Source organism: Amblyraja radiata, chromosome 16, assembly GCF_010909765.2.
Source record: "Amblyraja radiata isolate CabotCenter1 chromosome 16, sAmbRad1.1.pri, whole genome shotgun sequence".
Lineage (NCBI taxonomy): Eukaryota > Metazoa > Chordata > Chondrichthyes > Rajiformes > Rajidae > Amblyraja > Amblyraja radiata.
The window spans coordinates 52,807,988-52,880,076 of record NC_045971.1 but is presented as its reverse complement, the minus strand read 5'-3'; the positions used below and the strand labels follow the sequence as shown (position 1 = coordinate 52,880,076).

Sequence of the window (72,089 nt, the reverse complement as noted above, 5' to 3'; positions counted from 1 at the left end):
GCACGGTTATTCCCAGATCCCTCTGTTCAACTGTATTCTTCAATTCCCTACCATTTATCATGTACGTCCTATTTTGATTTGTCCTGCCAAGGTGTAGCACCTCACATTTATCAGCATTAAACTCCATCTGCCATCTTTCAGCCCATTCTTCCAAATGGCCTAAATCACTCTGTAGACTTTGGAAATCCTCTTCATTATCCACAACACCCCCTATCTTGGTATCATCTGCATACTTACTAATCCAATTTACCACCCCTTCATCCAGATCATTGATGTACATGACAAACAACAAAGGACCCAACACAGATCCCTGAGGCACCCCACTAGTCACCTGCCTCCAACCCGACAAACAGCCATCCACCATTACCCTCTGGCTTCTCCCATTCAGCCACTGTTGAATCCATCTTGCTACTCCTGCATTTATACCCAACAGTTGAACCTTCTTAACCAACCTTCCATGAGGAACCTTGTCAAAGGCATTACTAAAGTCCATATAGACAACATCCACTGCTTTACCCTCGTCAATTTCCCTAGCAACCGCTTCAAAAAATTCAAGAAGTTTAGTCAAACATGACCTTCCAGGCACAAATCCATGTTGACTGTTCCTAATCAGACCCTGTTTATCCAGATGCTTATATATATTATCTCTAAGTATCTTTTCCATTAATTTGCCCACCACTGAAGTCAAACTAACAGGTCTATAATTGCTAGGTTTACTCTTAGAACCCTTTTTAAACAATGGAACAACATGCGCAGTACGCCAATCCTCGGGGACTATTCCCGTTTCTAATGACATTTGAAATATTTCTGTCATAGTTCTACACTATTTCTACACTAACTTCCCTCAATGTCCATGGGAATATACTTTCTTCACTGCCTGCTGCACCTGCATCTCCCTCTCTCTCTCCCTCTCTCCGTCCCTCTCTCTGTCTCTCTCTCTCTGTCTGTCTCTCTCTCACACTCTCTGGGACAGAGGATTCAAAGGAATAGGTGACGATTCGGGTCGAGACCCTTCTTCAGACTCAAGAACCATTTCCTTCGCTCCATAGATGCTGCCTCACACGCTGAGTTTCTCCAGCATTTTTGTCTAACAACAAGAGTCCAATCACCTTCACTGGACAATAGACAACAGGTGCAGGAGGAGGCCATTTGGCCCTTCGAGCCAGCACCGCCATTCAATGTGATCATGGCTGATCATCCCCAATCAATTGGGATCCCTAATCTCTGTGGAAATGAAAAGCCATGGATGACAGCAGAGGTGCGCTCGCTGCTGAGGGCCCGTGATGCAGCCTACAGAGCCGGTAACACAGCTGCTCTTCCATCTACCAGGACTGCACTGGAAAAAGGAATCAAGGCAGCGAAACGTGCCTATGCAGAGAAAATCCAGGGACACCTCTGTGACACAGGAGACAGCAGGAGGATGTGGATGGGAATCCAAACACTGACGGGGTACAAGGCAAGGCAGCAGGTGACTGACACCGACACTTCTCTTCCAGATAAACTTCCAGATAATTGTTCCAGAAGAACAATTTCTTTGCACGTTTTGATGCAGCTAACACCACACCCAATGGGAGAACCAGCCCTTGCTTACAAACTGACCAGCCAGTCCTGACCATAGACTCGATGTACACACGGAGAATCCTGTCCAAGCTCAACCCGTGGAAAGCAGTTGGACCCGACAACATCCCAGGCCGTGTGCTCAAGGAATGTGCGGATGAGTTAGCAGAAGTGCTAACAGACATCTTCAACATCTCCCTTAGTCAAGCCATTGTCCCTACATGCCTCAACACCTCCACAATAATCCCAATAGCAAATAAATCAGTTGTGGCTTGCCTAAATGATTACCGCCCTGTCGCCCTGACCCCCATAGTCCCGCTGAGTTCCTCCAGCAATTTTGTGTACCTTCGATATTCCAGCATCTGCAGTTCCCTTTTGAACACCCCATAGTAATGATGTGTTTTGAACGCCTGGTTAAACCTCACATTACTGCCAGCCTCTCCTCATCGTTAGACCCCCTCCAGTTCACCTATCGCCCCAACCGTTCAACAGAAGATGCCATCTCTACTACGCTGCACACAGTACTCACTCATCTGGAAAACAAAAACACCTACGCCAGAATCCTGTACATTGACTTCAGCTCAGCTTTTAACACCATCATCCCACAGAGACTTGTGGAGAAACTAACCCTGCTGGGCCTCAACACCACCCTGTGTCACTGGATCCTGGACTTTCTGACATCGAGACCGCAGTCAGTCCATGTTGGCAAGAATACCTCAGGCTCAATCACGCTGAGCACCGGCTCCCCTCAAGGCTGTGTGCTCAGCCCGCTGTTGTTCCCACTGCTCACACATGACTGTGCTGCCAGATTCAGGGGCAATAAGATTATAAAATTTGCAGATGACCACACAGTGGTGGGTCTCATCAGTGGAGAGGATGAAACAATGTACAGGGAGAAAGTGAAACAACTAGTGGACTGGTGCGGCAACAACAATTTAGCATTAAACGTCGACAAAACAAAGAAGATTGTCGACTTCAGGAGGTCGCAGCCCAAACACACACCCCTCAACATCAGTGGCATCACGGTGGAGAGAGTGGAGAACATAAAGTTCCTCGGAATGCAAATTACAGACAGTCTCACCTGGTCCAGGAACATCACTGGGATTGTCAAACGGGCCCATCAGCGACTGCACTACCTGAGGAAACTCAAACAGGTCTCACTCCCCACCAACATCCTCAGGACTTTTTACAGGGGCACGGTGGAGTCTGTACTTACGTACTGCATGAACACGTGGTACTCCAACTGTAACTGCTCAGACAGGAAGTCTCTGCAGAGAGTAGTGAGGGGAGCAGAGAGGATCATTGGCGTCTCCCTACCCTCGGTACAAGAACTGTTCCAGAGCCGCTGCCTGAAAAAAGCACTGAGCATAGCAAAGGACAGACTGCACCCACTCCACACACACCTGGATCTCCTGCCATCAGGCAAGAGATACCGTAGCATCAAAGCCCGGACAACCAGACTGCTAAACAGTTTCCTGCCACAGGCTGTGAGGCTGCTAAACAGTCATTCCACCTGATTCTGCTGCTTTTTGAACTGATAATTTAATAACTGGCACTGAGTAATAACTCTGGCACTGGCTCAGGCCACTTAAATCAGCTGCCCTGGACATTTTATGACTGTTACTTGTATTTTAATGTTGCTGTTTTTACCTGCACTTTTGTTTAACTATTCGTACTGTTTTATCAGGAACTGGATTGTTTTTTTTAATCATTATATTTTATGCCTGGAACATGGATTTGTGCCTGGAAGGTCATGTTTGACTAATCTTCTAGAATTTTTTGAAGAGGTTACTCGGGAAATTGATGAGGGTAAAGCAGTGGATGTTGTCTATATGGACTTCAGTAAGGCCTTTGACAAGGTTCCTCATGGAAGGTTGGTTACGAAGGTTCAATTGTTGGGTATTAATGGTGGAGTAGCAAGATGGATTCAACAGTGGCTGAATGGGAGATGCCAGAGAGTAAGGGTGGATGGCTGTGTTTAAGAAGGAACCGCAGATGCTGGAAAGTCGAAGGTACACAAAAATGCTGGAGAAACTCAGCGGGTGCAGCAGCATCTATGGAGCGAAGGAAATAGGTAACTTTTCACGAAAAGTTACCTATTTCCTTCGCTCCATAGATGCTGCTGCACCCGCTGAGTTTCTCCAGCATTTTGGTGTACCTAAGGGTGGATGGCTGTTTGTCAGGTTGGAGGCTGGTGACTACTGGGGTGCCTCAGGGATCTGTGTTGGGTCCACTATTGTTTGTCATGTACATCAATAATCTGGATGATGGTGTGGTAAATTGGATTAGTAAGTATGCAGATGATACTAAGATAGGTGGTGTTGTGGATAATGAAGTAGATTTTCACAGTCTACAGAGAGATTTAGGCCATTTGGAAGAGTGGGCTGAAAGATGGCAGATGGAGTTTAATGCTGAAGTGTGAGGTGCTACATCTTGGCAGGACAAATCAAAATAGGACGTACATGGTAAATGGTAGGTATTGAGGAATGCAGTTGAACAGAGGGATCTAGGAATAACTGTGCATAGTTCCCTGAAGGTGGAATCTCATGTAGATAGGGTGGTAAAGAAAGCTTTTAGTGTGCTGGCCTTTATAAATCAGAGCATTGAGTATAGAAGTTGGGATGTAATATTAAAATTGTACAAGGCATTGGTGAGGCCAATTCTGGAGTATGGTGTACAATTTTGGTCGCCTAATTATAGGAAGGATGTCAACAAAATGGAGAGAGTAGAGGAGATTTACTTGAATGTTGCCTGGGTTTCAACAACTAAGTTACAGAGAAAGATTGAACAAGTTAGGTCTTTATTCTTTGGAGCGCAGAAGGATTTGATAGAGGTCTTTAAAATGATGAGAGGGAAAGACAGAGTTGACGTGGATAAGCTTTTCCCTTTGAGAGGAGGGAAGATTCAAACAAGTGAACATGAGTTGAGAATTAAGGTGCAGAAGTTTAGGGGTAATACGAGGGGGAACTTCTTTACTCAGAGAGTGGTAGCTGTATGGAATGAGCTTCCAGTGGAAGTGGAGGAGGCAGGTTCAATTTTATAATTTAAAAATAAATTGGATAGGTATATGGACGGGAGAGGAATGGAAGGTTATGGCCTGAGTGCAGGTAGAAGGGACTAGGGGAAAATAAGTGTTCGGCACGGACATGAAAGGCCGAGATGGCCTGTTTCTGTGCTGTAATTGTTATATGGTTATGCGTGAAATGTTTAAGTTTTATGTGCGATGCTCCGGTATTCCCTGGGAAATGTCGTCTCATTTTGCACTGGACAATTGTTGCTTTGCAAGATGACAATAAAGGATGATAATGATAATCAGTACCCCGTTCCTGCCTTCTAGCTCTCTCTTGAAAAAAACATCCAGAGAACCAGCCTCCACCACCCTCCGAGGCAGAGAATCCCACACTTACAACTCTCTGGGTGGAAAATATTCTCCTCATCTCAGTCCCAAATGGCCACAGATTCACAACTCTCTGGGTTAAAAAGTTTCTGCTCGTCTCAGTCCTAAATGGCCACAGATTCACAACTCTCTGGGTGGAAACATGTTTCCTGACTCTAGCGTTTCCAAGCCTTTAAAATTCTTATATGTTTCAATGAGATACCCTCTCATCCTTCTAAACTCCAGAGTGTACAAGCCCAGCCGCTCATTCTCTCAGCATATGAGTCCCGCCATCCCGGGAATTAACCTTGTAAACCTACGCTGCACCCCCTCAATAGCAAGAATGTCCTTCCTCAAATTAGGAGAGAGAAGAGAGAAGAGGAGAGGGAGGGGGAGAGAGAGAGAGGGGGGGGGAGAGAGAGAGAGAGGGGGGAGAGAGAGAGAGGAGGGGGGGAGAGAGAGGGGGCGGGAGAGAGAGGAGGGGGGAGAGGAGAAGGGGCGGGGGGAGAGAGGGAGGGAGAGGGGGGGGGGAAGAGAGAGAGAGAGGGGGGGGAGAGAGAGAGAGAGAGGGGGGGGAGAGAGAGAGAGGGGGAGAGAGAGAGAGGGGGGGGGAGGAGAGAGAGAGAGAGGGGGAGAGAGAGAGGGGGGGGAGAGAGAGAGAGGGGTGGAGGGAGAGGGGGCCTGCCAGCGCAGGCAGAGGGGGCGCAGAGAGAGAGAGAGAGGGGGGGGGGGGAGAAGAGAAGCAGATAGGCTGCATTAAGAGGGAATGCATGCATCAGGCTGAATTAAAGGGAATGAATGCATCCCGCGCTGCATTAAAGGGAATGCATGCTCCCACTGCTGCATTAAAGGAATGCATGCATCACTTGCTGCATTGCTGCCTCCCCCGCAGCGCTTCACCCTTACCTGCTTATTTCTGTAGCTGGATTCCCGCACCACATGCGTTTGGGTGGCGACCTCTTGTCCAAAGCAAAGATCCTGTAGCGGAGCAAGATCCTGGATCTTGTCCACAAAGGCACTTCCGGCGGGAGGGGGACGCTTTAGGGCGGCGCACCGGCGCTGGCAACGCGGGACGGCGGGTCTCAGGCGTCCGGGTGGAGGGCGAAACGCGGCATGTTGGTTCCGGGGTGGTTTTTTGTTTGTTGCTGCATTGAGGGTGGAATGGAGAGAAAAAAGGAGGGAGAGAAGGAGGAGGGAGGAAGAGAGGTAGAGAGGGAGGGAATCAGTGTGAGGTAAAGTTTAAGAGAGTTTTGAAAACTTTTGAGAATGTTTTTAGGAAGTTTTGGAGATTGAGAGCAAAGATCTTATAGCGGAGCAAGATGGGTTACTCTCACGACTAAACTCCACCTCAACCAAGATCTTTGACGTCAACTACTCGCCGCATCTGCCGCTCCCGCTATTTATAGCCCCTCCCTCCCCCTCACGTGACCGGCGGCTCCAACCAGAGCGCGGGTCACGTGGACAGCTCTAGTTTCCCGTCTCCCCCAACCTCGCTTTCCCGCCGCCGCGCTGACGTTGACGTTGACGTCTCCCCCATCCTCGCTTTCCCGCCGCCGCGCTGACGTTGACGTTGACGTCTCCCCCATCCTCGCTTTCCCGCCGCCGCGCTGACGTTGACGTCTCCCCCCATCCTCGCTTTCCCGCCACCGCGCAGACGTTGACGTTGACGTCTCCCCATCCTCGCTTTCCCGCCGCTGCGCTGACGTTGACGTTGACGTCTCCCCATCCTCGCTTTCCGGCCGCCGCGCCGCTGAGGGGGAGGGGCTTGGGTGACGTCAACGTCAGCGCGCTCGCGTGCGCGTCTCCACCCCCTCTCCCCCCGCGCTGCCTCGGACAGTGCGCATGCGCCGCTCTCCGCGCTCGGCCCCTCCACCCGGCGGCGGGACAGCTCGAGATCTCAGCGGTTTTTGGCGCTTTTTCCCGCCGAGGCCTCGAGCTGTCCACGGGACTAATGAAATAATGAATAACCTGGGACTTGTGTGGAAGCTGCTGCAGTGATGCATCACCTGCAGTGGGGCAGCTCCTGCAGTGGGGCAACTCCTGCAGTGGGGCTTCTCCTGCAGTGGGGCATCTCCTGCAGTGGGGCAACTCCTGCAGTGATGCATCTCCTGTAGTGGGGCAACTCCTGCAGTGATGCATCTCCTGCAGTGGAGCATCTCCTGCAGTGGGGCAGCTCCTGCAGTGGGGCAGCTCCTGCAGTGGGGCAACTCCTGTAGTGGGGCAACTTCTGCAGTGGGGCAACTCCTGCAGTGGGGCATCTCCTGCAGTGGGGCAGCTCCTGTAGTGGGGCATCTCCTGCAGTGGGGCAACTTCTGCAGTGGGGCATCTCCTGCAGTGGGGCATCTCCTGCAGTGGGGCATCTCCTGCAGTGGGGCATCTCCTGCAGTGGAGCAACTCCTGCAGTGGGGCAACTCCTGCAGTGGGGCAACTCCTGCAGTGGGGCATCTCCTGCAGTGGAGCAACTCCTGCAGTGGGGCAACTTCTGCAGTGGACCATCTCCTCAGGCAGCGTGTCCCAGATTGCAACCACCCTCTGGGTGAGTTTAATCTCATCCACAGGTACACAAAAATCTCATCCACGTCCGTTTTATTGTACTGTTAGTATAGTCTGGTCTGCAGATCCTTGTTCCATCGTCTTATTCTAATTGCTGACTCCAAATACTACGTTTCCTCATCTGTTCTTGCCCCATCAGAGACATTCTCCCCTTTGTTCCACCAATCCACCACAATCCTTCTCTACAAGTAAAAAACAACTTGTTTTTGTTGCTGTTTCATAGAAACATAGAAAATCGGTGCAGGAGTAGGCCATTCGGCCCTTTGAGCCTGCACCGCCATTCAATATGATCATGGCTGATCATCCAACTCAGTATCCTGTACCTGCCTTCTCTCCATACCACCTGATCCCTTTAGCCACATGGGCCACATCTAACTCCCTCGTAAATATAGCAAATATAGCATTTCCTACTGGTGAAGGGTCTCTGATCTGAAACTGAACTGTTTCTTTCTCCACAAATGCTGTCAAACCTGCTGAATGTTTTTTGAATTTTCTTCAATTTTTATTTCAGATTTTCAGCATCAGCGGTTCTTTTGAAGTTGTGACCGGCCAACAACGAATCAAAGGAGATCAGATACGTGGTGTCGTAATCCACTGGGATTCAAGTAACTAGTAAGTGTTTCAATGGGAAGGTTCTGCCTACTCGGGATGGGACTCCATTTTAGTTTAGTTTAGAGATACAGCACGGAAACAGGCCCTTCAGCCCACCGAGTCCACGCCGACCAGCGATCCCCGCACACTAACACTATCCTACACACACTAGGGACAATTTACACTGAAACCGTGTGCCGAGGTGCTTTTTTGTTGCATTTTACATGGGAACATAGAAAATGGGTGCAGGAGGAGGCCATTCGGCCCTTCGAGCCAGCACCGCCATTCATTGTGATTATGGCTGATCGACCCCTATCAATAACCCGTGTCTGCCTTCTCCCCATATCCCTTGATTCCACTTGCCCTTAGAGCTCTATCTAACTCTCTCTTAAATCCATCCAGTGACTTGGCCTCCACTGCCCTCGGTGGCAGGGAATTCTATAATTTCACAACTCTCTGAGTGAAAAAGTTTTTTCTCTCCTCAGTCTTAAATGGCTTCCCCTTTATTCGAAGACTGTGGCCCCTGGTTCTAGACTCGCCCAACATTGGGAACATTTTTCCTGCATCTAGCTTGTCCAGTCCTTTTATAATTTTATATGTTTCTATAAGATACCCCCTCATCCTTCTAAATTCCAATGAAAACAAGCCTAGTCTTTTCAATCTTTCCTATATGACAGTCCCGCCATCCCAAGGATCAATCTCGTGAACCTACGCTGCACTGCCCCAATCACAAGGATGTCCTTCCTCAAATTAGGAGACCAAAACTGTACACAATAGGAGACCAACACTGTGCCTGATGTACCTGTAAGCCAACTTTCAGTGGCCGGTGTACAAGGACGCCCAGGTCTCGCTGCACCTCCCCCTTACTTAACCTAACCTCATTGAGATAATAATCTGCCCCCTTGTTTTTGCCGCCAAAGTGGATAACCTCACATTTATCTACAGAAACATAGAAAATAGGTGCAGGAGTAGGCCATTCGGCCCTTCGAGCCTGCCCCACGATTCAATATGATCATGGCTGATTGCGGATGACACAAAGCTGGGTGGCAGTGTGAACTGTGAAGAGGATGTTAGGAGGTTCAGAGTGACCTGGACAGGTTGAGTGAGTGGGCAGATGTGTGGCAGATGCAGTATAATATAGATAAATGTGAGCTTATCCACTTTGGCGGCAAAAACAAGGGGGAAGATAATTATCTCAATGGGGTTAGGTTAGGTAAGGGGGAGGTACAGAGAGACCTGGGTGTCCTTGTACACTGGTCACTGAAAGTTGGCGTGCAGGTACAACAGGCAGTGAAGAAAGCTAATGGAATGTTGGCCTTCATAACAAGAGGATTTCAGTATAGGAGTAAAGAGGTTCTTCTGCAGTTGTATAGGGCTCTGGTGAGACCACATCTGGAGTATTGTGTACAGTTTTGGTCTCCTAATCTGAGGATGGACATCCTTGTGATTGAAGCAATGCAGCCTAGGTTCACGAGATTGATTCCTGGGATGGCGGGACTGTCATATGAGGAAAGATTGAAAAGACTAGGCTTGTATTCACTGGAGTTTAGAAGGATGAGGGATTCTAATAGAAACATATCAAATTATAAAAGGACTGGTCAAGCTAGATGCAGGAAAAATGTTCCCAATGTTGGGTGAGTCCAGAACCAGGGGCCACAGTCTTAGAATAAAGGGGAGGTCATTTAAGACTGAGGTGAGAAAAAGATTTTTCACCCAGAGAGTTGTGAATTTATGGAATTCCCTGCCACAGAGGGCAGTGGAAGCCAAGTCACTGGATGGATTTTAGAGAGAGTTAGATAGAGCTCTCGGGGCTAGTGGAGTCAAGGGATATGGGGAGAAGGCAGGCACGGGTTATTGATAGGGGATGATCAGCCATGATCACAATGAATGCAACATCTCCAAATTTGCGGATGGCACGAAGCTGGGGGGCAGTGTTAGCTGTGTGGAGGATGCTAGGAGGCTGCAAGGTGACTTGGATAGGCTGGGTGAATGGGCAAATGCATGGCAGATGCAGTATAATGTGGATAAATGTGAGGTTATCCACTTTGGTGGCAAAAACAGGAAAGTAGACTGTTATCTGAATGGTGGCCAATTAGGAAAAGGGGAGATGCAACGAGACCTGGGTGTCATGGTACACCAGTCATTAAAGTAGGCATGCAGGTGCAGCAGGCAGTGAAGAAAGCGAATGGTATGTTTGCATTCATTGCAAAAGGATTTGAGTATAGGAGCAGGGATGTTCTACCGCAGTTGTACAGGGTCTTGGTGAGACCACACCTGGAGTATTGCGTACAGTTTTGGTCTCCTAATCTGAGGAAGGACATTCTTGCCATAGAGGGAGTACAGAGAAGGTTCACCAAACTGATTCCTGGGATGTCAGGACTTTCATATGAAGAAAGACTGGATAGACTCGGTTTGTACTCGCTAGAATTTAGAAGATTGAGGGAGGATCTTATAGAAACTTACAAAATTCTTAAGGGGTTGGACAGGCTAGATACAGGAAGATTGTTCCCGATGTTGGGGAAGTCCAGAACAAGGGGTCACAGTTTAAGGATAAGGGGGAAATCTTTTAGGACCGAGATGAGGAAAACCTTTTTCACACAGAGAGTGGTGAATCTCTGGAATTCTCTGCCACAGAAGGTAGTTGAGGCCAGTTCATTGGCTATATTTAACAGGGAGTTAGATGTGGCCCTTGTGGCTAAAGGGATCAGGGGGTATGGAGAGAAGGCAGGTACAGGATACTGAGTTGGATGATCAGCCATGATCATATTGAATGGCGGTGCAGGCTCGAAGGGCCGAATGGCCTACTCCTGCACCTATTTTCTATGTTTCTATGAATGGCGGTGCTGGCTTGAAGGGCCGACGGCCTCCTCCTGCACCTATTTTCTATGTTTTTATGTACTGGAGGACAGAGGATCTAAGGGGATTGAGGAACTGAAAGAAATGTTCATTAGGCGAGAAATAGTATTGGGTAGGCTAATGGGACTGAAGGATGATAAATCCCCTGGGCCTGATGGTCAGCATCCCATGGTCCTCAGGGTGGTGGCTCTAGAAAAAGTGGATGCATTGGTGATCCTTTTCCAATGTTCAATAGATTCATGATCAGTTCCTGGGGATTGGATGATAGCTAATATTATCCCACTTTTCAAGAAAGGAGCGAGAGAGAAAACGGGGAATTACAGACCAGTTAGCCTGACTTCGGTGGTGGGAAAGATGCTGGAGTCAATTATTAAAGAGGTAATAATGGGGCATTTGGATAACAGTAAAAAGATTCGTCCAAGTCAACATGGATTTATGAATGGGAAATCATGCTTGACTAATCTTATTGAATTTTTTGAGGATGTGACAAGTAAAATGGATGATGGGGTGCCAGTGGATGTAGTGTAACTAGACTTTCAGAAAGCCTTTGATAAGGTCCCGCACGGGAGACTGGTGACTAAAATTAGAGCACATGGTATTGGGGGTAGGGTGTTGACATGGATAGAAAATTGGTTGGCAGACCGGAAGCAAAGAGTTGGAGTGAACTGGTCCTTTTCAGAATGACAGGCAGTGTAGAATGGAGTGCTGCAAGGCTTGGTGTTGGTGCGGCAACTGTTTACCATATATATTAATGATTTGGAAGAGGGAATTAGGAACAACACTAGCAAGTTTACGGATGACACAAAGCTGGGTGGCAGTGTGAACTGTGAAGAGGATGTTAGGAGGTTGCAGGTGACCTGGCAGATTGAGTGAGTGACTGTGCAAATGCGTGGCAGGTGCAGTGTAATATAGATAAATGTGAGGTTATCCACTTTGGCGGCAAAAACAAGGGGGCAGATTATCATCTCAATTGGGTTAGGTTAAGTAAGGGGGAGGTACAGCGAGACCTGGGTGTCCTTGTACACTGGTCACTGAAAGTTGGCGTGCAGGTACAGCAGGCAGTGAAGAAAGCTAATGGAATGTTGGCCTTCATAACAAGAGGATTTCAGTATAGGAGTAAAGAGGTTCTTCCGCAGTTGTATAGGGCTCTGGTGAGACCACATCTGGAGTATTGTGTACAGTTTTGGTCTCCTAATTTGAGGATGGACATCCTTGTGATTGAGGCAGTGCAGCGCACGTTCACGAGATTGATCCCTGGGATGGCGGGACTGTCATACGAGGAAAGATTGAAAAGACTAGGCTTGTATTCACTGGAGTTTAGTAGGATGAGGAGGAATCTTAGAGAAACATATAAAATTATAAAAGGACTGGACAATCTAGATGCAGGAAAAATGTTCCCAATGTTGGGCGAGTCCATAACCAGGGGCTACAGTCTTAGAATAAAGGGGAGGTCATTTAAGACTGAGGTGAGAAAAAGCTTTTCCACCCGGAGAGTTGTGAATTTATGGAATTCCCTGCCACAGAGGGCAGTGGAGGCCAAATCACTGGATGGATTTAAGAGAGAGTTAAATTGAGCTCTAGGGGCTAGTGGAGTCAAGGGATATGGGGAGAAGGCAGGCACACGTTATTGAAAGGGGATGATCAGCCATGATTACAATGATTGGCGGTGCTGGTTCGAAGGGCCGAATGGCCTCCTCCTGCACCTATTTTCTATGTTTCTAGTATGGATAGAACTAAGGAATTGTAAGGGTAAAAAAACGTAATGGGACTAATCTACCGGTCCCCAAACAGTAGCCTGGACATAGGGCGCGTTGAATCAGGAGTTGAAATCGGCATGTAGCAAATGTAATGCTGTGGTTGTTATGGGATATTTCAACATGCAGGTAGACTGGGAAAATCAGGTTGGTACTGGACCCCAAGAAAGGGACTATGTAGAGTGCCTTCGTGATGGATTCTTTGAACAGCTTGTATTGGAGCCTACCAGGGAGAAGGCAATTCTGGATTTAGTGTTATGTAATGAACCGGATTTGATAAAGGACCTCAAGGTTAATGAGCCATTAGGAGGCAGTGACTATAAAACAATGTTCAGGTTTAATCTACAATTGGAGAGGGAGAAGTGTAGATCAGAGGTGTTCAAGTTCAAGTGAGTTTATTGTCATGTGTCCCTGTATAGGACAATGAAATTCTTGCTTTGCTTAAGCACACAGAAAATAGTAGGCATTTACTACAAAACAGATAAATGTGTCCATATACCATGATATAAATATATACACACATGAATAAATAAACTGATAGTGCAAATAACAGAAAGTGGTTGGTAATAATCAGAGTTTTGTCCGAGCCAGGTTTAATAGCCTGATGGCTGAGGGGAAGTAACTATTCCTGAACCTGGTTGTTGCAGTCTTCAGACTCCTGTACCTTCTACCTGAAGGTAGCAGGGAGATGAGTGTGTGGCCAGGATGGTGTGGGTCTTTGATGATACTGCCAGCCTTTTTGAGGCAGCGACTGCGATAAATCCCCTCGATGGAAGGAAGGTCAGAGCCGATGATGGACTGGGCAGTGTTTACTACTTTTTGTAGTCTTTTCCTTTCCAGGGCGCTCAAATTGCCGAACCAAGCCACGATGCAACCGGTCAGCATGCTCTCGACTGTGCACCTGTAGAAGTTAGAGAGAGTCTTCCTTGACAATCCGACTCTCCGTAATCTTCTCAGGAAGTAGAGGCGCTGATGTGCTTTTTTGATGATTGCATTAGTGTTCTCGGACCAGGAAAGATCTTCAGAGATGTGCACGCCCAGGAATTTGAAGCTCTTGACCCTTTCAACCATCGACCCGTTGATATAAATGGGGCTGTGGGTCCCCCTCCTACTCCTTCCAAAGTCCACAATCAGTTCCTTGGTTTTGCTGGTGTTGAGGGCCAGGTTATTGCGCTGGCACCATATGGACAGTTGCTCGATCTCTCTTCTGTACTCTGACTCATCCCCATCAGTGATACGCCCCACAATAGTGGTGTCGTCAGCGAACTTGATGATGGAGTTCGCACTGTGGTTCGCTACGCAGTCATGGGTATAGAGTGAGTACAGCAGGGGGCTGAGCACGCAGCCTTGAGGTGCTCCCGTGCTGATTGTTATTGAGGCTGACACATTTCCACCAATACGAACAGACTGTGGTCTGTGGACGAGGAAGTCAAGGATCCAGTTGCAGAGGGATGCGCAGAGACCCAGTTCTGCGAGTTTGGTAACCAGTTTGGAGTGGATGATTGTGTTAAATGCCGAGCTGTAATCAATGAATAACAGCCTGACATATGAGTTTTTGTTGTCCAAGTGGTCCAGTGCGGAGTGGAGGGCCAGCGAGATCGCATCCACCGTTGATCTGTTGTGGCGGTACGCGAACTGCAGTGGGTCCAGGTTTTTGTCGATGTAGGAGTTGATTTGCTCCATGATCAACCTCTCAAAGCACTTCATCACCACCGGCGTTAGTGCCACTGGTCGATAGTCATTGAGGCATGTCACCTTACTCTTCTTGGGCACCTGTATAATTGATGCCCTTTTAAAGCAGGTGGGGACCTCAGACCTCAGAAGTGAGAGGTTGAAAATGTCCGTAAAAACTCCCGCCAGTTGGTCCGCACAGGTTTTTAGAACACGACCGGGTATACCATCAGGACCAGGTGCTTTTCGGGGGTTCACCCCTCTGAAGGATTTCCTGACATCGGCCTCTGTGACTGAGACTGAAATGCCATCGCAGCGAATGGGGGATCGGGAAGGCACATCAGTATTCTCCCTGTCAAAGCGTGCGTAAAACGCATTGAGCTCGTCAGGGAGTGATGTTACACCGGCATTCGAGCTGCCTCCTGGTTTTGCCTTGTAGGAGGTGATTGCATTCAGACCCTGCCACAGCTGCCGAACATCTGTCTCGTCCTCCAGTTTGGAGCAGAAGTCCCTTTTGGCCTTTTTGATGGCCTTACCAAGGTCGTATCTGGTCTTCATGTAGGCCACTGTATCATCGGAGGTTAATGCCCTGTGTCTGGACTTCAGGAGAGTGCGGATCTCAAAGTTCATCCAAGGTTTCTGATTGGGAAACACTCGGAAGGTTTTTGTAGGGATGCAGTCCTCCACACATTTCTTTATGAAGTCTGTAACGACTGGCATATTCGTTCAAGTCCGTTGCCGAGTCCTTGAACATTGCCCAGTCTACAGACTCCAAACAGTCCTGGAGTTCTTCTGCCCCCCCCCGACCAACTCTGTGCTGTCCTCACTTCTGGGGGTGCGCACTTTAATTGCTGCTTGTAGGCAGGAAGAAGCAGCACCACGGTATGGTCGGACTTACCGAAGTGAGGGCGAGGGATAGAACGATAGGCATTCTTGATGGTGGTGTAGCAGTGGTCGAGGGTGTTAGATCCTCTGGTGCAGCAGGAGACATGTTGGTGGAAGTTGGGGAGTGATTTCTTGAGGTTCGCCTTATTGAAGTCCCCAGCAATGGTGGTAAATGCCTCGCGGTAAGATGTCTGGTGTTTGTTGACCACGGCCTGCAGCTCCTCCAGTGCCAGACGGACGTCTGCCTGGGGTGGGATGTAGACCGCGGTCAGGATAACGGAGGTGAATTCTCTCGGGAGGTAGAAGGGACGGCACTTCACCGCCAGATGTTCAAGGTGTGGAGAGCAGGAGTTGGACAGGACTGCCACGTCGGAACACCACGCAGAGTTGACCATGAGGCAGACGCCCCCTCCTCTCCCTTTCCCAGATGCCAGGGTACGGTCCATACGGTGGATGGAGAACCCTTCAGGCTGGACCGCTGAGTCTGGGGAGCTGGGGGTGAGCCATGTCTCTGTGAAACAGAACACAGAGCATTCCCTCAACTCCCTTTGATAAAGCAGTCTTGCCCTTAAGTCCTCCACTTTGTTTTCAAGGGACTGTACATTAGCCAGTAGGATAGTTGGGAGAGGGGGCCGAAGTCCCCTGCGCTTCATTCTGACCTGAAGTCCTGCCCGTCGGCCACGTTTCCGGACACAATGGAGGCTTCCCCTTTGTTTCCAGGTACTGTACTTGCTGTACCTGCTGTTTCTGTGAACCTGCGCTGGAACGGGGATTCCCTCACAGACGGCAGCTCCAGCTCCGTAACGAACGGGGATTCCCTCAAAGTCGGCAGCTGCAGCTCCGTTGTTCCTGGAGGATCCAGCCCGTCGGCTCCATAGGTGCTGCCTCACCTGCTGAGTTTCTCCAGCATTTATGTCTACCTTCGATTTTCCAGTAACTGCAGTTCCTTCTTAAACATCCTCGTAAATATTATCCGTGCCCTTTCCAGCTTGACGACATCTTTCCTGTAACATAGTGACCAAAATTGCACACATAACTCTAAACGTGGCCTCACCAACGTCTTATACAACTGCAACATGATCGCCCAATTCTATAATTCAATACTCTGACTGATAAAGGCCAATGTGCCAAAAGCCTTTTTTGACCACCTTATCTATCTATGATGCCACTTTCAATGAACTATGTTCCTATACTCATAGATCCCTCTGCTCTACAACACTACCCAGAGGCCTACCATTCACTGTGTAGGTCCTGCCCATGTTAGACTTCCCAAATGGCAACATCTCACATTTCTCTGTATAAAATTCCATCAACCATTCCTCAGCCCACCTGGCCAATCGATCCAGATCCTGCTGCAATTTTTCACAATCATCTGCAAAACTATCCACTTTGTATCATCAACAAACTTGCTAATCTTGCCCTGTATGTTCATATCCAAATCATTGATGTAGATGATAAACAGTAACGGGCCCAGCACCGAACCCTGAGGCACACCACTAGTGACAGGACTCCAGTCCGAGAAGCAATACAGATCAGAAAATTTTAGCAAAGATTTTATCAAGAAGATTAAGCAAATATATTAGTAAATTGATAAACCCTGATCAAACGGGGTTTATACCTAAAAGATACTCATTTAATAATCTGAGACGTCTGTTTAATATAATGTACCCGCATAAAGTAGAGGAAGAAGATATATCAATTATTTCTTTGGATGCAGAGAAAGCATTTGATCAGGTAGAGTGGCAATACTTATATAAAGTACTACAAAAATTTAATATGGGAGAGAATTTTATAAGATGGGTAAAATTATTATATGATAAACCGATGGCAAGAATTTTAACTAATAACATGTTATCTCAAAAATTTCAACTATCAAGGGGTAATAGGCAGGGATGTGCACTATCACCCCTGCTATTTGCCCTTATGATAGAACCCCTGGCTGAAAGTATAAGAATTCATCCGAATATTCAGGGCTATAATACCAGAGACTCAAAGAATAAAATCTCATTATATGCAGACGATATACTTTTATATATTACAAAGTCACAAACGAGCATACCAAATTTATTAAACTTAATAGAGGAATTTGGGTCTTTTTCTGGATATAGAATAAACTGGAATAAAAGTGAAATCATGACATTAAAACCTCAAGAACCTACACACTTACTGAAGTTCCCCTTTAAAATCGCAACAGAAAAATTTAAATATTTGGGTATTCAGATTACTAGAAAATATAAAGCATTATTCAATGCTAATTTCATGCCTTTATTAAATAAACTTAATACGTTGATTAAATTTTGGAAAACACTTCCCTTATCATGATTAGGTAGAATAAATGCAATAAAAATGATCTTCCTACCACAATTACTATACCTATTTCAATCTATACCGGTATATATACCAAAATACTTTTTTTTTAAATTAGACTCTAATATTACTAATTATATTTGGGACTATAGATCACATAGAATCACAAAAAACACTTATGTAAACCAAAAGAGGTCGGGGGACTTTCACTTCCGAATTTTATGTATTATTACTGGGCAGTGCATATTAAGAATATGATTTATTGGTTGGATAGTTCTACCCAACAGACAGAATGGATAAAAATGGAGAAGGAGGATTGCCATCCTAGTAATATAGGAACGATCCTCTTCTCCCCAAAAAAACTGAATAACACAATATATAAGAAGAACCCAATTATATATGGTACAATAAGAATTTGGAAACAAATAAAATTATCTTTAAAATTAAGAAATCTATCACTGTTAATGCCAATAGCGAATAACCCTTTATTTAAACCATCTCTTATTGATAAGACATATAACCAATGGGAAAGTCTCGGAATTAGAAGGATCGGGGATATGTATGAAATGGGAAACTTACTATCATTCCAACAATTACAATTAAAATTTAAATTGAAAAACAACCAATATTTTAAATATCTTCAGATTTGCGATTTTGTGAAAAAATATATACAAGGATATCAAAAAGTAACTCCTGACTTATTGGAAGAGGCAATGAATATTGAAGCTGACTCACAAAAATTAATATCATATTTATATAATAGTATTCTAAATATAGACCTACCATCGACAGAGGTACTTAGAGAAGAGTGGGAACGGGAACTAATGATAAAAATTACGAAGGTTAAATGGGAAAAATACCTGATATATATTCACAAATGTTCAATTAATGTAAGACATAATTTAATTCAATTTAAAATTGTACATAGATTATATTACTCAAAAACAAGATTGAACAAATTTTATCCAAATATATCCGCCACTTGTGATAAATGTCTAGCCCAAAAGGCAACTATAACACACTCCTTAGTCTCCTGCATAAAACTTTATAGATTTTGGAATGATATTTTTGAAATATTTACAAAATTATTCAAGACAAGAATGGAACCTAATACTGAAATGATTATATTTGGCGTAATGGAAGATGGGAATAAATTGAACACATCTCAAAATCTATTCCTTAACTATGGTTTAATAATAGCAAAAAAATTAATTCTTAAATTTTGGAAGGGTACATCAATACCAACGCTTAAAATGTGGATTGCAAGTATGTTGGACACCGCTCATCTTGAGGAAATGCGATTCCTCCTAATGGATAAATCAGACCAATTCATAACGAGTTGGTCTCCATTCGTCGTTTTTTTGGAATCATATGGTGCAACACAATTGTAAAAAATAACTGTTTCAGGACTGGACGAGGGTTGGTCAAGACTATAAATAATGATCTCCTCTTTTTTTCTTTTCTTCTCTCTATTCTCTCTCTCAACTTTCTTCATTTACTCGTTTTCTTTTTTCACACACTATATATTTCACATCTTTCTATCCTTTACTATCTAACTTCTTTTTCTTATTCTAATCTTTTTTCAGTGTAACAAAAAAAAAAAAAAAGAAGTTGTACATAAAATGTATTATGAAAATATATATTAGGCACTTTGGTGCCATATGACTGTACTTACTTCTAATAAAATAAAATATAAAAAAAAAAAAAGAAAGAAAAGAAAAAAAAAGGAAAAACAATCGCTCTATTGTAACACAAAACTCGCAAAAAAGGATATACCAACCGTGTTTAAAAAAAATAAAATTATTTTATACCCCACCGTTAAAAAAAAAAAAAAAAAAAAAAAAAAAAAAAAAAAAAATTCCATCAACCATTCCTCAGCCCACCTGGCCAATCGATCCAGATCCTGCTGCAATTTTTCACAATTATCTGCAAAACTATCCACTTTTGTATCATCAACAAACTTGCTAATCTTGCCCTGTATGTTCATATCCAAATCATTGATGTAGATGATAAACAGTAACGGGCCGAGCACCGAACCCTGAGGCACACCACTAGTGACAGGACTCCAGTCCGAGAAGCAATCTTCCACCATCTTTCCTTGAAGCCAATTTTCTATCCATTCAGCTATGTTTCGTTGGATGTTATACGTACCGACAGTGGAACAATTACATTTTTACAGTGCAGATTTACAGGCCTATTAACGCAATATACATAGATACCATGCAATAAACACAAATTCAATACATTAATAAACCAATATTATTGGATAAAAGCCCTGCAAGTACATAAAATGTTGAGGGGAATAGATAAAGTGAATCATGCAGATGGGGCATAGAAACATAGAAAATAGGTGCAGGAGGAGGCCATTTGGCCCTTCGAGCCAGCACCGCCATTCATTGTGATCATGGCTGATCGTTCACAATGAGTAACCCGGGCCTGCCTTTTCCCCATATCCCAGGATTCCACTAGCCCCAAGAGCTCTATCTAACTCTCTTTTAAATTCATCCAATTAATTGGCCTCCACTGCCTTCTGTGGCAGAGAATACCACACATTCACAACTCTCTGGGTGAAAAGGTTTTTTCTCATCTCAGTTATAAATGGCCTCCACTTTATTCAGACTGTGGCCTCAACATTGGGAACATTTTTCCTGCATCTAGCTTGTCCAGTCCTTTTATAATTTTATGTGTTTCTATAAGATCCCTCTCATCTGAAATTCCAATGAATACAAGCCCAGTCTTTCCAATCTTTGCTTATATGACCGTCCCACCATCCCGGGGATTAACCTGGTGAACCTACACTGTACTGCCTCAAGTATGTCCTTCCTCAAATTAGTAGACCAGAACTGCACACATTACTCCAGATGTGGTCTCACCAGGTCCCTGTACAACTGCAGAAGGACCTCTTTACTCCTTTACTCAAATCCTCTCATTATGAAGGCCAACATGTCCTTAGTTTTCTTCAGTCTGCTACACCTACATGTGTAGTTTCAGTGAGTGGTGTACAAGGATACCCAGGTCTCGTTGGGCTTCCCTTTTTACTAATCTGACACTTTTGAGATAATAATCTGCCTCCTTGTTCTTGCCGCCAAAGTGGATAACCTCTCATTTATCTACATTATACTGCATCTGCCATGCCATCTGGAAGTGGCAGCGCTGTTGAACAGCTGCGGCTCGCCTGCAGTCCGTCTGTTTTTACTTTTTTTGTTGCTTTTTTTGTTGTTGTTTTAGCTGAATTTTAGTTTATTAGGTTGTGTTATGGGGGGGGGGGTGAAACATGTTTTTTTGTCTCTTCCTTCGGGGGAATGGGACTTTCGTGTCGTATCCCCCTTCTCTGCCTCCGTCTGCGCTGAGGCCTAATGGCGGAGCTGGCGGCCTCCAACCTGCGACCAACCTCGAGGCTCCGGAGGCAGAGCCAGCCAGGACTTACCAACACGAGGCTGGCCAACTTCGAGGCTGAGGCAGCGGTTGCTCGACTCGCTGATGCGGCGTTCCAGCTTTCGGCAGCGGCCCGACTCGCTGAGGCAGTGGGACTCGGAGCTGATCAAGCGGGACTCGGAGCTGAGGCTGTGGCGGGCTGACTCGGAGCGGAGACGGCGTTCCGGCTTTCGGCAGCGGCGACATCACCACGGAGGTCCGCTGGACTGGAGGGCGGCATCTTCGGCCTGGGTCGCCTCAGCGCAGAGGGAGAACAAGGAGGGAAGAGACAGAGACTAAGACTTTTGCCTCCATCACAGTGAGGAGGTGCTTGGTGAACTCACTGTGGCGGATGTTAATTTGTGTTTATTTTATGTTTTGTTATTTATTATTATTGTGTATGACTGCAGGCAACGTAATTTCGTTCAGACCGAAAGGTCTGAATGACAATAAATTCAAATTCAAATTCAAATTCAAATTTGCCCACTCACTCAACCTGTCAAGTCACCCTGCAACCTCCTAGCATCCTCTTCGCATTTCACACTACCACTCAGCTTTGGGTCATCTGCAAATTTGCTAGTGTTACTTTTAACTCCATCATCTAAATCATTAATATATATTGCAAATAATAGCGGCCACAGCACCGAGCCTTGCGGCACTCCACTTGCCACTGCCTGCCCTTCTGGCACGGACCTGTTTATTCCTACTCTTTGTTTCCTGTCTGCCAACTAATTCTCTATCCATGTCAATACCCTACCTCCAATACCATGTGCTCTAATTTTGCCACCTAATCTCCTGTGTGGGGCCTTATCGAAGTATTTCTGAAAGTCCAGATACACGACATCCATTGGCTCTCCTTCATCCATTTTACTTGTCACATCCTCAAAAAATTCCAGAAGATTAGTCAAGCAGGATTCCCCTTCATAAATCCATGCTGACTTGGACCAATCCTTTTCTGCTATCCAAATTTGCCGTTATTACTTCTTTAATAATTGACTCCAGCACCTCCCCCACCACCGATGTCAGGCTAACTGGTCAATAATTCCCCATCATCCCTACTTATCCAGAAATAGATAAATTTTGCAGCTATGATAGTAACAGCCATATCACCCACTCAGGTCAGCGTGGAGAGACTGTTCCACGCGCTGACAATATTTAAATCAGATTTAGTGAAAGAGGATCTGGCTGAAACAATTCAGTTCCTAAGGATGTTATTAATAAATTTTAGGAATGTACTTTTGTAACAAACTTAACTACCGATGCATTTACTTTGATTTTCTATTGCATAATGTAGGCATTTAGTGGCCTTAGTTTAATCAATTCTGGAGTATAATCTTTTAACATTTTTACTTAATTCAATGGAATTTTAATGTTGTCTTGGCCCTTTCTTTATTTTTTTTCATTTAGCATAATGAATTGTGGTTTTTATTTCAAGAATAACATTTAAAAAAAAAGTCACAATAGCACAGCTACAACCGTTAGACTCAAAACTTTATGGACATGGGTTTAAAAGGCAGCTTGATGATTCAGGTGGTTCTTGTGAAATACCAACTTGTGTAATGTCGTCACAGCAGATTTAGAATTGTTTTACCGAGGGGTCGGGGTCGGATGTTTTGACGTCAACGACTCCACAGCCCAGTTTATTCCGCTCCCCTGTGTGTTTATAACACTATTTACCCGTTTTACCCCAGACCGGGTTTATTTTGCTCCCCTGTGTGTTTATAACATTATTTACCCCAGTTTTACCCCAGACCGGGTTTATTTCCCCAGACGTGTAGTTTATTTGGTGATTTATTGATTATTTACAGAGCCAGAGAGAGCCAGTTGGGAACCAGAGAGGGAGATGTTTATAACGTGTTTTATCTCAGGACGCTGCTCCAGACAGTGAGTATATTATGGACCCCAGACGTGTAGTTTATGTGGAGATTGACCTCAGCTCTCTTTCTCTCCCCCAGGTTTACCGGGTTTATTTATTTCACTGATTCCGCTGCTGATTTATTTATTTATTTATAACCTCAATTATTGACCTGAGTTAATAAGAGGGTGAGTCTGGTTTATTTATAACTAGTTTGACCCCACACACACACTCACACGTGTACTGTACTGTACTGTAGATGATGTGGTCATTGACCTCATGTTGACCCTACACACACGTGTACTGTACTGTAGATGATGTGGTCATTGACCTCATGTTGACCCTACACACACATGTGCTGTAGATGATGTGGTCATTGACCTCATGTTGACCCCACACACACACATGTACTGTAGATGATGTGGTCATTGACCTCATGTTGACCCCACACACACACATGTACTGTAGATGATGTGGTCATTGACCTCATGTTGACCCCACAGATCCCGCTCATTTACAACATTATTTACCTCAGCTCCGTCCGCAGCGATGTCACCAACTGCCGCTTCTCCGCCTCCATTTTCATGCGGTCGAAGGGGAGACTCGGTCCGGGGCGGCCATCTTGGTGAGGGCAGGTGAGGTCGGCACCGCTGATTGGTCGGATGCCGGCGGCCATCTTTGTGAGGGGTTGATGGCGGCCATCTTGTTAGGGTCTCGCCGTTCATAACGCCATCTTGAGAAGGTACCAAAGGCCCACACACTTGTGGTCCATTCTCCCCTCTAAACCTGTCTTGTCCACTCACCTGTCCGAGGGTCTTAGTTTCCAACCCTTCACCCTCCAGTGCCCATTTGGCTTACTTTGGCTGGGAAAGCACATCTCGGACTCGTAAACGCTCAGCATAGGAGCACCGCAAGGCTGCGTACTCTCTCCTCTCCTCTACTCTCTCTACACAAACGACTGCACCTCCACAGACACCTCTGTCAAGCTTGTCAAGTTTGCGGACAACACAACCCTGATTGGACTGATCCAGGATGGGGAGGAATCGGCCTACAGACAGGAAGTGTCACAGCTGGCATCCTGGTGCCATAGCAACAACCTAGAGCTTAATGCTCTTAAGACAGTGGAATTGATTGTAGACTCTAGGAGAGCTCCCCCTCCCCTCCCCCCACTCACCATCAGCAACACCACAGTCACATATGTGGAGTCTTTTATGTTCCTGGGAACCATCATCTCCAAGGACCATAAGTGGGGGGCTACATCGACTCCACAGTGAAAAAGGCACAACAGAAGATGTACTTCCTGCGGCAGCTGAGGAAGCACAATCTGCCACAGGCAACGATGGTCCAATTCTACACGGCCATCGTAGAGTCTGTTCTCACCTTCTCCATCATGGTCCGGTTTGGCTCAGCCATCAAGCACGAGACCTGGAGACTGCAGCGAATCATCCGATCAGCAGAGAAGGTTATTGGCTGCAACCTTCCCTCCATTGATGAACTGTACACTGCAAGGACCAGGAAGCGAGCGGGTAAGATCATCTCTGACCCCTCTCACCCTGGCCACAAACTCTTTGAATCACTTCCCTCTGGAAGGCGACTCCGGACTGTCAAAGCAGTTTTTATCCATGAGTAGTTGCTCTACTCAACAGCTAAAAATCTGTAGCCTCCCTTTGATCTGGTATTTTGTTGGTTCACATGCTTGATCAATGGTGTTTTATCATTAATGTTTTATTATTATTAATGTTTAGTGTTTTCTGAGTCATTTGTAGCTGTCACTGTATGTCATGTTGTTACTTGTGGGTGGAGCACCAAGGCAAATTTCTTGTATGTGAATACTTGGCCAATAAACTTACTTACTTACTTACTTATTGAAACATGCAAAAGAGGAGCAGGAGTGGATTATTTGGCACTTTGAGCCCGTTCCGTCATCCAACACAACCTTCTCTGTCAACCCCATATTACAATTCTCTCCCTATAATCATTGATGCCATTTGTGTAAAAAAAAAACTATCCCCTACTTAACTGGATTCAGTTCATTGTCATCTACCACTTTTTCCGTGGGGTGAATTTTAAAGGATCACTATATTCAGAATGAAGACATTTTTCTGAGGTTTTTTCTTGATTTAGTGAGGTCCCGTTCGTGTCTTCCAATCTCCAGTGACTACTGGCCCAGTGGCTCCTCCTCTCCTCACACGTTAGCCCTGCCATTCCAAGAATCAGTCTGGTGAGCTTTGGCTAAATTCCTTCTGTGGCTGGAAAACCCTTTCTCGGGTAAGGAGAACAAAACAGCACACAAGGAGTGGTCTCAGGAATATCCTGTAATATGGCAACAAGACATCTTGTTACTGTGCTCAAAAACTCCAGAAGAGAAGAGCAACAAATATCACTTGCCTACTTACTGCATTCTGCATCACATGTCTGCTTTCAGTGATTAGTGCACAAAGACGCAGATATCTTTATCAATATTTCTGAATCAAACACAATTCCTATAGTGCTCTGTCTTTCTGCTTTTTCATTAAAACATCAAGTTTATCCACAATATTATGGATAGAAAATGTATGGAGGGACATGGGTTAGGTGCCTAAAATGGCCGTGGGACTTATCATCGCCCGCCTGGGGCTTGGACATCGGGAGAGTCATGGAGAACAGGGGAGAGAAAAGACTTTGCCTTCCATCACAGTGGGTTCACTGTGATGGATGTTTGTGTGAACTAAATTGTGTGTATGTCTAGGAATTGTCTTTGTTTGTATGGCTGTGGAAACAGAATTTCGTTTGAGCCTCACTGAGGCTCAAATGACAATAAAATTGTATTGTATTGTATTGTATGGAGGGACATGGGTTAGGTGCAGGCAGTTGGGACTGGCACAGATAGACAACTTGGTCAGCATGTATGCATTGGGCTAATGGGCCTGTATCCATGCGGTACAGCTCTATGACTCTATGCTGCATCTGTGTGTATATTTAGACACTAGCTCAACTGACTAGGAGGAGCTGGCCAAAGTTGACTGGAAAGATACATTAGCGGGGATGACAGTGGAACAACAATGGCAGGTATTTCTAGGAATAATACGGAACATGCAGGATCAGTTCATTCCTAGGAGGACGAAAGATTCCAAGGGGAGGAAGGGGAGACCATTGCTGACAAGGGACGTCAGGGACAGTATGAAAATTAAAGCGAAGAAATACAAAGTAGCAAAGATGAGCGGGAAGCAAGAGGATCGAGTAATGTTTAAAGGACAACAGAAGATAACTAAAACGACAATACATGGAGAAAAGATGAGGACGAGGGTAAGCTAGCCAATAATATAAAGCAGGATAGTAAAAGCTTCTTTAGGTATGTGAAGAGGAAAAATTTAGTTAAGACCAAAGTTGGACCCTTGAAGACCGAAAAAAGTGAATTTATTACTGGGAACAAGGAAAAGACAGATAAGTTGAACAGGTACTTTGGATCTGTCTTCACTAAGGAGGACACAAACAATCTTCCTGATGTACTAGTGGCCAGAGGATCTGGGGTGACAGAGGAACTGAAGGAAATCCCCATAAAGCAGGAAATGGTGTTGGATAGACTGATGGGACTGAAGGCTGATAAATCCCCAGGGCCTGATGGTCTGCATCCCAGGGTACTTAAGGAAGTGGCTCTAGAAATCGTGGATGCATTGGTGGTAATTTTCCAATGTTCTATGGACTCAGAATCAGTTCCTGTGGATTGAAGGTTTGCTAATGTTATCCCACTTTTTAAGAAAGGCGGGAGAGCAAAAACAAGGAATTATAGACCAGTTAGCCTGACATTGGTTGTGGGAAAGACGCAGGTCAATTATGAATGATGAAATAGTGGCACATTTGGATACCAGTAACAGGATCGGTCCGAGTCAGCTTGGGTTTACGAAGGGGAAATCATGCTTGACTAATCTATTGGAATTTTTTGAGGATGTAACTTGGAAAATGGACAATGGACAGCCAGTGGATGTAGTGCACCTGGACTTTCAGAAAGCATTTGATGAAGTCCCACATAGGAGATTAGTGGGTGAAATTAGGGCACATGGTATTGGGGGTAGAGTGCTGACATGGATAGAAAATTGGTTGGCAGACAGGAAACAAAGAGTAGGGATTAACGGTGACTAGTGGGGTAACGCAAGGCTTGGTGCTGGGACCGCAGCTATTTCCAATGATTTGGATGATTAGCAAATTAGCTAATTTGTAGCATTAGTAACATTGGCAAATTTGCAGATGACACAAAGCTGGGTGGCAGTGTGAACTATGAGAATGCAAGGTGACTTAGACAGGTTGGGGGAGCGGGCTGATGCATGGCAGATGAAGTTTAATGCGGATAAATGTGAGGTAATCCACTTTGGTATCAAAAGCAGGAAGGCAGATTACCATCTAAATAGTGTCAAGTTGGGAAAAGTGGAAGTACAAAGGGATCTGGGGTTCCTTGTTCATCAGTATGAAAGTAAGCATTCAGGTACAGCAGGCAGTGAAGAAAGCGAATGGCATGTTGGCCTTCATAACAAGATGAGTTGAGAATAGGAGCAAAGAGGTCCTTCTGCAGTTGTATAGGGCCCTAGTGAGACCACACCTTGAGTGTTGTGTGCAGTTTTTATCCCCTAATTAGAGGACAGACATTCTTGCTATTGATGGAGTGCAGCGTCGGTTTACAAGGTTAATTCCCGCTGAGAGAATGGAGCGGCTGGGCTTGTACACTCTGGAGTTTAGAAGGATGAGAGGGGTTCTTATTGAAACATATAAGATTGTTAAGGGTTTGGACACGCTAGAGGCAGGAAACATGTTCCCGATGTTGGGGGAGTCCAGATCCAGGGGCCACAGTTTAAGAATAAGGAGTAAGCTATTTAGAACGGAGACGAGGAAGCACTTTTTGTCACAGAGAGTGGTGAGTCTGTGGAATTCTCTGCCTCAGCGGGCGGTGGAGGCCGGTTCTCTGGATACTTTCAAGAGAGAGCTACATAGGGCTCTTAAAGATAGCGGAGTCAGGGGATATGGGGAGGGCAGGAATTGCCTACTCCCGCACCTATTGTCTATTGTGTAGGGACAGGTGTTCCATCTCCTGTGGTTGCAGGGGAAATTGTGTGATGTGCTTGCTTAAATCCAAGAGTTATGCTCAAGACAGGGTCTTGTGCTGTAAGCCAAGGTTCAGTGAAAATCCCCAAGTAGTTACACTCAAAGTTTCTGTGTAAGTGACAGATGTTTTTAAGAAGACAAAACTCCCAAGTGTAGCATGCAGCCATTAGTGACTAATACAGGATGATTCCTAGTTCAGAATTGTAGTTTTCCACTTAAACCACCCACGTTGAAGACTGCAGGCTTATTTTAAAATCTAGCTGGGTGAGACATTTAGAAAACTAAAATACCTTCTGGTTTTTGGTCAAGTGCCAAGTAGAAACTGAACTCTCTGCTCGAACTGAAGCAGTAATGTCTGCCTCAAATCTTTTGGAATGCATGAGGTAAACATTCAAACCACGTTCAAAATGTGTAGGAAGGAACTGCAGATGCTGGTTTACACCAGAGATAGACACAAAGTACTGGAGTAACTCGGCGGGACAGGCAGCATCTCTGGAGAGAAGGAATGAATGAGACACTTTGTGGGTTTGGTGACCCCAGTAGGACTACTCCATTTAGATTGTGCAAATCGGGCCATTCGACCCCACTGACCTGTGCCTCCTATCCTACCTGCCAAGGTTAAAGGTGGCAGGAGGAGTGAATGATTATTTTTCCTTCTTAGGGTTCCTTTTACCAATCTGTTACAAGTACAATTTTGGTCGCCTAATTATAGGAAGGATGTCAACAAAATAGAGAGAGTACAGAGGAGATTTACTAGAATGTTGCCTGGGTTTCAGCAACTAAGTTACAGAGAAAGGTTGAACAAGTTAGGTCTTTATTCTTTGGAGCGCAGAAGGTTAAGGGGGGACTTGATAGAGGTCTTTAAAATGATGAGAGGGATAGACAGAGTTGACGTGGATAAGCTTTTCCCATTGAGAGTAGGGAAGATTCAAACAAGAGGACATGACTTGAGAATTAAGGGACAGAAGTTTAGGGGTAACATGAGGGGGAACTTCTTTACTCAGAGAGTGGTAGCTGTGTGGAATGAGCTTCCAGTGGAAGTGGTGGAGGCAGGTTCGATTTTATCATTTAGAAATAAATTGGATAGGTACATGGACGGGAAAGGAATGGAGAGTTATGGTCTGAGTGCAGGTAGATGGGACTAGGGGAAAATAAATGTTCGGCACGGATTTGTAGGGCCGAGATGGCCTGTTTTCCGTGCTGTAATTGTTATATGGTTATATGGTTATAACAGCTGCGTCTAGCATTTATATATGCCTGAAGTAATCGAACTCCGCAATAGAATCTACAATGTTGGACACGTTCTTCTTCCTAACGTGTCTAATCTGATGTGCAACTATTTGGGCGGCACGGTGGAGCAGCGATGGAGTTGCAGCCTTACAGCGCCAGAGACCCGGGGTCAATCCTGACCGGGGATGCTGCCTGTACCTTCTCCCTGTGACAGCGTGGGTTTTCTCCGGGTGCTCCGGTTTCCTCCCACACTCCACAGACCTGCAGGTTTTCTAGGTTAATTGGCTTCGGAAAATTTGTAAATTGTCCCTAGTGCGCAGGGTAGTGCTAGTGTACGGGGTGATCGCTGGTCGGTGTGGTCTCCGTGGGCCAAAGGGCCTGTTTCCGCGCTATATCCCTAAAGTTTAAATCAGCTTATCTTAACTCATTTCATTCCCTTCCCCACTAAACCCTTTGTTAAAGGTAAAGATTGATAACCTGAGGTATAGAACATAGAACAATACAACACAGGAACAGGCCCTTCGGCCCACAATGTTTGTGCTAAACATAACACCACTGCCAACTCTTATCTGTCTGTACATTATCATTATCCCTCCATTCCCTGCCTATCCAAAAACCTGTTAAATGCCACTGTTGTATCTGCCTCCACCACCCCTGGCAACACACTCAAGGTGCACTCTAACCTCTTATAACTTGCTCCACACATCTTTAAACTTTGCCCCACTCTCGTTAAAGCTATGCCCTCTAGTATTCCATCTCAGTCCTGGGAAAAAGGGGCGGGCACGGTGGCGCAGCAGTAGAGTTCTTGGTTTACACTGCTTGCAGTGCCAGAGACCCGGGTTCGATCCTGACTACGGGTGCTGTCAGTACAGATTTGTACATTTCCCCCTTGACCCGCGTGGGGTTTTTTTCCGAGATCTTCAGTTTCCTCACACATTCCAAAGACATGCAGGTTTCAGATTCAGATTCAATCTTTATTGTCATTGTGCAGTGTACAGTACAGAGACAACGAAATGCAGTTAGCATCTCACCCAGAAGAGCGAACATAGAATAATGGAACAGTAAAATATATATATGTACATACAGTAGCAGTAGTGCAATTGTTCTGGGGGAAGGAGAGTCCGGGATGGGTGATTGACAATCACCAAGGTGCAGAGTTAAGTTGTGTAACAGCCGCAGGGAAGAAGCTGTTCCTGGACCTGCTGGTCCGGTAATGGAGAGACCTGTAGCGCCTCCCGGATGGGAGGAGGGTAAACAGCCTGTGGCTGGGGTGAGAGCAGTCCTTGACGATGCTGAGCGCCTTTCGCAGACATCGCTTGCTTTGGACAGACTCAATGGAGAGGAGAGAGGAACCGGTGATGCGTTGAGCAGTTTTCACCACACTCTGCAGTGCTTTCCGGTCAGAGACAGAGCAGTTGCCATACCATACTGTGATACAGTTGGTAAGGATGCTCTCGATGGTGCAGCGGTAGAAGTTCACCTGAATCTGAGGAGACAGATGGACTTTCGTCAGTCTCCTCAGGAAGAAGAGACGCTGGTGAGCCTTCTTGACCAGTGTTGAGGTATTGTGGGTCCAAGAGAGGCCATCAGAGATGTTGACCCCCAGAAACCTGAAGCTGGAAACACGTTCCACCTCCGTCCCGTTAATATGGATGGGGGTGTGCGTGCCACCCCTAGACCTTCAGTAGTCCACAATGAGCTCCTTGGTCTTCTTAGAGTTAAGGGCCAGGTTGTTGTCAGCGCACCATGCTGCTTGGAGCTGGATCTCCTCCCTATAGGCCGACTCATCGTTGTCGCTGATCACTGTTGTATCATTTGCATACTCGATGATGGTGTTAGTACCATGTACAGGTGTGCAGTCGTAGGTGAAGCGGGAGTAGAGGAGGGGACTCAGCACACAGCCAGATGGAATGCCGGTGTTCAGGGTGAGGGTTGAAGAGGTGTGGTTGTCTGACCTAACAGACTGGGGTCTGTTAGTTAGAAAGTCCAGTATCCAGTTGCAGAGGGAGGGGTCGATGCCCAGGTCGCTGAGTTTGGTGATCAGTTTTGAGGGGATAATGGTGTTAAATGCTGAGCTATAGTCGATGAACAGCATTCTCACGTAGATGTCTCTGTTGTCGAGGTGGGAGAGGGCGGAGTGAAGTGCCGTTGAGATGGCATCCTCCGTACTCCTGTTCTTGCGGTAGGCGAACTGATAGGGGTCCAGTGTGGGAGGTAGGCAGCCTTTGAGGTGTGCCAGGACCAGCCTCTCGAAGCACTCATTGATGATGGGAGTAAGTGCAACTGGGCGGAAGTCATTAAGGCTCGCCGCAGTGGAGTGTTTTGGCACCGGCACGATGGAGGTGGTTTTAAGGCACGTGGGAACAACTGTTTGAGCAAGTGACAGGTTGAAGATGTCAGTCCAGACAGTAGGTTAATTTGGTATAAATGTAAATTGTCCCTAGTGTGTGCGGGGTAGTTTAATGCACGGGTATCGCTGGTTGACGTGGACGCGGTGGGCTGAAGGGCCTGATTCTGTGCTGTATCTCTAAACTAAACTAAAAAAGGTTCTGATTGTCTGGTTAAAGATATGAACACATGAGCTCACTGGTCTGAGGGCTATAGAAAGTATCTTGCACTTTGCTGACTTTCACAAGCAATGTTAAACTGAGACCAACGAGGTAACGGCAATAGTTTGTTTTAGAGAGATGGCGTGTAAACAGGCCCTTCTGCCCACCGAGTCCACGCCAACCAACGATCACCTGTACACTAGTCCTATATCCTTCACACTAGGGGCAATTTACAGACGTCAATTAACCTACAAACCGGCACATCTCTAGAATGTGGGAGGAAACCAGAGCACCCGAAGGAAACCCACGCGGGTCACAGGGAGAACGTACAAACTACAAGCACACGTAGTCAGGATCGAACCCGGGTCTCTGGCACTGTAAGGCAGCAACTCTTAGTCTATCGCTGCGCCACCATGCTGAACAATTCACTTGATGCTAAGGAAGTTGTATGTTAGCCCTCTGCAAACTTTATAACCCAATGAGATGTTCCTTCTCCATTTGGCACATCAAGTCCTCTCCGTCATTCAATCATATCTGGATTGGCATGGCCTAGAACATCAGAACAACCCTCTGCCACAGCCACTGATTTCTCAGGGACTACAAAGGGAAAATGTACTCCAGTAATCCCTCTGTGTGCTTTAAATCTGTCTGTTAAGGTGTTCAGATTTGCCAAATGTTGAATTGCATTCCAACAATGGAGTCTTTAGGTTTATAAAGTTAAGTGTGAAACTGATAAAGCAGAAGTATTTTTGTGCCAGGAACAAACTACACACACTTTGACTATAGACAACTCTTATTTGGTAAATGTCAAAAATATTCTGCTGCTTTTTAAGTATTTTTCCCCAACAAGGTAGTGTGGCTCAGCGGTAGAGTTGCTGCCTCACAGCGCCGGGGACCCAGGTGCTGTCTGTACAGAGTTTGTGCGTTCTCCCCGTGACCCGCGTGGGTTTTCTATGGGTGCTCCGGTTTCCTCCCACACCCCAAAGACGTGCAGGTTTGTAGGTTAATTGGCTTTGGTAAAAAGTCCCCAGTGTGTAGGATAGGGCGGGTGTACAGGTGAATACTGGTCGGCGTGGACTCGGTGGGCCAAAGGGCCCGTTGCCACACTGTATCTCGACACGAAAACACTTGAGATTTAATATTGTTTGCCTTTTATTTCTTGACAGTTCTAAGTAGATTAAGACAACCCCTTATCCCCTGTATTGATCATATGAAGGGGTGTAATTGCCTTAGACTCTCCCCCACCTGCCCTTCACTTCTGGAGTAATAGAATCAAACTCATAACTTTTGTAAACATCTTCCTTTAGTTTAGTTTCTACAAGTGGGGTTTAATTCAATGCAGATTTAACTTTCTCCTGTGAAGCATTATCTTGTCCATCACTCGGGTTTCATCAACGTATTTCATTTCTTGAACTGTCAACAGTTTCATGTTGACAGCAAAGTTGGAACTTGTGTGCATTGGCAATGTAGCTCTGTCATATAAGCAAGACACCAGCCAGACTATGAAGGAACAGAGTGCTGGAGTAACTCAGCGGGTCGAACAGCATCTCTGGAGAACATGGGTGGGTGACGTTTTGGTACAGGACCCTTCTTCAGGACCAGACGTCAACGAGTGCTGGACTCACCATGATGTAGAAACATAGAAAATAGTTGCAGGAGTAGGCCATATGGACCTTCAAGCCAGCACCGCCTTTCAATATGATTTTGGCTGATCATCCAAAATCAATACCCCATTCCTGCTATCTCCACATATCCCTTGATTCTGTTAGCCCTAAGAGCCACATCCAACACTCACTTGAAAACATCCAGTGAATTGTCCTCCACTGCCTTCTGTGGCAGAGAATTCTACAGATTTTCTGCGTGATAAAGTTTTCCCTCTTCTGTGTCCTAAATGGCCTAACCCGTTATTCTTAAACTGTGACCCCTGGTTCTGGACTCCCCCAACATCAGGAACATATTCCTGCATCTAGCCTTCACTCCTTTAAGAATTTTATATGTTTCTAAAAGATCCCCTCTTATCCTTCGCAATTCCAGTGAATTCAGGCCCGGTCGACCCATTCTTTCATCATACGTAAATCCCGCCATCCTGGGTATTAACCTGGTGAACTTATGCTGTACTCCCTCAATAGTAAGAATGTCCTTCCTCAAATTAGGAAAGGTACAGAAGTGTGAAAACGCACACCTCCAGATTCAGGGACAGTTTCTTCCCAGCTGTTATCAGGCAACTGAATCATCCTACCACAACCAGAGAGCAGTTCTGAACTACTACCTACCTCATTGTTGACCCTCGGACTATCCTTGCTGGCTTTATCTTGCACTAAACGTTATTCCCTTACCATGTATCTATACATTGTAAATAACTCAATTGTAATCATGCATTATCTTTCTGCTGACTGTTTTTAGCCCACGACTAAAAGCATTTCTCTGTACACGTGACAATAAACTCAATTGAACTGAGTTGCTTGTATCTAACACTTGAGTCCAGTTGGTTATAACCACTGTAACCTGTGGTCATATGGTGAAGTGGTTTATTCCCTTCTGGGCCGGCCTTCCATTCGTAAGATGGCAAGTTTGTAAACCATCATAATCAGAGGTGACCTCATAATGTGCCTGGCCGGCGACCTCACAGTGAACAGCATCCGTAACCATGAGAGACGGACGGGCTCCATTCCATCTGTCAACTTGAAGTGGGTTCACCAAACCCATTCTGCCAGGCATTGAAACAGCTGGTAGATCGAAACTCTAACCTTCACTGTGTGGATCAATAACCCAAGAAAGGAGTATCGAGAATGCCGGTGAAAAAGGAGAGCGCCAAGCAGGCTAACAAGAGGAGATCGAAGGAGATCTGAATCTGTTAATAGACCAAGATAAAGGTGGAGTGACTCAGTGGGTCTTCTTCTTAAACGGTGACCCCTGTTCTGGAGTCCCCCGACATTGGGAACATAGGTACGTAGGGCTCTTCTGCCACCTCTGAGCTTTTCTTTATGGGAGAGAATCCTATCCATCCAGTGACAATCCTGTCTCCAGTCTCCAACATTCCCCCACCTCTCCCCTCCTCCCCACCCCTACCCAGCCTTCTGCCCTCTCTGGACCTTTTTATATCCACTGTTGGTGCAAAAACTGTCTTGGCTTCTCTACTCCACTGGCCAACTCAAACCGGAAGGGTCCTGACCTGAAATTACAAATGTTAGGGAGCATCTGTGGAGAACATGGATAGGTGACGTTTCACAGAGCGCTGGAGTAACTCAGTGGGTCAGGCAGCATCTGTGGAGAACATGGATAGGTGACGTTTCACAGAGCGCTGGAGTAACTCAGTGGGTCAGGCAGCATCTGTGGAGAACATGGATAGGTGACGTTTCACAGAGTGCTGGAGTAACTCAGCGGGTCAGGCAGCATCTGTGGAGAACATGGATAGGTGACGTTTCACAGAGTGCTGGAGTAACTCAGTGGGTCAGGCAGCATCTGTGGAGAACATGGGAAGGTGACGTTTCAGAGTGCTGGAGTAACTCAGCGTGTCAGGCAGCATCTCCGGTGAACATGGATAGGTGACGTTTCACAGGACAATGAAGCTAGTGGGAGAACTAGGGTGGGGGAGAGATGGAGAGAGAGGGAAGGCAAGGGTTACTTGAAGTTGGAGAAATCAATATTCATATCGCTGAGTTGTAATCTGCCTGTCCCGCTGAGTTTCTCCAGCATTTTGTGTCTGTCTTCAGTGTAAACCTGCATCTGCTGTTCCTGCACATTTTGTCTTGCCCACATTGACCAAGATGCCCCATCTACACTAGTTCCTCCTGCCTGCATTTGCTCCACATCTCTCCATACCTATCCTATCCATGTACCTGTCAAGAGTCAAGAGTGTTTTATTGTCATATGTCACAAAATGAACAATTAAATACTGACTTACGATACGATAGAACTTTATCTATCCAAGGAGGGAAATTGATCTGCCAACAGTTATAAAACACAAGATAAAGGTGGTCATGGTGGCGCAGTGGTAGTGTTGCTGCCTTACAGCGAATGCACGCCGGAGATCCAGGTTCACTCCAGATTACGGGTGCTGTCTATACGGAGTTTGTACGTTCTCCCCGTGACCTGCGTGGGTTTTCTCCGAGATCTTCGGTTTTCTTCCACACTCCAAAGACGTACAGGTTTGTAGGTTAATTGGCTTTGGTAACATTGTAAGTGTCCCCAGTGTGTGGAGTAGTGCTAGTGTACGGGATGATCGCTGGTTAGTGTTAATGTGCGGGGATCGCTGGTTGCCACGGACCTGGTGGGCCGAAGGGCCTGTTTCTGCGCTGTATCTCTAAACTAAACTAAACTAAACATGAAACATGAAATTAAAGTGATGAGTGGAAAGGATTGGGGATGTGCAAAGATTGGGGAGGGGGAGGGCGGTAGTCAGTCTACCCCACGACAGAAGGGGGTGGAGTTGTACAGTTTGATAGCCACGGGGAAGCAGGATCTCCTGTGGCGTTCTGTGCTGCATCTTGGTGGAACTAGTCTGTTGCTGAAGGTGCTCCTCAGTGTGTCATGGAGCGGGTTACGTAGCAGCACAACAGTAGTGTAAACATATTTCACTGTAAAACCCTTACTAAACAGCAAAAAAAGTTCAGTGTATATTAGAGAAACAGACAATTAGTCCAAATAGTCCTGTCCAAATGTCTTCTAAATGCCATTGTACCAGCCTCCACTACCTCCTCTGGCAGCTTGTTCCATATACCCACCTCCTGGGTGATGGGAGTGAATTAATTATGGTAGACAAAAATGCTAGAGAAACTCAGCAGGTGAGGCAGCGTCTAGATGCATGCTGCCTCATCCGCTGGGTTTCTCCAGCATTTTTGTCAACCTTCGATTTTTCCAGCATCTGCAGTTCTTTCTTAAACAAGTTAATTATGGTAGTGCTTTAGGAATGTTGGATTCAGCCGAGTCTTAAACGATGCCTCTGTAGAATAATCTATTCCGTTTTGGACTAATCATGCTTTTTTTTGTTGATGGGGTGAGAAAACGTGAATCTTTGAGGCTGGGCAAATATCCATGGGTCAGGCAAACTAGTTTAAATTGGACAAATTGCATTTTCACTTCAAATGAAATAAATTGTTTAACCATTGCTTATTCTTCCACATGAACTCGTTTACAGCATCTGCAGACTACTTTTAATTTAAAATTATTTTAAAATAGGGTTTGACTTAGTCAAAGCTTCACTTGAAGACCCAACTTTTTGCATCTTTGAACCATGAATTGGAGATCTAAAAATCTCTGTCAAATTGGTTATCAAAATTACAGTGTGCTCCCCGGAATGATGCCAGCTCTTGGGAACATTTTCATTATAATTCTTCACTTTTCCTTCAAATTTGATTTTTTTAAAAAAGGTTCAGCTTGTGAACTTTAAACAGCCCTTTTATTTTAAATATCCTTCGCAGACTTGGTGCGCTGAAGGGCCTGTTTCCACTCTGCATCTCAAAATCTAAAACTAAACTCACGCGCACGGCTTGTTGTGGGAATTACAGAGACATGGCTGCAAGAGGGCCGGTGATGGGAACTGAATACTCAAGGGTATATCTCCTATCGAATAGACAGACAGGTGGGCAGAGGGGCTGGGGTAGCTCTGTTAGTGAGGAATGACAATCAGTCCCTTGCAAGGGGTGACATTGAAACAGGAGATGTGGAGTCAGTATAGATAGAACTAAGGAATTGTAAGGGTAAACTAACCCTAATGGGACTTATCTAAAGGCCCCCAAACAGTAGCCTGGACATAGGGTGCAAGTAGATTCAGGAATTAAAATTGGCATGTTGTATAGGTAATGCTACAGTTGTTATGGGAGATTTCACCATGCAGGTAGACTGGGAAAATCAGGTTGGTACTGGACCCCAAGAAAGGGAGTTTGTGGAGTGCCTCCGTGATGGATTCTTAGAGCAGCTTGTATTGGAGCCAACCAGGGAGAAGGCAATTTTGGATTTAGTGTTTTGTTTTAAATTCTGAGTTTATGTAATGAATTGGATTTGATAAAGGAACTTGAGGTCAAGGAGCCATTAGGAGGTAGTGACCATAACATGGTCAAGTATATTCTACAATTGGAGAGGGAGAAGGGTGGATCGGAGGTGTCAGTGTTACAGTTGAATAAAGGCGGCTATGAAGTCATGAGGGAGGAGCTGACCAAAGTTGACTGGAAAGATACACTAGCAGGGATGACAGTGGAACAACAATGGTAGGAATTTCTGGGAATAATACAGAAGGTGCAGGATCAGATCATTCCAAATACGAAGAAAGATTCCAAGGGGAGTAAGGGGCGACCGTGGCTGACAAGGGACGTCAGGGACAATTTAAATGTAAAAGATAAGAAGTATAACATAACAAAGATGAGCTGGAAGCAAGAGGATTGAGTAATGTTTAAGGAGCAACAGAAGATAACTAAAAAGACAATATGGGGACAAAAGATGAGGTACGAAAGTAAGCCAGACAAGAATATAAAAGAGAATAGTAAAAGCTTCTTTAGGTATGTAAAGAGGAAAAATTGGTAAAGACCAAAGTTGGACCCTTGAAGACTGAAAAAGTTGAATTTATTATGGGGAACAAGGAAATGGCAGATCAGTTGAACAGGTACATTGGATCCGTCTTCAATAAGGAGGACACTCCTGATGTAGTAGGAACTGAAGGAAATCCACATTAGGCAGGAATTAGTGTTGGATAGACTGATGGGACTGAAGGCTGATAAATCCCCAGGGCCTGATGGTCTGCATCCCAGGTTACTTAAGGAAGTATCAGGGGGCGCTGTCCTGTGCACGGCTGCCCTGCCAGCAGTTGTCTGTCTTTTCACCGTTTTATTTTTATTTTTAGTTAGTTAAAGTGTTTTGTTTGGAGGTCTAGACATTTTTATGTGGGGGGTGGGGTGAAGGGGGAAACTACCTTTCAGGGTCCCTACCTGGTCGGAGAGGCAGCTTTTCTCCGGTCTGCAGCTTCGACCCGTCCTCGCGGCCTACCAGCGGGCCTGGAGCGGCGTTTCCTGTCGGGGACCGCCCAGAACCTCGGCTTCGGCGGTGGCACAGCGCTGGAGCGCTATCGTGGAGCGGGCGATGCCTTGCCTGGGTCGCCGCGTTGGAGCTTCGGTGAGCTGAGACCGCCGGGTAAAACATCGCGGAGCTGCGGGACTGTGGAGCGACCAGCTGCGGGCGGCGGCGTTGAACTTTACACCGGGAGCCTGGGATCTCGCGACGAGATCGCCAGTAGTGAAACTCCAACCGGCGCGGCCTTGTCGGCTTCGGAAGCCGCGGCCTCCAGTACGGAGGCGGCCGTTCCAGGGTTCCCAAGCCGCGGAGAGGACTCTCCCGACGCTGGAGCAACATCACCCGGCGAGAACGGCCAGGAACATCGGGCCTCCATAGAGGCAACTGTGGAGGCCTCAATAGGCCCGACTATGGGTGAACTGGGGTTGGGGACTGGACATTGTGCCTTCCCTCATGGTGGGAGCCATTGTGGGGGGATGTTCTTTGTGTTTAAGACTCTCATTGGTGTTATGTCTGTATTCTTTTTTTGTGTGCTGCAAAATGGCAAAAAGCATTTCACTTCACTACACCTCGGTGTATGTGAATGTGACTAATAAAATACCTTTGATATCTTTGAAGTGGCTCTAGAAATTGTGGATGCATTGGTGATCATTTTCCAATGTTCTATAGATCCAGGATCAGTTCATGTGGATTGGAGGGTAGCTAATGTTATCCCACTTTTTAAGAAAGGCGGGAGAGAGAAAACAGGGAATTATAGACCAGTTAGCCTGACATCGGTGGTGGGGAAGATGCTGGAGTCAATCATTAAAAGATGAAATAGCAGCATTTGGATAGCAGTATCAGGATCAGCCCAAATCAGCATGGATTTGCGAAGGGGAAATCATGCTTGACTAATCTTCTGGAATTTATTGAGGATCTAACGAGGAAAATGGACAAGGGAGGGGGGCCAGTGGATGTGGTGTACTTGGACTTTCAGAAAGCATTTGATAAGGTCCCACATAGGAGATTAATGGGCAAACTTAGGGCACATGGTATTGGGGGTAGAGTGCTGACATGGATAGAGAAGTGGTTGGCAGACAGGAACCAAAGAGTAGGGATTAACAGGTCCCTTTCAGAATGGCAGGCAGTGACTGGTGGGGTACCCCAAGGCACGGTGCTGGGACCGCAGATATTTACAATATACATCAATGATTTACTGTAGATGAAGGGATTCAAAGTAACATTAGCAATTTTGCAGATGGCACAAAGCTGGGTGGCAATGTGAACTGTGAGAGTTGATGATGCTATGAGAATGCAGGGTGATTTCGACAGGTTGGGTGAGTGGGCAGGTGCATGGCAGATGCAGTTTAACACGGATAAATGTGAGGTTATCCACTTTGGTAGCAAAACCAGGAAAACAGATTACTATCTAAATGGTGTCAATTTGGGGTAATGGGAAGTGCAACGGGATCTGGGGTTCCTTGCGGATCAGTCAATAAAAATAAGCAGTTCGTTGTGTTCAAGAAGGAACTGCAGATGCTGGAAAATCGAAGGTACACAAAAATGCTGGAGAAACTCAGCGGGTGCAGCAGCATCTATGGAGCGAAGGAAATAGGTAACGTTTCGGGCCGAAACCCTTCTTCAGACTGATAGGGGTGGCAGGGAGAAGGAAGGAAACAAAGGAGGAGGAGGAGCCCGAGGGCTGGGGGATGGGAGGAGACAGCAAGGGCTAACAAAATTGCCAGAGTGAGCAACACCGGAAATTGGAGGAACAGCACCTCATATTCCGCTTGGGGAGCCTGCATCCGGAGGGGCATGAACATTGAATTCTCCCAATTTTGTTAGCCCTTGCTGTCTCCTCCCCTCCCTTAGCCCTCGAGCTGTCTGCTCCCATCCCCCAGCCCTCGGGCTCCTCCTCCTCCTTTGTTTCCTTCCTTCTCCCTGCCACCCCCTATCAGTCTGAAGAAGGGTTTCGGCCAGAAACGTTACCTATTTCCTACGCTCCATAGATGCTGCTGCACCCGCTGAGTTTCTCCAGCATTTTTGTGTACTTAATGAAAATAAGCATGCAGGTACAGCAGGCAGTGAAGAAAGTGAATGGCATGTTGGCCTTCATAACAAGAGGAGTTGAGTATAGGAGCAAAGAGGTCCTTCTGCAGTTGTACAGGGCCCTAATCAGACCATTGTGTACAGTATTGGACCCCTAATTTGAGGAAGGACATTCTTGCTATTGAGGGAATGCAGCGTAGGTTTACAAGGTTAATTCCCGGGATGGCGGGACTGTCATATGCTGAGAGAATGGAGCGGCTGGGCTTGTACACTGGAGTTTAGAAGTATGAGAGGAGATCTTATTAAAACATATAAGATTGTGAAGGGTTTGGACACGCTAGAGGCAGGAAACATGTTCCCGATGTTGGGGGGAGTCCAGAACCAAGCACCGCAGTTTGAGTAAGGAGTAAGCCATGTAGAACGGAGACGAGGAAACACTTCTTTACACAGAGAGTTATGAATTCTGTGGAATTCTCTGCCTCAGAGCGCTGTGGAGGCTGATGCTCTGGATAGTTTCAAGAGAGAGCTAGGTGGGGCTCTTAAAGATAGCGGAGCCAGGGGATACTGCAGATGCTGGTTTGAACCAAAGTTAGACACAAAATCTGGAATATCTCAGTGGGTCACGCAGCATCTGTGGAGAAAAGGAATGGGTGACATTTAGGGTCGAGACTCTTCTTCAGACTGGGAGTCAGGGGTGAGGGGAACGAGAGATGTGGAAGACATTTGAAAGCAGATGATGATCAATGAATAGTAGATTGGTTCGTTCGAAGGTAGATACAAAATGCTAGAGTAACTCAGCGGGACAGACAGCATCTCTGGAGACAAGGAATGGGTGACATTTCAGGTCGGAACCCTTCTGCAGACTAGAATGGTTCATTGTTGGCGGGGGAGAAGATGACAACAAGGCATACAACCAGTAAAATTAATCAGGACAGTGTAATCAAACCCGAAACATCACCTGCCCCTTTTCTCCAGGGATGCTGTCAGTCCCACTGAGTTCCTCCAGCCTTTTGTGTCTATCCTCGGTTTTTCATTGATCTTTGACATTGCCCTCCATGGTGAATAGAGCTTTTGGTATACAGGCCTTGTTTTCTCAGGACCGCATGATGGTGGGGAGGTCAGTACCCCTGATGGACCGGGCAGCATCCACCACCTTTTATAATCTCCTTCTTACCTGGGGTTTCGAGTTGCCGGACCTGGCCGTGATGAAACCATTCAAAGATGTTGCCATGTACAGGTCCACCACCGATTTTCCGGCACCCTTGGTTCCAGAGCCTTTCTGGATTATCCTTTTTTCCGGACAAAAAGAGGTCATGGTCTCCGAGGGGAGTTTAATGGTACTGGAGCCGTCCATCTAGGCCGCCGGTGGACTGAGATATCGGCCCGCAAAGTTGGCCGTGGGTGTGGGCAATTGGAACGTATCTGCCAGCTCTGGTCGCCGGGGGCAAATTCATCCCGCCGATCGGCACAGAAGTCCCGATGAGGTTAAGATCAGCCTCACCCGGCCTGGGTACCACATTTTCGGGGGGAGTTCCAGGGGCATTTCAAGAATGCACTCGCAATTTTGTCTGGACCACTAATTGCCGCAGAATCGGTGGTGGACCTGTACATTGTGTGTGTTTGCGTATGTGCACTGCTTGATGTTAGTGTTTGAGGTACTTTTCCCGGGGTTGGGATGAATAGTCACTCATGGATTCATTCGACTCTGGATAACTATCTCTCCTGCCTAGAGTCACACAACATGCAAGCAGGCCATTCGGCTCAACTTACTCAAACCGACCAACATGTCCCATCTACACTAGTCCCACCTGCCTGTGTTTGGTCCATAACCTTCCTAAACCGTTCCTATCCATGTACCCGTCCATTGTGCTTCACATGTGAACCCTGTTAGAGGAAAGATGTTGTCAATCTGGAGGAGAGGGAGCAGAGAAGATTTACGAGATGTTGCCAGGACTCGAGGGCCTGAGCTATAGGGAGAGGTTGGGCAGGCTAGGACTTTATTCCATGGAGTGCAGGAGGCTGATCTTATAGAAGTGTATAAGATCATGAAAGGAATAGATTGGGTAAATGCACAGTCTTCTACCCAGTTGAGGAAATCGAGAACCAGGGAACATAGGCTTAAGGTGTGGGGGAAAAGATTTACTAGGAACCTGAGGGGCCACTTTTTTACACAGAGGATAGAAGGTGTGTGGAGCGAGCTGCCAGAGGAGGTAGTGGACTATAACAATATTTAAAACACATTTGGATGGATATGTGTTTAGAGGGATATGTACCAAATACAGGCTGGTGGGACTAGTGTAGGAGGGACATGTTGGTCGGTGTGGGCAAGTTGAGTTGAGAAGCCTGTTTCCACGCTGTATCTCTCTTTGAGCAGGTTCTTCGAGTTATAAATTCACCGCTACTATCGAACTATCCATGTGAAACCACTGGCTTACTATTTTAAGCTATTTCCGTACATCACACAGAGGGGAAATAATGCAGAGTTCAGGCAACCGATGAAGTAATCAATTATTCCTACTCCGCAGCACGCTCTGTGTAATAATGAAATAATTGACACTCTGTTCCATTATGTGGCCATTTAGAATGCGCAAGGCATTTTTGGCTGCAATCGTTCGTAAGTAATGACTGTGCCACATTTTCGACAAAGGGTTTTGTGCAGCAATTATATCCTGCCACTTCACCTTCCACATGGCCAATTAAACTTTACGGCCTTGTCGATTTATGTGCTTTTGATTTGTATCGAGATTTACTTTGGTATTCCGAAGAAGGGTCACCCGAAACGTCACCCATTCCTTCTCTCCAGAGACGCTGAGTTACTCCAGCTTTTTGTATCTATTTACGATGGATGTTGCCAGGACTTGAGGGCCTGAGCCATAGGAGAGGTTCAGCAGGGTTGGTGTGCAGGAGGGTGAGGGGTGACCTTAGAGAGGTGTACAAGACCGTGAGGGGAATAGTTAAAGTGAATGCAGTATGTTACGCAGGGTTTGCCAGGATCCAGGATGTCACGGACAGAGTGCAGAAAATCCTCAAGGGCGAAGGTGAACATCCGGAAGTGGTAGTGAATGTCGGCACAAACGATGTCGGAAAGAAGGGGATGAATATTCTGCTGCGTGACTTTAAAGAGCTTGGAAAAATGCTGAAAAGCAGGACCTCCAGGGTTGTTATCTCCGGTTTGCTTCCAGTTCCTCGTGCTGGCGAGAGCAGGAACAGGGAGAAACGGGACCTGAACGTGTGGCTGAGGAACTGGTGCACGGGGCAGGGATTTAGATTCTTAGATCACTGGGATCTGTTTTGGGGTAAGGGGGAACTGTACAAAAGGGACGGATTGCATCTTAACAGGTGTGGGACCAGCATTCTGGCAGGCAGGTTTGCCACTGCTACACGGGTGGTTTTAAACTGAATAAGGGGGGTGGGGTGTCGAATGGGCTAGTGGAGGATGGAGTTAAATGGAAAGGGTTTCTTAAATGTGTGAGCGTAGAGACAGAGGGGTGTAAAATGAGGGTAGAAGCAATAGGTAGCAAGGTGAAAAGTAAAAGTGGCAGGCCGGAAAATCCAGTGCAAAAATCAAAAAGGGCCACTTTTCAACAAAATTGTATAAGGGGTAAGAGTGTTGTAAAAACAAGCCTGAAGGCTTTGTGTCTCAATGCAAGGAGCATTCGTAATAAGGTGGATGAGTTGAATGTGCAGATAGCTATTAATGACTATGATATAGTTGGGATCACGGAGACATGGCTCCAGGGTGACCAAGGCTGGGAGCTGAACATCCAGGGATATTCAATATTCAGGAGGGATAGAGAGAAAGGAAAAGGAGGTGGGGTAGCGTTGCTGATTAGAGAGGAGATTAACGCAATGGAAAGGAAGGACATTAGTTTGCAGGATGTGGAATCGGTATGGGTAGAGCTGCGAAACACTAAGGGGCAGAACACGCTGGTGGGTGTTGCGTACAGGCCACCTAACAGTAGTAGTGAAGTTGGAGATGGTATCAAACAGGAAATTAGAAATGCGTGCGACAAAGGCAAAACCGTTATAATGGGTGACTTCAATCTACAGTTAGAGTCTGAAGAAGGGTTTCGGCCCGAAACGTCGCCTATTTCCTTCGCTCCATAGATGCTGCTGCACCCGCTGAGTTCCTCCAGCAATTTTGTGTGACTTCAATCTACATATAGATTGGGTGAATCAAATTGGCAGGGGTGCTGAGGAAGAGGATTTTTTGGAATGTATGCGGGATAGTTATCTAAATCAACATGTAGAGGAACCAACGAGAGAGCAGGCTATTTTAGACTGGGTATTGAGTAATGAGGAAGGGTTAGTTAGCAGTCTTGTTGTACGTGCCCCCTTGGGCAAGAGTGACCATAATATGGTTGAGTTCTTCATTAGGATGGAGAGTGACATTGTTAATTCAGAAACAATGGTTCTGAACTTAAAGAAAGGTAACTTTGAGGGTATGAGACGTGAATTGGCCAAGATTGACTGGCAATTAATTCTAAAAGGGTTGACGGTGGATATGCAATGGAAGACATTTAAAGACTGCATGGATGAACTACAAAAATTGTTCATCCCAGTTTGGCAAAAGAATAAATCAGGGAAGGTAGTGCATCCGTGGATAACAAGGGAAATCAGGGATAGTATCAAAGCGAAGGATGATGCGTACAAATTAGCCAGAAAAAGCAGCATACCGGAGGACTGGGAGAAATTCAGAGACCAGCAGAGGAGGACAAAGGGCTTAATTAGGAAAGGAAAAATAGATTATGAAAGAAAACTGGCAGGGAACATAAAAACTGACTGCAAAAGTTTTTATAGATATGTGAAGAGGAAAAGATTAGTTGAAACAAATGTAGGTCCCTTGCAGTCAGAAACAGGTGATTTGATCATGGGGAACAAGGATATGGCGGACCAATTGAATAACTACTTTGGTTCCGTCTTCACTAAGGAAGACATAAATAATCTGCCGGAAATAGCAGGGTCAAAGGAGTTGGAGGAATTGAGTGAAATCCAGGTTAGCCGGGAAGTGGTGTTGGGTAAATTAAATGGATTAAAGGCCGATAAATCCCCAGGGCCAGATAGGCTGCATCCCAGAGTACTTAAGGAAGTAGCTCCAGAAATAGTGGATGCATTAGTAATAATCTTTCAAAACTCTTTAGATTCTGGAGTAGTTCCTGAGGATTGGCGGGTAGCAAACGTAACCCCACTTTTTAAGAAGGGAGGGAGAGAGAAAACGGGGAATTACAGACCAGTTAGTCTAACATCGGTAGTGGGGAAACTGCTAGAGTCAGTTATTAAAGATGGGATAGCAGCACATTTGGAAAGTGGTGAAATCATTGGACAAAGTCAGCATGGATTTACAAAAGGTAAATCATGTCTGACGAATCTTATAGAATTTTTCGAGGATGTAACTAGTAGCGTGGATAGGGGAGAACCAGTGGATGTGGTGTATCTGGACTTCCAGAAGGCTTTCGACAAGGTCCCACATAAGAGATTAGTTTACAAACTTAAAGCACACAACATTGGGGGTTCAGTATTGATGTGGATAGAGAACTGGCTGGCAAACAGGAAGCAAAGAGTAGGAGTAAACGGGTCCTTTTCACAATGGCAGGCAGTGACTAGTGGGGTACCGCAAGGCTCAGGGCTGGGACCCCAGCTATTTACAATATATATTAATGATCTGGATGAGGGAATTGAAGGCAATATCTCCAAGTTTGCGGATGACACTAAGCTGGGGGGCAGTGTTAGCTGTGAGGAGGATGCTAGGAGACTGCAAGGTGACTTGGATAGGCTGGGTGAGTGGGCAAATGTTTGGCAGATGCAGTATAATGTGGATAAATGTGAGGTTATCCATTTTGGTGGCAAAAACAGGAAAGCAGACTATTATCTAAATGGTGGCCGACTAGGAAAAGGGGAGATGCAGCGAGACCTGGGTGTCATGGTACACCAGTCATTGAAAGTGGGCATGCAGGTGCAGCAGGCAGTGAAGAAAGCGAATGGTATGTTAGCTTTCATAGCAAAAGGATTTGAGTATAGGAGCAGGGAGGTTCTACTGCAGTTGTACAGGGTCTTGGTGAGACCACACCTGGAGTATTGCGTACAGTTTTGGTCTCCAAATCTGAGGAAGGACATTATTGCCATAGAGGGAGTGCAGAGAAGGTTCACCAGACTGATTCCTGGGATGTCAGGACTGTCTTATGAAGAAAGACTGGATAGACTTGGTTTATACTCTCTAGAATTTAGGAGATTGAGAGGGGATCTTATTGAAACTTACAAAATTCTTAAGGGGTTGGACAGGCTAGATGCAGGAAGATTGCTCCCGATGTTGGGGAAGTCCAGGACAAGGGGTCACAGCTTAAGGATAAGGGGGAAATCCTTTAAAACCGAGATGAGAATAACTTTTTTCACACAGACAGTGGTGAATCTCTGGAACTCCCTGCCACAGAGGGTAGTCGAGGCCAGTTCATTGGCTATATTTAAGAGGGAGTTAGATGTGGCCCTTGTGGCTAAGGGGATCAGAGGGTATGGAGAGAAGGCAGGTACGGGATACTGAGTTGGATGATCAGCCATGATCATATTGAATGGCGGTGCAGGCTCGAAGGGCCGAATGGCCTACTCCTGCACCTAATTTCTATGTTTCTATGATTCTAAACAATCCTCTATCACAGTCAATCAGAAAATTACAGTTCTTCCATGGTTAGTCTTGGATTCCTTGGTGATGGGTGACGTATCCATTCTTACACTATACAGCATGATGAAGGTGGGGAAAGATGAACCTTCATCAGCTGTTTTTCCTGCTCTCTCTGTTCCTGGAAAGGTGTCTCTACATTTCAGATCTTCTTTTGGTTAAGATGAGATAACCAAATTTATTGCATTTATTTTGAGATTTGGCTTACACCTTGGCCTGTATTCACTGCGCTCTTTCACACTGAAACAGAGAGATTAGAGATATGCATTTGAAAACCGATTCGCGTGAGTGCGACATAAGAGTAATTCAAACACCTCATGTCTCCCAGGAGAGGAGGAGTTGCTGGGTGAGGGGAGGGGCACCACGTGCAGACCTGGAGGCTGGACAATGAAACCAGGCCAGGTTTTCTGTGTTGATGCCTGAATCACCGACTCCAAACCGATGTACTATGTATCCTATTTATTAGTTAGTAAGTACATGGAAGCAGGTTTTCCAGAGTTTCCCAGTTCACTGGGGTGGGGTTGGGGGGCAAGATACAGTGTAAAATGTCAGGAAATTACATTAAAACTAGAAAACAAAGAATTGATTGGCAATACACACCTTCCGTGCCACCACCACCTGTTCACTGGGGTCTATCTCCAAAGCCTCTTCACATTCCTCGATTGATTCCACTTCAATGGTTTGCTCCCTGGGTGCAGGTCTGACAAGAAGAGGTCCATGCCTGGAAAGAAAACAGCAGCGTAAACGATAACACAGTAACCCCACCTTCTCAATGAAATGTCATCGATACCAAGGGCTGGGAAGAACACATGGCTTTCAAGGAATCTTCTCCAAGGACTTTGAAGCAGCTGCTTTCTGCAGTCAGTGGATTCCTCTACAAGCGGTTTGATGGAGCAGTACAGGAAAGACCATTTCTTGAATTGGAGGAAACTAGCAAAAATGCCAGGGGAAGGGGAGGAGAAATTATGTTTTACTCAGCAAATTATAACCTAGATTATATTCCCTTAAAAAGTTGTAAAAAAGACTCCATAATAATATATATTTTTAAAAACAATTCAAAGGCGCGTGTCAAAGAGGAAAGGGGGAGCATTAAGTGGCTAAATCATTCAGTGCTACTACAAGCAGAATTCTCCAATTCCATCCGCATTATGTACACATGGTTCTTCAGATTCCATCAAGTAACAGTGGGGGCAGAATTACTGCCTTACAGCGCCAGAGACCCAGGTTCAATCCTGACTGTAGGTGCTGTTTGTGTGGAGTTTGCATCTTCTCCCTGTGGCTGCATAGGTTTCCTCCAGGTATTCTGGTTTCCTCCCACATCCCAAAGACGTGAGGGTTTGTAGGCTATTTCGATTGGTTAAAATTGTAATTTGTCCCTAGTGTGTAGGATTGCGCTAGTGTACGGGATGGTTGCTGGTCGGCGCAGACTCAGTAGGACGAAGGGCCTGTTTCTGGGAGTGGGCGTGTTCTTGATCGCATCAACTTTACCCTTGATGGGGTGTGGACTATCCTTGTCTATCTTATGACCCAAGTACTCTACCGAGTTCTGAAAGAACTCACACTTTTGTGCCGTCACTCTTACACTGTGTGTCTCAAGGCGTTTGAGTACCACTTCCAACCTTTCATCATGTGCCTGCCTGCCAGGGGCTGAGATGAGGATGTCATCCAAGTAACACACCACACCTTCAATTCCCTCTAGAATTTGTGTCATAAACCCTTGAAAAATCCCTGGGGCTGATGATATGCCAAATGGGAGCCTATTGAACTGAAACAATCCCAAATGCGTGTTGATAGTCATCTTGGATTTAGATTCTCTCTAAACTGAACTAATCTAAAACAAACTAAAGGAAGCCGTGCAGCCATTCGCAACTGAATGTCCTCCTCCTTTAACCAGGCGGATTCTCCTTCGTCAAGGAGTTGAATCATTTGTGGCTCTACGACACCACCCTATGAAAATTGACTGCTGTGTTTGTTATCATCATCGACACTTCAAACGTAGTTAACTGGCCAAAGCATCAAGGGATATTCCCATTTGATCGTATGGCACAATAGAAATGGAACTGATATCCCAGTCCAAGTAGAACCAAACCTTAGTTCAGCCAATTCATTCTTGCAGGAGGACGGATCTTGCTCTCTGCATTCCTGCTGTGTTGCTTGTTGAAGGGTTTCCAGTTCTTCCTTTTCCTGCAAAATGGAAACAGTGCTCAATCTTTATACACACATGAATGTAAAACATGATTACAACATATCTTTGCTGTGTCCATCTTGGAATCTTTTAAATTAAAATGTAAAAACACGAATATTTATTCATCATATGCATCCTGAGGAACAAGTCCCATCAATGAGCAATGTCATGGCTTCATCTTTAGTACCTTGAGATTTAGTATCCTGCTCAATTTATTCATTGATGCAAGGGCTTGTTTCCGTGCGTCATTAGTAAATGAAAGTGCTCTTTTAAAAAGTCCCTTCTAAGATTTGTGCTTAGAAAACATTAATTTCTACCTTGAGATCATGTTTGCCTTATTTGAAGTTTCCGAATATCCTCCAGACATCTGTCTCTGTCCGTCTGTACTGCCAGCAACGTTTTCTCAAAAGATTCTGCCCGAGAAGCAACTTCCTTGTTCTCATTAATAACATCCAAAAGTCTTTGCTTCATCACTGACAATCCCACCAACTATTCTTCACGTTTCTCCTGCGCTATTCCATCAGCACTTTCAGACATTTTCACTCCCGCCTTTACTTGAGCCAGATTTTCAAATTCAGTTCATAAATTTTCAATTATTTTAAGTCAGCTCTTCTAATATTAGTTTTCTTTTTTGAGTTCTTCGCATTCCAGAGTTTTAGTTTTAAGTTGTTGCTGAAGCACTTGAATTAATTGCCTCGCATTTGTTTCATTTTTATCCTCTTCTTTTTGGAAACCAATAGCCTTGAGCTCTGTAAGCTGTGCCAAAATTTGCAGATTTTCTTCTTGCAAGGACTTTGGGCTTTCATTACTTTGTTTAAGGGGTCCTTGTGCAACTTTCCATTGCTGTTTGAAGATGGATTTCTCATTCTCAAGATTCTTTATTTGCTGTTGTTGCTTTTGCTTCAACTGATTATCCTTCAAAGACAGGACCTGGTTTAGCTCCCCCCTGTACTGAACCAACTGTGCTTTTAACAGCGCGTTGTCAGAATTAAGGTCATCCATCTGGTTGAGAACATTTACGATCTCTTGCTTCAGTTCATTGTTTTCAGCTGCACTCTCCTGAATGATGCGATGTTTCTGGCAATGCATGTTGAGATGCCATTGTTCCAGCTCCGTGTATTCTGATAACATGCGGCCTCGGTCATCTTGCAAGGATTTTGTGAAGGCACCCGTCTGGCTAACAGCTTTGTCTTTTTCTTTCCTAACCTTAACAAGTTGGATCTCCAGCTCTTTCATGGCTCTGGCTCCTTTCTGGTTATCTTGTTGGAGAATCCTCAAATTATTTTCATAGTCATCTATTTGCTTTCTATGTTGCTGCTGGATTTCCACTAGATAGTCAGAAATGTCACTGTCTTTTGATGACACAAGCTTTGAGAACTCTGCATCCTTACTGCTCAACATTAGCTTCGGCTGCTGGGAAATGCCTCTCAATTTCCAACGTTGCTGCATCCACTTTGTCTTTGTCCCGTTCCAGCAAATCCAGTTTATCCTGATATCTCAATATTTATTTCAGATGAATTGTTTTCAGTTGATCTAAAATCTCAAGTAGTTCCTTCTCCTTCTTAGTAATTTGAGCTTTTGTCTTCTCTTCGTTCTTCCGAAGATCTTCTGTGAACCCTAAGCACTGCATTCGAGCCCCTTCAGTTTCAGTTCTGGTGTCTTGGAGCAAGACTTTATAAGATGCAAGTTCTTCTTGAACAAGTCTGACTTGCCTTTCAGACTCGGAAGCGTTTGCAGTCATAGACTCTAGTCTCTTGCTCATTTCATCACAGGTAGATTCCGATGTTTTGACACATCACTCTAAGTCCAAAATGAGCTCCTGGTACTTGATGCAGTCCTTCTGCAAAATCATTATTTCCTGCTGCTTCTCTTTTAACAGTTCTCGAAGCTCCTTGGTCTCACCTTTAGACGGGGTATTACCCCTCCGAGCACTTCAAATTCTTTCACCGGTTTTATTTCCTGTACCTATTTTTCTTTGATCAGATGACGTTTCTCTTCTCTGAAGCAGTCCAATTCATTGACAAGTGAATTATTTTGCATATGTTAACTGATCTATCTTGTTGACATTTTTAAGTCATTCTGCCTCCAAACACTCTCTCTCATTTTTGACATTTTCTGACATTTCCTGGAAATTTTCAAGTTCTTCCTGGAGAAGAGATTTGTCATCCTCTAATTGTCTACGCTTCTGAGACAACAATGGTCCTACTTGCCCTGTCGTGTGAACCTTTCCTTCCTTCAGCACAGGCTGGTCCTCCAGGGATTGGGATTCTAATGACAGTGGTTCATTAAAATCAGCCTGATAAGAATCATCCACATTCTGCAACTCCTCTATGATGGATATGGATAAATTAAATTCATTCAGCAGAAGCTCGCCCTCATTTTGGGTTTTGTCAAAACTCTGCTTTAAGATGGTGATAAGTTTGCTTCAGTGATTTGCTTTCCTCCTGGAGCTGATTGTACTGGGCAGACAATTCATTTGCATGACTCTGCTTTGTGGTAATAGTTTGTAACTCGCTGCTAATTCTTTCAATCTCTTCCTCAAGCTCCTGAACTCGCTGCTGCTTGGATTTTGTAAACTTTCTCATTTTGTCCTTTATTTTGTCATTTTGGGCACCAGCTTCCTCAAGCTGCCTCTCCATGCTTTGTCGTTTGGCTTCTACATCGCGGAGCTTGAACATCACCTCCTGGTTCTCTTTTCTTGCCGTCTCAACTATTTGCCTCATCTTATCCATCTCATTGCTGATATTTTCGAGGGATTACAAAAGGGATTCATATTCGTGCTTTAATTCATCGTGCTTTGTCTTCCACTCTGACAACTCTGCCATCTGGGAGTTTTTCAGTGAATCCAACTGTTGAGAATATTATTGCTTCTCATGAGTTAGGATGTCCAGTGTCTGCTTCAGACTTTCACAGGCAACGTTTAGGTTCTGTTTCTCTGTGGATATACCATCAGCTTCGGAGAGAAGCCTCTGCCTCCCCTCCTCTTTGCAAGCTGCTGCGGCTCCTTTTCCTTAATAACACATTTCAACCTCTCAGCTTCAGAACTGGAAGCTGCCAATTGCGCCCAAAGTTGTGAAATGGTGTCGTCCATTTCAGAATGAACCGTCCTGAGTTTGACACAATCTTCCACTTTACAGGCCAGCAGCAAGTCTCTCTCCTCGATGGTGTGCTTCAGTTTGTGAGTTTTCAAGGCCAAGTCTTGGATTTGGTTTTGAAGTTTGGAAATGGTTTCCATGATTTGCATGGATTGCTTTTCCAGGGCTTGGCGTTCTTCAGATTTCTTCTGGAGATGTCCAAGCTCATCTCCCTGCTGTTGTAGATATGTATCTTTCTCTTGCAGGGTCTGCTTGAGCTGACCTGCTTCACACACCACAACTTGCTCCTGATGTTGCAACCCTGAAATCATCTGCATATATTGGCCCAACTGCTCAAGTTTTGGCTTGGAGCTGTTGCAGTAAATGTGCTTGCTGATTCAATGACATCACCAACTTTAAATTCACCAACTTTCCTTTGAAATGCAGACTTCATCTCTTCAAGTTCTGCTTTAAGCCGACAATTTTCAGTGTTGAATGCCTGTGCCTGATCCCACACAAGATGTGTTGCGAGTTCATTCTCATTCACCTTCCCCTGCAGTTGACTGCGCTCAGCAGTCCACCTACTCAAAGATGTGTGAAGTTCTTTATTCTCATTCTGAAGACTTTCTTTATCAATATTCAATACATTTGTTTCTGCAACAACATAACTATCAGTTTTCTGGTCAAGTTGGCCCTGCAAGTCATGACTTTCAGCAGAAGTTTTCTAAGTTAACACGTTAATATTAATTTTATTATTAGCGTGTTAACATAGTATAACTTACATGAAAACTTCCACCACTGGGGTGAAACCGGGGGCTCCACAGTCGGTCATTCATTTGTTTGTGCAGCTTCCCGCTGGTTCAGCCTTCTCCAAGATCTATTTAAGAAAGAACTACAGATGCTGGAAAAATCAAAGGTAGACAAAAAATACCGGAGAAACTCAACAGGTGAGGCAGCATCTACGGAGGAAAGCATCTAGAGGCGACGTTTCAGGTCAAGACCCTCATTCAGACTGATGTGAGGGGGGTGGGGAGGGGGGTAAATAGAAAGGAAGAGGCGGGGACAGTAGGACTAGAAGGAGAGCTGAGAAGGGGGATGGGGAGGAGGGAGAAGACAAGGGCTATATAAAATTAGAGAATGTTGATACCGCTGGGGTGTAGACTACCCAAGTGACAACCAATGCTGTGGGGAGATATGTTGCCAATGTGGTCATTGATACACTGGAGGCAGATCAACCATTAAAGGAGTATTTGTTGACATCGGAAGTATTGGAGAAGTCAAACAGCTCAACTATTGCTCAGTTGTTTACATCTTCACTTGCTGTACTTTGGGCAAAAGGTATAAGACACGAGAATGTTCTTCTGTTTGTGACTTTAACGTTTTATTCCCTCATAAATAATAGTATCCTGAATAATAATAGAAAGGTTTACTTCCTTGCACATGCATTCACAATACATTTGTACCACGGAACAACAAAGTTGCTGTATTAACAACCCTTTAAATTTCCCAAATGTAGTTACTTGGTATCAAGCTAAAATGAATTCACCAACGCTCTACTCATTTGCTTTGATGTATTTTAAATACTTCCCTTGAAAAATACAGATGGGTAAATGATCGTCAGTAACAGAGACAGAGATACTGTGCACACTGGATGGAACCCAATGACTATTAACACCAAACATGAAAAATGGGAGTTAAAATTGATCAGGTTGTCACAACCCCAGAAGCTGTCATTTTGCCCATCATGTCCAAAACTGATCTTTAATTTGAACTGTTCAAATGTTTATATATAAAGGGGTAAATTCGCTAAAATGACAAATATTGCTGTACTTTCCAGATTTGTCAGTGATTTCCAAAATCTGTCTATTGATGTCATTTTACTTTTAATATTAGAAATGGAACATGATTGAGCCTGATATAATGCTTTCTCCTTGTATGAGGCCATCCATCTCAGTCCAACTTATAATGGCACTGAAAATTGAGTTGAAGGCTTTTTCAGTTTAGCAAATCTCCGTATATATATTTACCTTCTCAAAACTACTGAAGGCTTTAGACTTTTGAGATGCAGCAGGGAAACAGGCCCTTCGGCCCAATGAGTCCAGGCCAACCAGCGCTCACCCCCGGACACTATCCTGCACACTAGGGACAATTTACAAGTTTTACCCAAGCCAATTAACCTGCAAACCTGTACGCCTTTGGAGTGTTGGAGGAATCAGCAGCAGCCGGAGAAACCCCACGTGGTCACGGGGAGAACGTGCAAACTCGGTACAGACAGCACCAGTGGTCAGGATTGAACCCGGGTGTCTGGTGTTGTAAGGCAGCAACTCTGTCACTGTGCTGCCCCTCCCCTCCCCCCACCAAACAGAAAACTATTTTATTCAACCTTGGCAAAGCTTAAAATTAATAACAGCGTAAAATGTCGAGGGAACTCAAGCATTAAATTTCCACAGATATTTAAGTGTCAGACTGAGCACATACCATAAGCTTTTGGCCAGCTGTGGTCTGCTTTGTCCATCCTTGATCCTGTCCTCGTCTCTGAAGTTCCCCCAGTTCCTCCTCCAGCTCCTGTAGTTCTGAGATCAAATCTGGATCAGAGCAGCCGGGAAAGAACCAGTTATCCTCAATCAGTTTTGTGCCACAGGAAGACACGTCATTCAGAAAGACAGCATGAGCACAGACACAATATGGACTGATTGGACCCTGGTGACCATCACTACCTTGTGGCTTCCCCAAGTTAAGGTGTTAGTTTCTGACTGGGCTAAAACACCTTGCAGCTGGCTGGCTGGCTTTACATTTTAAAAGCTTGCAGTAACAAAGCTAGATTTACATCACTGGTATCCCAGAGACAACTAATACCAATACTGATTTATGTATTGACATTATTTCAGTATTTCTTCAGGAGAACCAGCAAATCCATGAATAAACTGAGTGAAGCCTGTGTAGTGGCCATTTGGACAAAAAGGTAAGTGTGCTACCTTTGTAATTACCAATGTAAATAAAACTGGACAAAACTATTGTCAGCATGGATTTTAATGCTGAAAGTAAAAATGTTAGAATTCCAGCTTTAAAAAGTCGATAGTAGCCTTTGTCTTGACTGAAATATGGACAACAAACAGATCCCTAAATAGAGGTGCACTCGACTTTCAAGTCATCAAGATCACTAATCAAGTCATTCACTTCTTAAATATTTTAAATTAAAACAAAGTAAACTGTATGATTTGTTCCAAGTGAGAACCAGAGAGCACCACAATTTACCTTCTCTTTCTTCCTCAAGTTGCCTCATCCTTAATTCCATGACATTCCTCTCATCGATGTCATGGCTCGGTGTTGGCTTATAAACCGTTTCTCGCCACTTCATCAGGCGGCTGTGCAGTTCCTCTGCAGATTCAGATTCACTTGTCTACAGACACATTACACACAAAGCAACATCATCCACTCATCTAACTGGCCAATTAGATGCTTGATGCCATAAGAAACAGAAACGCTGAGACATGATACAAGAGTAATGATTCTCTATGTTTGCCTTCCGGACATATTTGATTCACAAAATAGCAAGCTGATTTGTAGTTGAGAGTTATTCAGCAAGATGACCAGAGGTGTGATCAGCATTAAAAAGTGAACTTCATGGTGAAAACTATAGTTTGTAAAAGATAGTTTACCCTTTTTTATTCTCTGCTGGAAATGATGATTTAGGTGATTTTCACATATAAGTAAAATTATTTTAATTGTCTTTGAGATAAATGGACCTATGGGCAATGAAGCACTGACTTGTTCCATTTAATGTACACCTTCAAGACATATTGTTACATGTTATTAGAATTGCAAGTTGTAGAATGGGATAATTGGAAACATTATTACATAAAATCAGCCCTTGAGCCTTATTCATTCTATCACGTGATCATAGCTGATTAGATCTTTGATCTAAACATTTACCTAATCCCCATAACCCTCAACTTTCCTGCAGTGTAAAATTCTAGCTGGCTAACCCTTGAATATACTGAATGGTTCTCCACCCACAGCTCCGGAGGGTAAAGAATTCAAAAGATTCTCAATCCTCAGAGCGGAAATGTCAAGTACTTTGGATCCATCTTCACTGAGGAGGACACAAACAATCTTCCTGATGTACTAGTGGCCAGAGGATCTGTGGTGACGGAGGAACGGAAGAAAATTCACATTAGGCAAGAAATGGTGTTGGGTAGAACCCCAGGACCTGATGGTCTGCATCCCAGGGTACATTAGAAAGTGGCTCTAGAAATCATGGGTGGCTCTAGAAAATTGGTAATAATTTTCCAATGTTCTATATATTCAGGATCAGTTCCTGTGGATTAGGGCAGTGGTTCCCAACCTGTTTTAGCTCATGGCCCCCTTGGGATCTTTTAATTTTTCTGTGGCCCCACCTGACATTATTAGCGGAAAAAAAATAATTAATATTATAATACCTTCCATAAAAATATCAGTGTAATAGTTACACATATATTCTCTTTTATTCTATTCCACAAACATCAAAAATATTTCAACTACATAGATTTAAATTTATTAGAAGTGAAATTTAGGAGGCAACAGGGTGGTAGCTCTGTGGCCCCCTTCATTGAACCTGTGGCCCCCTAAATCCCAAAATCTTTCTGTGCCCCCCCTGAAATTTGCCATATGGCCCCAGGTTGGGAATCACTGGATTAGAGGGTAGCTAATGTTATCCCATTTTATAAGAAAGGCGGGAGAGCGAAAACAGGGAATTATAGACCAGTTAACATGACATTGATGGTGGGGAAGATGCTGGAGTCAAAGATGAAATAGCGGCATATTTGGATAGCAGTAACAGGATCAGTCCAAGTTAGCATGGATTTACGAAAAGGAAATCATGCTTGACTAATCTTCAGGAATTTTTTGAGGATGTAACTAGGAAAATGGACAAGGAGGAGCCAGTGGATGTAGTGTACCTGGACTTTCAGAAACCATTAGAAAGGGTCAAATTTGATAGGAGATTAGTGGGCAAAATTAGGGCACATGGTATTGGGGCTAGAGTGTTGACATGGATAGAAAATTGGTTGGCAGACAGGTAACAAAGAGTAGGGATTAACGTTACCCTTTCAGAATGGCAGGCAGTGACTAATGGGGCACTGCAAGGCTCTGTGCAGCTATTTACAATATACATCAATGATTTAGATGAAGGGATTCAAAGTAACATTAGCAAATTTGCAGATGACACAAAGCTGGGTGGCAGTGTGAATTGTAAGGAGGATGCTATGAGAATGCAGGGTGACTTGGACAGTTTGGCTGAGTGGGCAGATGCATGGCAGATGCAGTTTAATGTGGATAAATGTGAGGTTATCCACTTTAATGGCGGTGCTGGATGGAAGGGCCGAATGGCCAACTCCTGCACCTATTGTCTATTGCAGCTCCTTATCCTGAGGATTAAATGCAGCACAAATTCTCCCAACCTGGGAAGTTTGTCCCTTGGTAGCTTGTTCTAAATCTGCTTGCATGTTCTGGTGTTGCTCTTCATATTCTTCCAATTTTGCTTGAAGATCCTCTGTAAGAAAACACATATCACCATTTATATAATGAGAAAGAATAGAATAGAATAGAATAGAAATAATTTTATTGCCACACAACCAAGGTCGGTGGTATTTGGGTTGCCAGCAGCGGTACAATAATAAAGAACACAACCACATTAAAATTTTACACAAACATCCACCACAGCATTCATCACTGTGGTGGAAGGCACAGAGCTTGGCCAGTCCTCCTCCATTTTCCCCCGTGGTCGGGACCACCACCCTCCACAGCCGTTGCTGCGGGCGTCCAGATGGTAAGGGACAAAGTCAAAGTCAAGGTGAGTCCAGGATCGGCTCTTCCCAACCAGAGACCGCGGCTTCAGGCTGGTGTAGGCTGCAGGCCGGCGGTCAAAGTTTTAAAGTACCTGCCGTGCCGCAGCCGGAAGCACCGCAGTCTGCAGGGCCGGCGGTCGAAGCTCCCCTCCTGGGGTGATGTTAAGTCCATACCGCGCCCGCGGTAGAAGATGGCCGCGGGCCGGCGGTGGAAGCTTCTTCCCCCGGGTCCCCAACGTGAGATCCCGGGCTGTAGACGCCGCACCAGCTGGAGCTCTGCAGACCGCGCGCGGCTTCAGGCTGCCGGCTGCCGCGGGCCAGCGTAACGGAGCGCTCCCCTCCAGCGAGGTCTCACCCGCTCCGCGCCGAGAGTCCACGCTGCGCCCGCCGCTGAAGCTCCGGGCGCGTCTCCGGGAAAGTCGGCGCCGATCCATGCTGTTAGGCCACGGGGGAGGCGGCCTGAAAAAGTCGCCTCTCCATGGAAGAGGCGGCCGAAACGGTTTCCCCCTTCCCCCCGCACACATAACACACAAGGAAACATTAAAAACACACTTTTAAACATACTAAAATAAAAGGGTCATGACCCGAAACGTCACCCATTCTTTCTCTCCAGAGATGCTGCCTGCCACACTGAGTTATTCCAGCTTTGTGTGTCTATATTTGGTTTAAACCAGCAACTGCAGTTCCTTCTTACACAAGAGATGAAGGATCTCTAACCAAATAACCCTTCCATTTTCTCTCTCTCTCTCTCTCTCTCTCTCTCTCTGTCTCTCCCCCACCCCAGTCCTCTTGCTAATTTCACCATTTGTATTCCTTCATTATCACCTCATCCCCAGCCAACAATGGACCATTGTCAGCTCCACCCTCCCCAAGTCATCGATGCGGGCTCTACTTTGTTCTGTACCTCCCCATACCTCTAATTCTTGATCCGAAACATCACCTATTCTTTTCTCCAGAGATGCTGCCTGACTTGCATTTTGTGTCTATCTTCGGTGTAAACCAGTATCCCCAGTTCCTTCTTACCCAATTAAAGTCATACTATACACACACCATTTTGTGCCTCGACGTGTTGTAGCCAGTTCACTTTCAGGTGTAACTGTTCGTTCTCCTCTTCCAAGTCAACGGCTATATCTTTGAGCTCCAGCAGCTCCTGCCGAGAAGGTACAATCTGGGTAGAAATAACTTTAGTGTCAATTATAGCCAAGGGATTTCTTTTTTTTTAATATATTTTTTTATTAAAGGTAATCAATTACAATGCTTCAAACAACTTTATATCAAATTGATTCAATTTGCATTAAGTAAAACACTAGTAATACTTATCTACTATTTTTTTAGAAATAATGATAGAGAAAGAATAGAACAGTTATAAATCATTAAGAGAGTGATTAAATAATAATTTGATTATATATAAGAAAGAAAAGAGAAACAAAAAAAAAAAAAAAAAAAAAAAAAAAAAAATTTGAGTAACCACAATATGTATTATTAATAACACTACTACAAGTGATAGTATCAATAAAGACATGTATGTTAATTCCAATATAAAAATGAATTATTCTCACCAAATCCCGCAGGGTGCACGCCGAGCTGTGTTGCCAAGAACAGCTACTTCTCTAAATACTGTATATATGGAGACCATATCTGTTCAAAAGAATTATACTTGTCCAATAGGACAAATCTAATTCTTTCCAGATGTAACGTCTCCATCATCTCTGTTGCCCACATTTTGGTTGTGGGGGATAATGTTCCCTTCCAAAATTTCAATATGATTTTTTCCCCAATTATCAAACAGTAATCAAAGACATTTCTTTGATTTACTGTAAGTGATAGATGTAAATCCGGAATTCCAAATATTATTAGCTTTGGGTTAGGGTCCAATTTAACTTTGATGACTTCAGAAATAACTTTAAAAATTTCTGTCCAGTAATAATTCAATTTAGGACATGTAACGAAACTATGTATTAAATTTGCCTCTGCTTTCTTGCACTTATCACAAATAGCGGAGAGATTCGGAAAAATACTATTTAATTTAGTTTTCGAATAATGTAACCTATATAATACTTTAAATTGTATCAGTATATGTCTGGCGTTTAATGAACACCGGTGTATTCGTTGTAGACTTTCTTCCCAGTTTTCTTTTGTTATAGCCAATCCCATTTCATTTTCCCATGCTTGACGATATATTTCCGTTATTGGATTCTCCTTATCCAAAATGATGTTATATATATAGGCTATTAATTTTTCTGTATTTGGATGTAAATTAAACAGTTCGTCTAACAATCCTGCTTCTTTATTTTTATAATCTTGTGTATTGGATTTAATATAATCTCTAATTTGTAAATACCTAAACAAATGTTGTGGAGACAATCCATAAATATCTTGTAACTCCTGGAATAAAAGAAATTTTCCTTTTCTATAAAGGTGTTCTATCCTTGTAATTCCTAAATCATCCCATTGTTTAAACCCCCCATCTAATATAGCAGGTTTAAACGATGGATTATTCATAATTGGTAATCTAAATGAGAGATTATCCAAATGTAGAGTCTTAACTATTTGTTTCCAAATACGTCTATTATTATATATTATTAGGTTGTCTTTATAATATTTTTTTTGTACTTCCGTTGGTGCAAAAATTATCGAACCTACATTGAAAGGTAGACAGTCTTCCTTTTCTATATTTAACCATGTCGGTTCATGATCCATATTTACCCACCAGAAATTCATATTCTTAATCTGAACAGCCCAGAAATAATATAAAAAGTTTGGAAGTGCTAATCCTCCATTTATCTTAGCTTTGCATAGATGTTTTTTATTTATTCTGTGATTTTTATAATCCCAAATAAAACTATTGACAATATTATCAATTTAAAAAAAAAAGTTTTCGGAAGAAAAAAAGGAATAGCCTGAAACAAATATAACAACTGCGGTAGAAATACCATCTTTATGGCACTTATTCTACCAATCATGGATATAGGAAGTGTTTTCCAATATAAAATATTTTTTCTAAGTTTATTTAATAGTTGAGGATAGTTGGATTTTATTAATGAGTTATGAGTTTTAGTTACGTTAATCCCTAAATATTTAAATTTGTCTGTAACTACTTTTAATGGGTATTGTTGTAATGTATTTAGATTTATTCCTGTTATTGGCATAATCTCGCTTTTATCCCAATTAATCCTATACCCAGAAAATGCACCAAACTTAGTTATAATGTTTAGCAGGTTGGGAATACTAATTTCCGGTTTTGTAATATAAATCAAAACATCATCTGCATATAAAGAAATTTTATTAATTGTTGTATCAGTATTATAGCCATATATTTCAGGTTCAGATCTAATTTTTTCCGCCAATGGTTCTATCACCAATGCGAACAATAAGGGTGATAACGGACATCCCTGTCTGCATCCCCTAGAGAGTTTGAATTTGGCTGATAAAATTTGGTTAGTCAAAATTCTTGCCATAGGATTCGAGTATAAAATTCTTACCCATTTACAAAATCTATCCCCCAATTGAAACTTTTCCATTATATTAAATAAATACATCCATTCCACCTGATCAAACGCTTTTTCTGCATCTAGTGATATAACCGCTAGTTCCGTATCTCGTATTCTTTTTGAATATATAATATTAAACAAACGTCTGAGATTATGGGATGAGTAACGTTTTGGGATAAAACCTGCTTGATCATAATGTATTAATTTAGAGATCACTAAACTTAATCTCCTAGATAAGACCTTAGTTAATATTTTTTGGTCTGTATTTAAAAGGGCAATCGCTCTATATGATCCAGGATCTTCCAAATCCTTATCTACTTTAGGGATGAGTGTAATTGTGGATTCATTTAAAGATTCTGGTAATTTTCCTTGGTCATATGCATATCTATACATTATTTGTAATCTTGGGGAAATCAGATCTTGAAATTTTTTATAAAATTCTGCACTCAGGCCATCTGGGCCCGCTGCTTTTCCGTTCTTTAGCGAACTAATTGATTCTATAATGTCTTTTACTGTTATTTCAGCATTTAACAATTCTCTACCTTCCTGATCTAAGCTATTGATTTGACATTCTTGTAAAAATATTTCCATACTATCTGTTTGTCCTGTTAGTTTTGACGAATAAAGATTTTTATAATATTGTAAAAATCTATCATTAATATCTTTTGGAGTAATTAATATATTTCCATACTCAGATCTAATTCCGTGTATCATCTTCTCATCTTCTAATTTTCTAAGCTGTCGTGCTAGTAATTTTTGTGGCTTATCTCCAAATTCAAAATACACTTGCTTAGTTTGTTGAAAAAGTTTAATCACTTGATTAGAATATATTTTATTTAATCTATATTTTACTGATGCAATTTTATTACTTAACTCTTTGGAAGGCTGTTTTATATTTTCATTATCTAGACGTTTTATCTCATTTTCTAAATTTTGTTCTATTTTTCGATTTTCTTTATTGAGATGTGCTTGTGCGGATATTATTGCGCCACGCATGAATGCCTTAAATGTGTCCCAAAATAGTGATGGAGAAGTTTCAGGATTATCATTAGTTTCAAAAAATAATTTAATCTGATCCATCACATATTTACAACAGTCATTGTCCTTTAATATCTGAGGGTTAAATCTCCAGGTAGTAGTTTTATTAGATATATCTTTTAATTTTATCTTAAATGTTAATGGCGCATGATCCGAGATGATAATATTATGATATTTTGCATCATACGTAAAAGGAAGTAATTTAGAATCTATTAAAAAATAATCTATCCTCGAATAGGTTCCATGTACGGGCGAGAAAAAAGAATATTCTCGTCCGGATGGATTATCTAACCTCCAGATGTCTTTAATATTAGATGTATTGATAAAAGCATTTATGAATTTACTTGATTTCGAGGCGGCTTTCCTTTTTGCAGATGATCTATCTAGATAGTTATCTAAAGTACAATTTAAATCACCTCCAATTATTAAATTGTGTTGAGTGGATATAGGAATATTATTAAATATTTTCTTAAAAAATAATGGATTATCAAAATTAGGGGCATATATATTCATTAAAATTACCTTTTTTGAATATAATTCCCCTGTAATTATTACATATCTGCCTTCTTTATAATAGAACTTTGTATGAAAGGTATACCTTTGCGAATAATTATTGCAACTCCTCTAGATTTATGAATAAATGTAGAATGATACACCTTAGAAATCCATTTAGCTGTTAATCTATGTTGAGCATCTTTTTTAAGATGAGTCTCTTGAAGGAAAATGACATCTGTCTTCAATCTGTTCAACTGAGCTAACACCTTTCCCCTTTTAATTGGTTCATTAATTCCTTTTACATTCCAACTGCAGAAGGTTACTCCATCACCCCCAGTCTTCACCTTTATATCATGCATTTTACTATTAGGGCGGCTTTTTTTGGAGTAGCCTTCTTGACTCCCCCAGCTCCCCGTTGCACCCGGACATCAATCCAATGAGAATTTCTATCCACCTTAATCCGCATCTATGTCTTCTTAAACTAAATACACAATATCCTTCACATCTACATTCAAATAATATATAATATAAGATCAATAAAAAACAAAAACAATAAGAAATATCAATAATAAAAAAAAAGTAAAGGGTGTTAATAGGGTGCTCAGAAAAAAAAGAAACTACACTTGTATAGTGTGTAGTATGTGAAGGTGAAAGCCACACTAACGTGGCCATTAATCTAAAGACTTCCGTTTTTTTAATTAAAAAAAAAGATGTTGATTATACCAGCTCCTATCTCAAATGCTATATATATTGGGGTGGGGTACTAACTTTATATACTTAGTACTTAGTAATTATTTCTATTACTCATATTACTATTTGCTAATTACTAATATCAATTATATTTAATACTATAATATGTAATACTATTATCATGGAATAATTAAATATTTTCTAATAATTAATACAGAACTACTACTAAATGCCCATTATTCCACTTCCTTCTAAGTGAGTATTTCATAACCACAGGTCGATGATAAAAGTTCAGTCCTCTCCTTCTCCTTCTCCCTCGGGTTCTTCCTCCGCATCTTCTCTCTCTTCATCTTCTGGCTTCTGCTGTATGCCTCGGGCGAATTTCAATGCTTCAGTATGCTTAACGAAACGATATTCCTTGTCATCATAAGTTACTCTCAGTATTGCTGGGTACATCAAGCCATATCTCAGATTCTTAGTATTCTGTAAATTCCTCAGGATACCTTTTGTTTCTTTAAATAGTGCTCTTTTCTTGGCCACTTCTGCTGGGAAGTCTCTAAAAATACTGATGTTGTCTCCCTCGTATTTCAGGTTTCTCTTTTTTATTATTATCTTCATCATTTCTTCGAAGACATGGTCAAAGGCGACTTTTACAATCATTTGTCTGGGCGATGAACCTATCCCAGGGGCCCGTCTTAGAGCCCTATGTGCACGGCTCAACAGGGGTTCATGATCCAAATTCAGAATATCCATTAAAAGTTTTGCAACAAATTTTCGAGGATCTTGACTCCCCTCACGACCTTCGCTCAGACCAACTATACGCAAATTTTTACGGCGTTGGCGTCCCTCCAGATCAATACATTTCTCGTTTGTTTTACGTAATAATTCTAAGAGGCGTTTGTTCTCGGCACGGAGTTTTTCGGTCTCCTTAGTATTCACTTCAGCAATTTTAGTTAGCACTTTAATTGCTTCGCCTTGTTGGTCTAGCGAAATTTTAGTAGGATCTATCTTGTCATCCAGCTTTCTTTCCATCCCAGCAGCTATATCCTTTACATCCTCAATTTGAGTTTGTAACTCGGCATTAGCCTTTTCCTTCCACTCATCCATCATACTTTTTACCGTCGTTATAACTTGTTTTATTAAGTCTTCTTTATCTTCTTTATTTTTCTCGTGAGACACCAGCATATCCGCTTTTAAACTTTTTATCTCCTCCATATACTCCTTCCTCTGCTTCTTTATCTCCTCCATATACTCCTTCCTCTGCTTCTTTATCTCACCTAGAATGGTAGTCTTAAGTTCCTCCATTTCAGCTTTCCTCTGTGAGATATCTTCTTGAGAAGCAGCAGCTGCACTCGAGCTGAGGCCAGTTTCCTTTCTCGTAGATTTTTTTCCAGTGGTGGGGGTGGGGGAGCGCTGGGTCATAATTTCTTCTTAAAATCGCGCGCCTGATGACGTCACGCACCTTTTAAACGCTGCCGGAGCCGTTCGCAATCGATCTCCTGTGGTAAGTGCGTTTGTTTGACCCTTTTACCCCTGTTTTAAATTCAGTTTTTTGCGGAGCTGTAATGGCGCGATTCCACTCACATCGTGGCGCCAACCGGAAGTCTGCCAAGGGATTTCTATTGGTCAGTAAAATAGTCACCATTCAAATTCTAGATTAAATATTTTGCTTTATGACTCTAGACAGGTAAGACTAGTGTAGATGGGGCTCGTTGGTCAGTGTGGGCAAGTTGGGCTGAAGGGCCTGTTTATGAACAGTCTGATTCTCTAAATAATTTTAGCATGCATTATACATTTAATGTGCCATTGCCGACAGCTCCATTCTACCACAACTATTTTATGATTGAATTTTCCTGCAGGTTCACATCTATCCCATGTCACTTACTCTTCAGAAAGGTGTTCTACACGGAATGGAGTGAGCTGTGAAGTGTAGGGAAGCACTCCTTCATACAGTTGAGCCCAGATTAAAAATATACAATATACATAACTAACTGTAAAAAAAAAATGTTGTTCCCACAATGCTTCAACAACTCACGGAATAACATACCATCAATCTTCCTTTTTTTATAAGATAAAGTCATTTAATTCTAGGTAAATGGTAAACAGATTAATATTTAGTTAATCGTCACCAGGTACAAGGGGGTTTTATTTGGGGTACCTGTACATTGTCCAGCTCCTCTTCAATCTTCTTGATTTTCAATTTGGACTGAGCTTCCATTGTAATGAACCTGGCCTCTGATTTTTCAGCCTCTTGCGTCATAAGCCTCACTTGTTCTTTAAGAGAAAGGAAAAACACCCGTAATTATCTGATATTTGTTGCAAAAAAAAGCAACACCTCCACAATTTGCAATTGTTTCCACAGCAGTTAATGGCAATCAGTGAAAATCATCTGTTCAACTAATTACCAACATTTGAAATCATAAAATATCCTTGAAATGCTACAATTCATTAAGCTTGAAGATTTGTAAGACAAAATGGTAATTCCATTTACATATTTATCCAATGATAAATTCCATAACTATCACTAGTGAGAAAAACAAATAAGACATTCATGGAGTTAATGAAATGTCATGGTTGCTCTGTGGTCTTCTCATTCAAAGCTATTTGAAATTAAAAAACTTTGATGTATCATTTCCAGCAAGGGCATTGTGAATGGTAAAATGTCTTCAAATGATTTTATTTAGAGATACTGCGTGGAAACAGGCCCTTCGACCACGTATTTGTGCCGACCAATGATCCTCGCACACTAACATTATCCTACACACACTAGGGATAATTTACCATGAACCCAAGTTAATTAACCTACAAACCTGTACGTCTTTGGAGTGTGAGGATACCGGAGCACCTGGATGAAAACCCACAGGGAGAACATACAAACTCCGTACAGACGAGCACCACAGTCAGGATCAAACCCAGGTCTCTGGCGCTGAAAGGCAGCAACTCCACCGCTGTGCCACCAGGCCGCCCTTCACGATGTCATGTTTTAACTATCAGCATCCTCTCAAAATTAAAATTCAGTGACAGCGGTTTAAAGGATTCAAGAAGAGAAAGTTTTGAAAAGCATCTGTACGAATCTGTCCAAATGACTACTGTGTGTTCCTGTCAGCCATTTGGCAGACTCTTACAAATGCTTCACAAAGAATTATTTTCTTGAAACTTTAAACATCACTATCTTCTGATCAAGGAATCTGACCAGAATACCCGAGTGAAAAAAACTTAGATTACACACTACTTTTCCTGATCACTGAACGTACCAACCCATTTACCAACCGATGAAGTATATTTTTAAGTGTGATCAGTGATAAAATATGGGAATTACAACAACCAATTTGCATACACAAAATCTCATAAGGTTACAGGGACGAGATAATTACACAGCAGGTGACGACAGATGTACAAATCTGCGGTAGGAACATTTATGGCCGACCAAAAATATTAACAGGTCATCTTTGAGTAATTACCTTCCAGTTCCCCAATCTTCTGTTTGGTGTAATCATTTAAAGAACATGTTGCCTGTTCTGCAAGAGGTGCACAGGCATGAGATTGTAAAAGTTGCACATCTTTGTTAAGTTGTACACAGCACTGATCTTTCAGTGATGTTTCTTCAGCATGTTTCTCATGGATTTTGCGGAGCTGAGTCTTGTGTTTTCTGTTGAGTTTTTTAAAATCTGCCTCGTGCTTTTCCGTCATATTTCGGACCTTGGTTCTCATTCCGTGTTTTTCAGCCAGAAGCTTGTCCTTGAGTTCTTCATTTTCAATCTCAATGACGCTCAAATCTTCAACTAACTCCTAAAAAATTAAAAATAGCCAAATTAAAGTAAAGATACTTTCGTGAGCCTTTGTGTGGGGGAGGGTGGATGTGGGGGAGGGGGCTGCTGAGGGTGGGTGTGGGGGAGGGTGGATGTGGGGGAGGGTGGATGTGGGGGAGGGGGCTGCTGAGGGTGGATGTGGGGGAGGGGGTGTGGGGGAGGGGGTTGCAGAGGAGAGGGGGTGGGGGAGAGGTGTTGGGGGGATGTGGGCAAATGGGGTCTGTGGGGTGTGGGGAGGGTGAACCTTCAAAACCTTTATAACTTTTGTACTATTTCATCGATCGGATGAAAACTTTTTTGATTTCAGCAGAGAGGAATGGTGGCGAAAAATGGTGGCGATAAGCAGGATGGTTTTTGCTCAAATTTAATTCCAACGCAGACACAAAGTGGTCAAGATGAGAATTTTAGTAATATATATGGAATAGAAATGATGGAAGATAGATATAATCAGTAGTGACATTGTTGCATTATAATCAAGAGTTCATGTGTTGTTGACATCTAAATAGGAGATAAATAGCAGATCTCTTCTGATCTTGGTCACGGCTGAAAACAATTGGTGGCACAGATCAGCAATGCCAACAACCTGTCATAACCAGAATGACAACACTGCAAGGCTCCACATAAACTGTGACTTTGCACTATAACACGTCATAAAAGGGTTGATTTACAAAAAAAGAATGGGAACATTTATACAAAAGAAAATCTTCACATATTTTCATATCTACAGATTTATTCCAAGAGGCTCCCTGCTATTTTTATTTCACTGCCAGTTACAACAGAATCCCTTAGCTGGTTGCAGAGATCTTTCCCTGTAATAGAGATTCACACAGCAGCGAACAATGATTTCCTTACCGCTAGCTCCCGATTCTTCCCATCAAGCTTTTTCTCCAACACATCCACAAGTTGTGTCCTTTCCAATAATGCCTCTTCGCTTTCACGGAGTTTTTCCTTCAGGTTTTCCAGCAACTGAGGAAGTTAACAAGTGATTAATACCTCCTACAGATAAATCTGGGCAACATAGAATGGAAATCACACACACGCTACATTTGTAATTCAACTGCACCAATAGTTAGGTCTTCAATTCCACCTTGGTATTAAGATATTAAAATTATCATTAATGAAATCAGAGGATGAAATCATTAATTCACATTCAATGGTTTAATGGTCCTTTATTGTCACGTGTACTGAGGTACAGTGAAATATGATTTACCACACACATACCAAAAAAGCAACAAGACACAAAACTACATAAAGATTAAACATAAACAGCCACCACAGCGGCGTGTGAGAATCCCTAGGGCACCCAGCATAAGCGGAGACCCACAGCCATCAGTTCAATGTCCGGGCCACACACACGCTCCTTCACCGACCGCTGTTCTCTCTCTGCAGTCCCTGTCCGCCCAAAGTCAGAAAGCCGTCCACACTCGCACCAGACTCCAGGATCACTGCACTAACCAGAATGACAATGTTGCAAGGCTCTACATAAAATGTGATTCTGCACCATAACAGATCATAAAAGGGTTGATGGGCTGATTTAGAAAAAAAGAATGGGAAGATTTATACAAAAGAAAAGCTTCACACTTTTTCATGTTGATAAATGTGAGGTTATCCACTTTGGTGGCAAAAACAGGAAAGTATTACCTGAATGGTGGCCGATTAGGAAAAGGGGAGATGCAACGAGACCTGGGTGTCATGGTACACCAGCCATTGAAAGTAGGCATGCAGGTGCAGCAGGCAGTGAAGAAAGCAAATGGTATGTAAGCATTCATAGCAAAAGGATTTGAGAAAAGGAGCAGGGAGGTTCTACTGCAGTTGTACAGGGTCTTGGTGAGACCACACCTGGAGTATTGCACACAGTTTTGGTCTATTAATCTGAGGAAGGACATTCTTGCCATAGAGGGAGTACAGAGAAAGTTCAGCAGACTGATTCCTGGGATGTCAGGACTTTCATATGAAGAAAGACTGGATAGACTCGGCTTGTACTCGCTAGAATTTAGAAGATTGAGGGGGGAATCTTATAGAAACTTACAAAATTCTTAAGGGGTTGGACAGGCTAGATGCAGGAAGATTGTTCCCGATGTTGGGGAAGTCCAGAACAAGGGGTCACAGTTTAAGGATAAAGGGGAAATCCTTTAGGACTGAGATGAGAAAAACATTTTTTACACAGAGAGCGGTGAATCTGTGGAATTCTCTGCCACAAAATGTAGTTGAGGCCAGTTCATTGGCTATATTTAAGAAGGAGTTAGATGTGGCACTTGTGGCTAAAGGGATCAGGGGGTATGGAGAGAAAGCAGGTACAGAATACTGAGTTGGAAGACCAGCCATGATCATATTGAATGGCGGTGCAGGCTCAAAGGGCCGAATGGCCTCCTCCTGCACCTATTTTCTATGTTTCTATTTACAGATTTATTCCAAGAGGCTCCCTGCTATTTTGATTTCACTGCCAGTTACAACACAATCCCTTAACTGGTTGCAGAGATCTTTCCCTGTAATAGACATTCACACAGCTGCAAACAATGATGTCCTTACCGCTAGCTCCCGATAATTTCCATCAAGCTTTTTCTCCAACACATCCACAAGTTCCGTCTTTTCCAATAACGCCTCTTCATTTTCACGGAGTTTTACCTTGAGGTCTTCCAGCAACTGAGGAAATTAACGTGATTAATACCTCGTAACAGTGATTAAAACTGGGCAACATAGAATGGAAATCACACACACGCAACATTTGTAATTTAAGTGCACCAATTCTTCAATTCCACCTTGGTATTAAGACGTTAAAATTAAAATTATCATTAATGAAATCAGGGGATGAAATCATTAAATCACATTCAATGGTTTAATGGTCCTTTATTGTCACGTGTACTGAGGTACAGTGAAATTTGATTTACCACACACATCCAAAAATGCAACAAGACACAAAACTACATAAAGATTAAACATAAACAGCCACCACAGCGGCGTGTGAGAATCCCTAGGGCACCCAGCATAAGCGGAGACCCACAGCCATCAGTTCAATGTCCGGGCCACACACACGCTCCTTCACCGACCGCTGTACTCTCTCTGCAGTCCCTGTCCGCCCAAAGTCAGAAAGCCGTCCACACTCGAACCAGACTCCAGGATCACTGCACTCACGGAAATCCCTCCGAGTCCCCGCCAGGGTAGGCAGCTCCTCCATCGTGGTTTTTGCGACCACATATTCCCCTCTGTGATGGAAGGTGAATAACTTTTACCATCTTCCTCCTTTTCTCCCACGGTCGGGGCAATCGAAACACCCGCAGTCGGGGCGATCGAAACTCCCGCAGTCGCCGATCAAAGGTCCTGCAGTTGGAGCTCCCGACGTTGATCCCTAACAAAGCTACCTCCAGCTCCACGATGTTTGGCCACAATGCCGGCGGAGATGCAATACGGAAAAAGTCGCACCTCCGTCGAGGGAAGAGTTAAAAAAGTTTCTCCTTTCCCCAATCCCCCACTTCCCCCCACATAATACAAAACTAAAGATACGCTGACACACACACACACAAATAAAACAGATTAAAAACAAACAAAAGCAAAACTCACACAGTCAAGGGGAGAATGTACAGACAGCACCCGTAATTGGGATGGAACCCGGGTCTCTGGCGCTACAAGTGCTGCAAGGCAGCAACTCTACCGCTGTGCCAGCGTGCCACCCAACACTGTGCCTCCTCACCAAACCTCTCCAAATTTGTCAGAAACTTGTATTCTTTAATAGTTTACTCGATACATGTGACAATTAACTAAACTAAATCCCATCTGCATCTTCTCCTGTACAATTTCATCTTTACTATTATATAATAACAGGAAGCACTCCTCGACAATTTGAACAATTTTCTGGCACCATTCCTTTGGCAAGGGAAGACTGAAAACATTTAGTCAGAACCTCAGCTGTTTCCACCCTTGCTTCTTTAAACTGTCTGGGAAACATTTCTGCCGGACCTGATGATCTGTCCACCTTCAGAGATGTGTGAAGGCATGCTTTCAATTTCCTTAAAGTTCCGACACACGACATGAAACGGTTTAACGATAGTCTTTGGTTTAGAAAACAAGAAGCATTGTTCATTGTTATTGTTAAAAAGAAAACTTGCAATATTTT

General features: G+C 43.9%; 2 protein-coding genes across 2 annotated transcripts in view; both read right to left on the bottom strand.

The window, feature by feature from the left end:
• Positions 1–23,495, bottom strand: part of LOC116982320 (zinc finger protein 436-like) — a gene marked incomplete at its 3' end in the record, with an annotated part of 33,930 nt that extends 10,435 nt beyond the window's left edge. Inside the window, exons 1-3 of the mRNA XM_033035584.1 lie at positions 23,350–23,495; positions 6,448–6,683; positions 5,840–6,078 (exon numbers count right to left, since the gene is read on the bottom strand). Of these exons, the coding sequence (XP_032891475.1) occupies positions 5,840–6,078; positions 6,448–6,683; positions 23,350–23,495 (621 nt within the window). The remainder of the gene's footprint in view (positions 1–5,839; positions 6,079–6,447; positions 6,684–23,349) is intronic.
• A 25,865-nt stretch (positions 23,496–49,360) lies between these two features.
• Positions 49,361–70,477, bottom strand: LOC116982319 (interaptin-like). The gene is made up of 9 exons (XM_033035583.1): positions 70,430–70,477; positions 68,831–68,944; positions 67,631–67,958; positions 66,328–66,443; positions 59,506–59,623; positions 58,069–58,160; positions 55,886–56,030; positions 55,109–55,215; positions 49,361–49,555 (listed from the first exon to the last, which is right to left on the bottom strand). The coding sequence occupies exons 1-9, from the start codon at positions 70,475–70,477 to the stop codon at positions 49,361–49,363; spliced, it is 1,263 nt and encodes a 420-aa protein (XP_032891474.1).
• Between the last annotated feature and the right edge of the window lie 1,612 nt (positions 70,478–72,089).

Bases quoted from the DNA above. Each gene is read 5' to 3' on its own strand.
- LOC116982319 (XM_033035583.1), bottom strand. From the start codon at position 70,477: ATGTCTATTACAGGGAAAGATCTCTGCAACCAGTTAAGGGATTGTGTT. The intron at 68,945-70,429 runs GTAACTGGCAGT...TAACTTCCTCAG, and splicing joins ACCAGTTAAGGGATTGTGTT to TTGCTGGAAAACCTGAAGGA. The intron at 56,031-58,068 runs GTTGGGAGAATT...ATGTGTCTGTAG, and splicing joins CCAAGGGACAAACTTCCCAG to ACAAGTGAATCTGAATCTGC.